This window comes from Tinamus guttatus, unplaced genomic scaffold (genome assembly GCF_059628265.1).
Source record: "Tinamus guttatus ecotype Peru unplaced genomic scaffold, ASM5962826v1 Tinamus_guttatus_pri_ptg000417l, whole genome shotgun sequence".
NCBI classification, from domain to species: domain Eukaryota; kingdom Metazoa; phylum Chordata; class Aves; order Tinamiformes; family Tinamidae; genus Tinamus; species Tinamus guttatus.
In genome coordinates, this window is record NW_028288951.1 from 464,759 (window position 1) to 535,168 (window position 70,410).

Genomic DNA, 70,410 nt, shown 5'->3' on the forward strand with positions numbered 1-70,410 from the left:
CACACAGATAATAGCTGTATTTGTAAAGAGGTTAAATATTCACCTCAGCTGAGTGTAACACTACTGTAAAATACCTTTCTCCTAATAAAGTATCAGAAACTAATACAAGAGCAGAAATGAAAACAGTGCAAAAGGTGACGATGAAGAGGTACCGCGTCAATAAAGATATGGTATATGGAAATGGTATATGCATGGGAATGGTATATGCATCACTTCAGCATCACAAAATAGTAGAGCTATGATTTTGTACTATATTATTTAGCAGATTCAAAAGAGCAGGCTTGAATTGTGTGCTGCTGAGCACAAAGCCTCTCTGTGATCAGAAATGGTTATTGGAAAGGAATATAAATGTGCAAGAGTTTCCCCTCCCACCCCAATATCTCTTTGTTCTTTTGAACATGGAAATTCATTCCCATAGGAGTATGATCTGGTGAATCAGGCCCCCACCTACGACACTGATTTGTGACCCTGTACTCTTAAAAATTGCTTGTCCATTGCATCCCATAAATTAGACTTTTGTGAAATGGATAAATGTATTTACCTACATACCAGGAATGTTACAAGATTTGCTAATACTTTAGAAATGTTTTGATATTCCTAAGAAAACTGAAAGTTTTCCCGATGGTTTATTAAAAAAGTCTCCCTACTAATTTAAGCAAAGATGTATTTTATTTGTGCTTTCAGCAACCATTTTATTCTTCTCTGAAGTGGTTTCCTGCCTACTCCAACAGCATAAAGCCCTGAATCTGCACTTATGGATATCTGCACATATGAATCTGTACAGATGGATAGTTTGACACCTATGATCCATCCCACTGGAACTCAATGGAGTTCCTTGGGTGGGCAATGAGGATATGCATGTTTGTGGAACCAAACCCCAGATTTTATTGTGCCATTTTACCTCACAGGGGCCACTACCACTGACTTTGGAGAACTGAAAAATGAGGTTTGGGCTTCATGTGCCATGGCAACAATACACTGCAGAGAGGAAATTATAGCGCCAGGGCCGTGGATACAGCGAGTTTTGCCCAAATCAGTAATTCCACTTAGATAGAGTTGTTGCTCTGACAGGGCATTTCTTGTTTCACTATCATTTTCTGACATAGTCTGTGCTTCTTTTCTGACACTCCAACAGCCAAAAGAAAGAACCAAAACAGAATTTCCACTGCAGTTCTCTGCGCCAAAGATGACATCAGGGACAAAGCAGATTTTTAGTGTCAGCTCTCTGCCCTCACCTAAAATAATGTTTTTTTTGTTTGTTTGTTTGTTTGTTTTAACAGCCTCTTTTTTATACCCTGTTTGTTCAGAAATTTTCATATGTCTATGAATAACCTTGCTGGAAGAAAGACTCTTTAAAATCAATCATATCCCCGTAGCTATCAAGAAGGAAATAATGGACTTGGCTCATCAGTGCTCCATTTCCACAGGACAGGAGAGCCTGGAGATGGCAGAGAAATCAGCCCAGACAGTGTTTCACTGCTGGAGCTGCTTTTGCTCTTAGCAGGGTGAGGATCTGCAGGTGTCAAGTGCTCCCTGTCAAATATTGGGCTCTTCAAAAAATATCTTTTCCTGAACATGCCTACTGAAGACCTGAAGGCAGTATCCTAATATATTTATATCATAGAGTGACACAAGTGAAAAAAATAAATCAAAGCTTAGCCTGAAGCCTGATGCTGGAAACTCTTGAGAAAACAACAACATGCTTTCTCTTCTTGTCTTCACAAAGTCATTCTGGTTCCTTATTAAACACTATTACTTTAAATTCCTGGATTTGCTGACCAGCATTTCCATATTCCACCCTACACAAACTCTCTAGAGGAAGAATACGAAGTGTTCTGGTTCCAGAGAAACTTCATGATTTTTCAGTCTTCCACATCTTATGCAAGTAACCTGAATTTAAACACAATTACAACATGAGGATGTTGTAATGTACTTCCAATGGCAAGCAGCCATTAGCAACCTCCAACATTATTTGAGTGCAGAGATCAGCACAAAGATTTAGATTCAGCCAATTTTGGCCGAACACTGAGATTGATCTCAGGCACTTAGACACGTATTTAGTAAAAGCAGAGAGAAAAGGCAATCTTGTCTCAAATTTTAAACACACAGAACCATGGATCAAGTCTATCTCAAGAAAGTTAAAAGCTAAAGTATCTGATCTGAAAGTTCCTCCTGACATTGTCACTCCTCAGAGCAGAATCTCCTGGTATCAGGACAGACTAATGTTTGCTTCTAATTTTATACTCCTGTTCAGATCTGGGATTCAAAGCTAGTGCAATTAAAAGTGTTATGAACTTTGGAGGCTATAAGAGAAACCTAATATTCAACAAAGCATAGAAAACATTTTTTTTTTTCTCTCACTGCATGTTGTTCATACAATGTCTTCGGAAAAGCCCTGAAGATGCACAGATTAGTTAATACTAGATGACTATATTTGGACAAGAAATTGAATCTGAAATCATATCCTCAGCTACGTTAACTGAAATTTTATGTCAGCAAGAATATTACCAGGGCAGCAGTCACACAATAGCATTTCCAGGCGTAATATCATAAAATGCCGACTGGCAACTGCTGGCATTGGAGGAGAGGTAAGAGTGAATGCAAGGTCAAAACTTCAGCTTGCAGCTCACCCAGCTGAGCAGGTTCATGCTTGAGATCTAGCCTGCCCTGTCTATAACGAGTTTTGAGAATGCTACAAGGAGACCATAGGCAATGGTATAGCTTCAGAAAGCTCCAAATCCATGAAAATGTCCTTATATAAACAACTAGTTCGTACTTGAATCCTGTTTTCACTTCACTCAAACATCTCTCTGCATATAATAACAGTCTGTAAATTATCCTCTAGCTAACAAGAAGCAAATACACAGAATGGCCTGATAATGCACTGGGAGATAAGTGTGCCTGCCTTGCAGGGTGAGCCCATGGAAACACATCAGGGTGTCTGGAGGAAAACATCGTGTGAAGCAAACAAATTGCAGATTTTTCTAACGGAGACCCCACACGTCAAGGAAACTGCACCTGAATAAAGAGAGCAGCTGGGCTCCTTATTGCAGCTCATGTAAGACAATTAGAAGAAATCATTTTCTATACTCACATGTGAAATTCAGGCTTGACTCTGACCTATAATTTCAAAGACGCTCCATTTTAATGACTTAAATTTCACTGCTAATACGAGCAGTCTAATCAAACCACAGGCAAAGAGTGTGAAATAATTTACAGGTTTTGCCTGGAAAGGTCAAGGTCTTAAACAATGAAAAGTGCTTTTGATATCAGACTGCTTGCCCTGCACAGTGTAAAACTAATTGACCATGATGACAAATAATGCAGGTCTTCTGTGCCCAAAGTATCTTGTTTACCACCACACACGAATTAATTACCAATCAACTGCTATCAAAAGTAACAGCGCATGGCTGGCAGAGGTCCCAAATACCAGGCAAAGAAAATGATCTTAGTTCTTTCCACTGAAGATGAGGAAGCCAGGACAATTTAAATTAAATTTTTAAATTTTTAAAATTTTTAAATTAAAAAAAAAAAGCCTGGCCTGGATTTTGAGGGAGATGTAAGCTCTATTCTCCTGTACTTCAATGGTGATATGGCTTTGCTAAGGGCTAGATATAAGAGATTAACGGATTAAGTGTCATTTCTAAGATGTCATTTATAAATCTTAGTGAGGGGTTGAAAGTGTGTTCATGTTCAGTATAGGTAAATGTGGAATGGGGGAACTGTTCTGGTTTCACATCTCTTAAGAGTATAGCAGCTTGTCCTTCCTTGGTGGATAGCTGCCAGTACAGGGATTCCTGCAGATACCTTAAGAAAAAATGAAGAGCTGCAAATGCCCCGATCAAGGAAAAAATTACAATGATTGATAGGAACTTTAGGATATTGGAGAAGCACCTACCTGGATATTCTATCACTGCTCGTCCTTTATATTCGCTCTTAAGGAAAGGCAAACCCTGGAAGTGGGAATTAGAACACAAAGAGGTAGTGAAAATTCCGACTGAAGAAATAGAAAAATTTCAGTCCCTGGGACCAGAACACCCCCACGAACCTCTAATAGCTGCTTGGGATTGCACTGAACATGCCACTTACTGTAAGTTACAGCAAGTAACTTATTGTTACTAAGTTACAGTAACTTCCTGTTGCTTACTGTAACTTACTTACAGGCTGGCCCTGGTGGAACGATGCAGCTTGACTGCATTTAAAGAAAGGGAACTACAATGTTCTGAATGGGAGAAAAAGGACTTTTATCCTTAGTCTGAGCAGTTAAAGAGGCTGAGAAAATACATCAAGGACAACCTGTGCAAACTACAGGACCAATGGGCCTCCTCACAGGAGTGGAAGGGGTCTCTGGCTTGCTTACAGCAACTAAGTGCAGGAAAGCCAAGGGGCGGATTGTGGTGCAAGGACTGTTGTTTTGGTTCTCACACCTACCTGCTCCTCTTATTATCCAAAGTGATAACGGCTCACATTTCTCATGTAAAAAAGTGGAAGAATGGGCAAAGCAAGAAGGAATCCAGTGGGTATTCCACATCCCATACTATTCCCAATCAAATGGGATGGTAGAAAGAACTACTGGCTTGTTAAAAAAGAGCCTGAACCCACACAAGGCTCAATGGGACAGCCAACTTCCCAAAGTACTCCCTCAATTCAATAATCGTTGTGGGCCTGCTGGAAGGCCTGTAAGCCCAGCATTCTTTGTGAAAGCTGAGCTTAGTGCTCAGCCTACAGGTAAAAGAGGATGTCCAACAACATTACAGCTGGACAGCCTGTGGTGGTCAATTTACCATCCATTGGCGCTGTGCCTAGGACTGTAAGTAAAGCTCGTGGCCCACCTGCCTGGGAAGCTACTGATAGCAGTGGTGCAAAACACAGAATTAGTGCACGATGGATTTTTCTTCTTTTTAAATGCGGTAACCTGTTCAGCCTCACCCCACCAAAACAAGTTGTTATTTTCTCTTGCAGCAGCGTGCAAGAGAAATTTTATTTTATTTAATAAAATATTTCCCGTGTAATTTAAAATTGCACATTACTTATCTCTTTATTGGTAAAGTCTTTGCATGGTTCCCTTGCCTGAGCTCTGCTTCATCCAAGCAGAGCGTGTCACGAGCAGCAGGGACCTCTGCCCAATGGGCCCCAGGCAGAGGGTGTCTGGGAAAGGGGGGGACTAACTCTGAGGTATATGTTATATCCAGAGTGAGATCAACGTGCAAACGAGGTCAAACGCTGCCTATCAAGGAAATTTATGGAGCACTTTCACAAACAAAATGTTCATGTGTTGTACTGAGAAAATAGCGATAGCAAAGGGAGGGAAAGAAGGAAATCTAGCAAGCAGTTGGGATAGGATTGCAAGAGATAGGCACCACCACGAATCCAGCAGCGTCCCGTTGGTCCGTATTCTCTGCGCATGTCAGTGGTGAGGAACTCTGGATCACGGTCTATTATTGCATTGCCCAGTCTTCTGTTGTAGTTCAAATGGCATGGCAACCTGGTTCAGGGACGGCATGGCGACCATCAGCTCACTGACACCTATGTGGTGGACGGCAAATGGCGTTTATTGATGGGTAACACAGTGTTATATAGCTAAGGTTTACAACATCACATCCGTCTGCTTACATCATAAACTAAACACTATTGGCTGTTAGGGGCCCTATCTTTCCGTACAGCACAATATCTTCCGGCCACCAGACCCTAACTATCTGCAACAATTTCCCCCCTCCCTATGCTTAACAAAACTAGCCAAAATACAACTATCTTATTCTTACTTATTCTTATTACTATCTTATTCTATTCTTATAGCTTATACCAATCTTAAAATTACATATCATAAACTTGACATAAAACATAAGGCACAATGAAGAAGATGCGTAGAAGGTAGTGGATGACAGGTAATACCGGGGTGTAGGAATAGGGTGTACCTTGGGATAACTTGGGGGTAATACTGAGTGGATATATTCTTAAAGCCGTTGTCGGTGTTCTACTAATGTGGTGTTAACCTTCTCTAGCCGATTCTTGACAAACGGCATGAGCTTATTCAATATACAGGGTCCAAAGATTAGTGTCATCATGATCATTGTGGTCAGCCCTATCTAGGTGGATATCAGGGTGGTTAACCACGGCGAACCGGTGAACAAGTTTTCGTACCAGCTGCGTTTGGAACAGGGTTCAATGGGTGCTGGTTGGCAAGGCATGGCACTGAAAACTGGTGGCCCTGTAGTTATTTTTGTACTAATTGCTCGAGATTGTTCGATCTGTTCAAGTACCCATTTAAAGGGCTGGTGTGACTCTACCTGTCCTATAGTGACAAGCTGCAAAATTAAGATAACGCAAAGGCATCGCGGCCCCCTCTTGCGGAGGCTGTTTTGTTGTTTTCTGGATTCGGTCAGCGTGGAACTCACGGGCTCGGGCAGGACGCTTGTCACCGGGGCGTACGGGTTACGGGGGTGTCCGATGATCCGGTCCTGTGAATAGAAACTCACAATTTTCATTAGTTTTATTTTGAAGGTAACAGCCACCTGAATTGCGGTCAGATGCTCTTCCTTTGCAACATGTTTAATCATGTCTGCCCCGGCCGGTTTTTCTTTAATTCGGATGTTTACCTTCTTTTTCTCCTTCCTTAAGTTTGAATCAGTCGTGAGCCACTCGTCCTGACTAGTGTCTGATCCGGAACCGGAACTCGACTGACTGGTCACTTCCGGGCTCCGGTACTTTTTCGTTGGGCTCCGGCTCCGCCTACTTCCGTCCCGCCCACTTCCGTTGCGGGCGGGCTGTTCCCCCCTCTTGGCTCGCCCCGCCTTCTACCCGCGGAGGCGCCTTTTGTGAAATGGCCGCTCTGATCGGTCCTCAGCGCCTCGCTCGGGCCTCCCTCCCCTGTCCGGTCACCCCCATTGGTTCTCAGCCCCTCGCTCGGGCCTCCCTCCCCTGTCCGGTCACCCCCATTGGTTCTCGGCCCCTCGCTCGGGCCTCCCTCACCTGTCCGGTCACCCCCATTGGTTCTCGGCCCCTCACTCGCACTGGGGGCACCCTCGCCCGGCCCTTCCCCTTGCGGCTCGGCGCCATTTTGAGGGGCATAGGGTGGTGGCCTGGCCCAGACGTCCCCAAGCTCTGACTTCTTTTCAATGTTCCTAGCTTCCTCGGCTAGCTCGCTCCAAACAGATTTCGGCTGTTTCTGCTCCTCTGTAAGCGGGACGGGGTTCTGGGATGGAGGGGATATATCACCCTCTTGCAGACCTTTAGGCTCAGCAGAATTGCCATCATCTGGGGGATGCAAAGTCTGTGCGGCTGCCCCGACTCCCATTTTCGGGGTGGCCAACAAACAGTCCCTTACTGCTACCCCAGTCTCCTGCTCTTTTCTAGCTTTCTGCAGGGCTTGTACAACTTTTCCCCAAGCCTTAAGGTTTTTCCCACAACCTGAAGACATAATCTCCTCAGCTAAGGCCTTAGTACATTTGTCCCACATTTCAGGGACACGCTTCAGGGACTTCAGAATATCCACCGGCTGGTCTATAACCTTAATTTTTAAAAGTCTCGCAACTGCGAGAGTAAAATCTTTTGGCTTACAAATCTTTGGCTTACAAATCTTTGGCTTACAATCAATCCCCCAATGCTTATGTAATTGCGATACGACCTTCACGAGGGCTTCCAACCTCCTTGTTGCTCTGATAGCGTCCTCTCTGCCGGGCTGGTCCACTCACTCCGGCAGCCGTTCACCCGTCCAGGTGATGACGTCCCGGGTTTCGGCACCACTTGTTGCAGTTCACACGGCTGCAGCGACCTGGTTCAGGGACGGCACGGCGACCACCCCCAAGCCACTCGGGCCATCAGCTAGTTGACACCAATGTGGTGGACGGCAAATGGCCTTTATTGATGGGTAACAAGGTGTTATATAGCTTGGTTTACAACGTCACATCCGTCTGCTTACATCATAGACTAAACACTATTGGCTATTAGGGGCCCTATCTTTCCGTACAGCACGATATCTTCCGGCCGCCAGACCATAACTATCTGCAACAAGGGTGAGAGTCAGCAGTTCCCACAGAAACACCTGGTGACAGCAGAAGAGACTGAGGAGGTGCAAGGCGTGTGTCAGTGCCTGCTTGCTCTGATGGAGCTACTAGGAGACCTGCATCATCCTAGAGCACGAGTTGGGGAATTGGTCGTCTTGGTCATCTGAAATGACCCCAGATGCCAACTACGACAACAGCGACACTCCCCATGAAGCTGAGGTACGGGAAGATTGCAGGATTAACCAACAGCTCTTGTAATTCAATGCAGAGTCTTGATTTGATATCACAGAAAAGTGCTGGCAGGGCCTTGTCTGATGCCTGGGGTGTCTCTAGCAGATACAGCAGGTCACCTACAGGAAAACCATGTCCCTTGGAGTGATTGCTGGAAAAGTGCCCCAGAGCATCCTGCGTTTCCATCCTGTACCCAAACAAAGACATTCCAGCACAGGCTGTAGGGAAAGCCCATCCCGTCTACATCCAGGGTGCTGCATAAATGGGAGGCACCCCAGCCCTGGCACGTCTCTGCTCCAGGCTCTGCACTCTCAAACCCTTCTAGCTCTCCTCCCCTGAACTTTTCTTCATCCCACCACATGGTGTGAACAGGCAATGGACTAATGAGGACCTCTGGGTGGCTGCACCGAAGGCTGTCAAGGAGGATGTCCATGACATCCTCAGTGGCTCCTTGTTCTTCCTGAACCAGCGTCAGGTACAGGAGAGAGTGCCCAACGGGCACTCCCTCTTCTCCCTCCAGTCCCCGCACTCACTTCCCTCGTGCACTCGGCCGCTCCATGGATCCCATCCATGGATGAGGAGCAGCCGTTCGCCTGCTGCTCCTTCTCCATCTCCAGGACTCGCTCTGGGGACAGCCCTGCATGGCCAGCACATTTCCGGCCTGTCCTCTGCACAGACAGGCGCGTCCTCACAGTCCATATCACAGCCCTGTCCTCTGATCAGCTGCTCACACTGAGGGGACCTCACAGGCCCTTGGATCGTGCTGGTTCTGCTGCTGGCCAATCCCGCACAGTGGCAGCAGTGACCTCACAATGTGCCCTGGAACCTTCAACTGGCTCTGGCCTATCAGCAGCAGGGACAGAGGTGACGTCACAAGAAACCTCAGCAACCCAGAGCTTCCTGATAGCATCAGGTCTACAGTGAAGGATGTGACCTCACTGTCACCATCAGAGCCATATCCATGCTTTTGGCCTATAAGGATCAGGCACAGCAGTGACCTCACTATTAATATCCAGGCCATGTCCCTGCTGCTGGCCTATCAGGGACTGGCACAGCAGTGACCTCACTAACAACATTCAGGCCATGGGCCTGCTGCTGGCCTACCAGGTCCTGAGGCAGAAAGGCCAACACAACCAACATCCAAACCATGGGCGTTTTCTGGCTGGTCACCACCAGGCACTGAGGTGACATCAAAACAGCCTAAGAGCCCCCTCTGGCCTATCCAGAGCAATAGGTGTCCTCAGAGTCGCAAGTTTGAGTCTATCAGGTACTCAGGCAGAAATGACCTCTGAGTACGAAGGGCAGCCATGGCCCTGCTGCTGGCATGTCACGTTCTCACACAGAAGGGACCCTGTCATTGGTCCCAGGAACATGGACAAGGTTGTTCTCCAGGGTGTGCTTGCTCCTGCAGTGCTTTCCCAGGAGAGGGTCTAGGGAAGAGCAGTGCCCTGGCCCCAGACACAAGTCACCACCTGTGGAGGTCAACCTAAGGTCAGTAGCAAAGAATGTCCTCTCAGCAGATGGGGGGCTGAGCAGGAGAGGCGGGAGCTGCAGCCACCTGGCCAGCTCATGATCAAGGAACTCACTGGACAGCCTCACGTGTGATCAGCGTGTGATCATCTGGTTGGTGGGTCGGTTGGTTTTGGGGCTTAACGTGCTGCCAGGCAGGGTGGGGGCTGTCTCCAGGGTCAGAAGCTCTATAAATTGTGTTTAAATAAAGGTCTTTGGTTTCACAACACCAAAAACCATGGTTGCTTCAGACACTGCAAATGTCGCCCAAAGTTGGGGCAAGAACACAGGGGAAGCTCACAAAGCCCGAACCCGGCAGCGTAGCCCAGCCGAACCAGGAACGGAGCAGGAAGAACTCCGGTGTGCACCCATCGCCTAATTAGAGGACAGCAGCCTGGGAACCTCGGGAGGCGGAATGTCTCAAGGGCAGAAACACAGCCTGGATGCGCTGCAGCACATGGTGCACGAAGACAACCGGCAGGTTTCCGGGAAGGATTTAGTCACTCTACTAGAGTGAATTCGGGAGAAGGTACCTACTTTCCCAAAGGAAGGCACACTCCAGCGAGAGGTGTAGGAAGAACTCGGAAAGCGCCTTAAGGAGGCGATGGTGGATGGTGATACAGCTGCAGTAAAACATGTGAGCACCTGGTGGCAGATCATGGTCGCCTTGAAAACGGCCTGGGATCTTCAGGGGGACAGAAGGAATCAGCCACATGCAGCAGCACCGTCAGCACCACTGTACGCTGGGGCGGCTGATCCTCCGTGCGACCATCCGTTCGACCCAGGCCCCAGGGACCCGGAGAAGGAACATGATTTACAGCCCCAGACCCACATAACGAGGTTACAAAAGGGGACCAAGGGTTGAATCGCTGGGAAATGTTTAGCAGAGAGGCAGTTCAGAGGGGGAACTTAGAAATAGTAACAGCTATGCCGGTCATGTATGCGTCGGCGGTGCATTTCACTGAGAAAAACCAAATCCCGCCATAAAAGGAAGAGGCAGGGAAATATTTTCAATGTGGAGAGAATGGCCATCTCAAGAAAAACTGCCCCAAAGGCCGGGAGGCGGAGGCAAGCCAGCTCCAGCTCGCTTATTCACGTGCTGTATGGGTCATTGACAGATCCACTTCAAGTGCTGGATGTGGATCTTTTTACCTCATGGACAGTCAAAAAGAAATTATCATCGTGACAGAAGAATATGCACAGTTAATTCAGAAAGCAAGAATGCACTTAAGAATATTAAACAGCAGCGATCCAAGATTCATTTATCTTCCTGCAACAAAGGAAAATTTGCAATGGTTATTAGCAGAACATTTACCCATGCAGGTGGCTTTAGCAGACTTTGCAGGACAGATGAACATTCACTATCCCCTGCATATGTTGTGGTCAGAACTTCCTAACATTCCCTTATTAGCAAGGTCTCTTTGGCAGCAAACTCCCCTTTCAGGTATTACTGTCTTCACAGATGGATCAGGGCGGACTAAAAAGGCTGCCATTGCCTGGAAAATGTCAGTGGACGCAGAGCGGCAAACTGAGGTTCAAGCCAAAGTACCAGGCTCCACACAGTTGGTGGACTGGTAGCTCCAACCACGGCTTTTTAAAAATTCACAACTCTAAATCTTAATGTTGGAACAGATTCCTTAAATGTCAAAGGCCTGTTGAAGCGCTTGGAGGGAGCTTTGGTTTGGGAGGTTGCCTTTGCTGATGGCCCAATTGTGAAATTTATGGACTTTGTTAAATCGCTGAGCCAATCCCTACTTTATTACTCATGCATGGTCATATACTGGGGAGAAAAGTCGGGATGTGTGTAAGCACTGGTTAAGATGTTTTGCAGTGTTTGGTGTTTCATGGTTTGGTGTTTCAGTGTTTGGTGTTGCATGGGTGTTTCAAAAATGATAAAAACAGACAATGGGCCTGCGAACCAAAGACTTCCTTAAACAATGGGGCGTTCAACATATCTTCGATATTCCTCATTCTCCTACTGGGCAGGCAGTTATTGAACACTCGCACCAGACCCTAAAAAATATGTTCATTAAACAGAGAGGGGGAGCTCAGAGAGATGGCCCCCAAGAAAGATTGGATAAAGCATTATATGTATTTAATTTTTTAAATCGTAACATAGCAGGTGAGAGCTGAGTTACTCAGCCAACGGTCAGAAAGTTTACAGCCAAGATCCCAAGTTACCATAAAAGATCTAGTTACAGGGAAGTGGGAAGGTCCAAAAGACTTAGTAACTTGGGGAAGGGTTTATGCTTTTGTTTTGACAGACAGGAAACCAAGATGGTCACGATGTGTGCGGCCCTGGCTTTCCTCAGCAACTGTGCAGCCTTTGTCCCAAACTGGGTCAAACAGCCAAGAAACATATGGGTAACGTTAGCCATGTCAACAACAGACAATCCCTTTCAAACAAGTTTAATAGGAGTATTTTCTTGGTTAAGACAGTTTGGGCTTTGGAAAATGCAAATTGTAAAGTTTTTGATTATTAGGTTAATTGTATTTTGCTTGTTGTTAATTGTCTACCTTGTCTGTTATCATGTGTACAATGGTTAATTGTATGATCAATCAATCAAGTGATGACCGCTCAAATAAAAACTAAATAAGGAAGGGGGAGATGTGGAGGTTAGCCTAAGGTCAGTAGCAAATAATGTCTTTGCTTTCATAACACTGAAGTCTGTGAATCCTTCATACGCTGCAGATTTTCCGTTGTCCATCTTTTCCCTGCTGCCTCCCATGCAATTAATGTGGCCTTCCAAGAAAATCCTGCTGCTCTGTGCCCTCCACAAAGTATTTGTGCACAGCATGAAGATCTCTCTGGGCCTTCTCTGGTCTAGGCTGAACAAACATCCCTCTTCCAGCCTCTCCTTACCTGCCCCGTGCTCCAGCCCCTGACCAACTTGTTGTCCCTGTGCTGAACTCCCTCCTGTTTGTTTGTTTCCTTGTAGAATTGGAGAGCCCAAATGGGATCCGGTATAGAGGCATGGTGTCCACTGTGCCAAAAAGAGCGATAGAACACGCATGTGGCCCCACTGGCTGTGCTCTCCCACACAGAGACCCAAAAGGCCTCCCCTTGTTGACCACTAAGGCACTGAGATGAGATGTGGGTGCCCTTGGCCACCACCAGGACATACTCCTGGGAGTCCCTATGGCAACGGCCAGGGCTTTGTGATGGGGGTGGCATCATGTCCCCAAGGCCATTGTGATGGGGCGATGCCCATGGTAACCAAGGCTGTGTTGGGCCAGAGCACCACCCTCAGGGTCGCACTCTGAGGAGAGCAGCTCCAGCAGAAGGAGCAGCTCACATTGGTCCCCAGAACAGCAAGTCCCCAGGTGCAGCGAGTGCCCTGGAGATGGAGAAGGAGAGGCAGGCGAACGCCTGCTCCCAGCCCAGCAATGGGCGTCCTGCCAGGAGCAAGCGCACAAGGAAGGTGAGTCCTGAGGCTGGAGGGGGAGGCTGACAGCAGGGATGGGAGCTGCATGGAGAGCACAAGCATGGGGGTTCAAGCCAGCCGGGTGTGACCTTCTCCGTCCAGGGGCTGCTTCTTGCTGGCTGTGGGGATTTTCTTGAACACAGAGCTCATCTGGGATGTTCCAAGGCCCATATGGATCCTGGGAGCCCTGTGTGAAGGATCAGAGAGCCTCTTTGGACCACATGTAGGGCTGTTCTCGACCATGAGCTTCCCTGTGACATTGGGCTGGGGCTTCCCGTGCCTCAGGGGCTGCTTGTAGCAACACAACCCTCTCCATCATGTGCCTCCTTCTCCCTGCAGGTGGGCAAGCAGGAGCTGCACGCAACGAGGCGACGCAGGATGCCAACTTCGTCCCCACAAAAGGACAGGCGGCCTTTGCTGTCTGACCCCCAGGGCTTTGAAGATGCTGATCAGGCCATCGCAAAGGTACAGAGCTGAGCAGTGAGGTCGGCAAAGTCCCTGCCTGACCGCTGCCCTTCTCAAGACGACTCCTGTGATGCTCAGGGAGACCCTGCCCAGCAGGGCTGGGCTAAGAGCAGAGGTGCCACATCTGCCTCCCAAACCACCACGCACTGCCAGGGCAGCCAGCCAGGCACATGGAGGCCTGGAGGCTTCTGCATGTAAAACACCAGGGTCTACAGGGAAGAAGAAGCTGCCTGCTCCAGAAAAGCCTTGCAGAGCTTCTGCCAGGTGCAGGACCAATGCCATCGATACGGAAGATGTGGCCAGGAGACTGGTGGACGTGGTGATGGAGGGATTAGAGACAGTGGCAATAACTTGCAGGGAAGCTGCTGCCAGGGAAGCCTCGGGGGCTGATGGGGGTGCTGTGATGTGTCTGGAGTGCAGGAAGAGACTGGAAGAGTCCGTGCCTCTTGATTTGCCTGCCCTTCAAAAAGCCAAGCCAGATGCTGGTGTTCCCCACCAGGCAGTTCCAGAGCATGGCCACTGCTTGCCTGAGGCCAGACCTGGGCCTTGTGCGCTGGGAAAAACAAGGATGGTGCCAGAAGTGTGGTGCTTATCCCAGAGTGTCCTTGATGCAGAGGCAGGGGTAGGCTGAGGACCCTCTGTTTAGGTGTGCAGGTAGTGGCGTGCTGCAGTGCTCTGCTCCAGAGCCCAGCCTGCCACCCCAGGGTCCTGCTGGGAGAGCAGAGGGAGGACTGTTGGTTTGCCTGTTCTCTCCTTGGAGCATCCTGGTGCCACCCAGGGGTTCTCACAGTTTCATGGTTTCTGTCAGCTGATGTTCAGGCTTGCAGTTTCTGATCATCTTGATGATTACCTGAGTCTTTGGGATTTGAGTCACTCTGATGGAGTCAGTTATCTTCTCACTCCTTTTAAGGCTTTCTGTCGAAGCTGGACCCTCATTACATCTTCCCATCGCAGACCCTAATCCATTGTGATCCCTCATACAAACTGGTAGTTAAACAAAGCAGTCAGAACCATTTCTGCACTTTGTGGATATGCAGACACTTGCAGACAGGGAGATGTCTCCTCACAAGAATCAGGCCTCTCAGGGTGATGGATGGCTCTGAGCCCTGGCACCCTGCCCTTCCCTTACTTTTGACCGTGGGTGTCTCAGGACAGGCCCACACATTGCAGCGCTGCTGTCCAGGCTCCTGTATGGAGCCTGTAAGGCACTGCCGTGCCTCAGGAGCTGAATTTTGACTTGTTCACAAGTCGGTGAGATGACCATCTCCCCGCTCCCCTACTGCTGAAGCTTCCAACAACCAACATCCTCTTTCCATAGTGTTTGCACAGTCCTGGAGCAAATATTAAAGAAGGGAGACTGCATCCCTCTTGGAAGTTTTCAGATATGTGGCATTCCAGACACTGAAAAGCAAATCACGCCCTTCTTCCTTTCTTTTGGTTGCCTATTCAACCTGTAGCATCCTGTCTTTGGCACAGGAAGGTCCATTCTGGACCCAGGGGTCTCTTCTCTAGAGTCTTGCATCAGGGCCTTTTCCCTACTTTTGTAGAGAAACGCAGGCAGGTCTGGGATCTCCAAAAGCAGCATGGCCCACATCATGACCCAGGACCCCCAGGAGCTGTGTGGCTCTCCCATTCCCACCATGTCCTGCTTAAACTGACAATTTCTGACACCATCTTTACAGGCCACGAGTTGGCCATTGTAGAACCGCAGTATTGTGACTCCCCCTGTTACTCTTTGCTCACTCCGGGACCCAGCTGCTGGTTTGCACTTCAGGAGTTTAAAGGTTGCTCTGTCTTTCAAGAAGGCTGTTCCTTGTAGCAAGGGAATCTCATTGTTGACATGTTGGACTTAGCCTACACTCAAAGAGCACAGTTATTTATGACATTATTTCATGCTTTATTTCTGTTTCTTTGCAGTTAAGAAAAATCCTGTGTTAATTTGCAGCTAGTTCTCTAAGGAACTCTCTAAGAAAAGCAGTTGGCAGTTGCAGCAGATGAGCTCTAACTTTCAGTTGCTGATTTCAGTAAAGCTTCTAACAAGAGTGATGGAAGTCCCGGGTGGATGATGTGAGAAATGGCAGGTTGGGGAGGGAAGGAAGAGTGTCCATACAGTGCTTGAGCTCTGGGACAGTGGTTCTCCCATATGTCCAGAATTCATTGGGAGTCATTCTGGATTGATTCCAATTTCAGAATATTGCTGTTGATTACTCTGAAAGCTTGATATTAATAATAACAATAAAAACCTGTAAAAGCAGATATACTTGTATATTATTGATGTCTCCACCTTTCAGCTACAGTCCCCAAACTCTCCAATTAGCCATGCAAGCCTAGACAAAAATTGCAGGGAGGGACATGGTTTGTGAGAGCTTTTTGCATTTTAATGAGCCCCATGGTATATTTCATGCTGAATCTATGAACCTCAGTTACTGAGAGGAGAATTCAAAGTCAAGATCAACCCACAACATTTTGTTGAGTTTTAATGGGTCCCACTGATAGTTGTTAGCAGTAAAGTGTCTCCAGGGGCTGATTAGAGCAGAAAATTGTCATCACTGATAACAGGTAGGCAGAGGAAACGTACAGGTGGCTCTGATGCCACATTAACCCTTGAGGTGTTTTGTCAGGCAAAATGTCCAAGCTCGGCCACTGAGCTTCTGGGAAAGGAGATCCTTTCTCCCACATGTTTTCCAGGTCCTCTTGGGGACAGTGTGTGGGTGGGGGTGTGCAGTGCTCTGTGCAGGACAATGATATGACACCTTTCGGGGTGTCAGCAAGAGGGACCCTGAGGCCCAGTGTCTCCTGACAGGCCTTGGTGGCAGAGACAACAGCCATAGCCAAGAAGATGTTGACCTGCTCTGGTGTCTTTGAGCCTTGACAGTGCCTTTGTCTGTCTCCACCAGAGCCTGTCCTATGCTGTCTCATGCCTGCAGCCGTGTCCATGCAGCCTGTAGACACCCACCCTGCTTCCCCACTTTGCTCTCACACAGCATCTCCTTCCCTTCACTGTTGTCTCTGCATCCCCACTGGCTGTTCCTTCCCAAAGCCATGGAATGATCCTTGACTCCTCCTGGGTGTCCTGTTGCACCACAGCACCAGCCTTCAGGTGTCATTTCTTCATCCTTATGTCCAGTCTGAAATTCTCTAAACTGGGGATTTTTGGGGTTGTTTTGGCTATTCATACTGCCTCTCACTACCAAGTAAAGCTCCTGGCAGTACCACAGTGTGGGGAAGAATATAACCTTGTCTGTCAGGACAGATAGAAACTTGAGGAACTGAGGACAGGGCTGAGGGGAAGGGCCTTGGTGCTACGAGGGATGCCATATGAGGCAGTGGTGCATGGTCATGTGAATAATGCCAGATGCCTGTGGGGCTGCATTAGTAGTAGCATGGCTAACCAGAGGAGGGGAGCTGTTATCTGTCTCCAAGGGGGACTTTTCCTGAAGGCAGTGGTGGCACTCAACTTTGGGGGAGCATGTATGAAACCCAGGTGTCCTAGGTGGTTGCCAACTAATTCGAAGGGCCCAATTTTCCTGTTGGTTCCCTCCTAAATATGCTATGAATGTGGTGGTTTTGCTGGATACCTCAGGCATCTGACACGGCCGAGTAGACCTGTTTTCCTTGCATGAAATCAAGTGTCTGCATAGAATCATGCAAGCTCTTTGCAATGGGCATGGATCTCCTCATTGCTCTGTCAGAACAAGTGGACATTTGCACCTGTCTTGGACCAGCTCTGTCCAATGTGGACTGCCTCCCCCTTGGAAAAAGTCCAAAGGGGCGAGTGTGTGTGCACAGCTGATTCACTTCTCCCAGTGACTGCAGTGGGAGCTCAGAAAACCAGCTCCCATACAGGCAGCCGTTTTGTGCACCCCAGCAGCTGGACAAAGGGAATCCTCCTCTGAGTTTGTGGAGTGCACAAGAGCAAACTGAATCCTCCTGCACTCCTGGAGCTTCTCAGTAGGCATTAGCTGTACTCCTGAACTGCTCTAAATCACCTCCTGAAGCACGAGGGTGTTAACTCCCTTCTTGCCCCTGTGCAAGTGTTCTGAGTTCTTATGGGATGGAAGCAGAGGCTTCAACAGCAGGACATGTCCACTCTCCTAGACAACCATCCTCTGATGAGGCCAGCTGCATGCTGGATTCGTTCCACGGACTCTCTCTCTTTACATCAGTGGACCTTTGCCAGGGATGACCTTGCTGCCTTGCAGGAACTGTCAGCCCTGGAGCCCCAGAAATGCCTGGAGGCTGCACAGGGGACAGAAAATGTCCCATCTGCAGCTGGGTCCCTGCTCCTGAGCTGGGCCTGGCTCCTGGGACTGCGGGAGCCCATGGCAACCTGGCAGGTGCTGCAGAGAGACAGCTCTGCCCAGGAGCAGCTCCTCATAAAGGAGCAGCAAGACTCAGGGCACTGCCCGCAGGCACCAGGCTGGGATGAGTCGCTCCTAAGTGAAGGACAGTTGGGAATGGGAGGACGGCTGAGCTCACTGCAGGCAGAAACCTCCCCAGCCCTTGACATGGTAAGTCTCTGGCTGCAGGGCTACACTGCTGCAGTTCCTGGAGGGATCTTCTGAACCTGGTGCCTTCAGCAGCTGATTGGATTTGTCAGGGTGGCTCTCCCAGCTTCTCCTGTTTGGAGCTGGTGGTGCTTTAGAGCAGGGACTTCCAGCCACCCATTCAGAGCGATCACGGCTGCCTTCGCCCACCCCTCTGCCTAAAGACACAGCCAGCATCCCCTCCCCAGCCTCAGCAAGGTTTGTCTCATCTGCTCTTTTGCACCTGCAAACACAGAGGTGCCCTGGGCAGGGTCCTGCCCCTGGCAGGTGTCTACAGGGCAGAGCTGAGCACCCAGCGGGTGCGATGGGGTCTGGAACATGGACAGGGCAGAGATGTGGGGACAGAGAAGCATCTCCTGCAGGGACGGCTCCACGCAATGGAATCATGGTGAGAGGGTGAGAGGAAAGTGCCTCCTGCAGCGCCCCTTCCCACCAGCACAGCCCTCTGCACTCCAGGCCATGGGGGCCAGGGCAGGAGTTGTCCCAGAGCAGCCAGATGTCCAGGAGGGGAGACATATCTGAGTGCCCCTCTGTCCCTGCCAGGCCCTGCCTCCCTCGGCACAGCTATCATGGTGTTACTCCATGATCCCACCTGCCCACGCTGCCCTTCTCCTTCCCTTGGACTCTCTGGACAGGGGGTTTCTGATGCAGGTCAGACACTGGCCCTGTGGGTCCTGCCATTCAGATGGGTCCTGGACTGTGAAGTGCCTAAGTGCCCTCTAAGCTGTGGGGCTCAGGGCAGTGCAGTTGGAGGAGCTTGGAATGAGCCACCTCTCTCATCAGGACACCCCATCCTTAGGACATCCTGCCATCTCCCTGGGTGCCTGTCTGGGATGCAAGCTGCCCTCCGGAAGAGCTCAGCTCCCCCGTTACAGCAGGTGCTGTCTGGGTGCCCCAGGGAGAAGCCTCCTGGAATCTGAGGTCACAGAATCGCTGCAGGGAGGTGGATGTGGGCAGCTGGCAGGAGCCCAAGGTGTTGCTGGCTCCAAGGGGAGGGCGGAAACCTGACTGACATCCCCTCCAAAAGAGTGCTGGTGGACATGATGTAAAGGAATCCTCTGCTCCCCATGGGGTCATTTAATTGAGGGGTAACATGAGTGCAAGTGTCCTACAGCTCCAAGGTGAGAGCACAGGGTAATTGGGACCAAGGCAGATGGAGAGGCCAGCTCTGCTCCCCCAGTATCAAGGCCAAGAGATGAAGCCATAGATCTCAAGGATGGTCCTGCTAAAATGCGGGGGAGGCAATGAGTGTGTGTTTGGGCACAGATATGGGAAAGTTTTGCTCAGAGAAGTTTTCTCTAACTCGTCCATGTCTTTTCTTCCTCAGATATTGCCCCTATGCTGCAAAGGAACAAATGTCCAACAGCAGCTCCCTCAACGAGTTCCTCCTCCTGCCATTTGCAGACACGCGGGAGCTGCAGCTCTTGCACTTCTCGCTCTTCCTGGCCATCTACCTGGCTGCCCTCCTGGCCAACGGCCTCATCATCACAGCCGTAGCCTGTGACCACCGCCTCCACACCCCCATGTACTTCTTCCTGCTCAACCTCTCCCTCCTCGATGTTGGCTGCATCTCCACCACTGTCCCCAAATCCATGGCCAATTCCTTCCAGGACACCAGGGCCATTTCCTACTGGGGATGTGCTGCACAGGTCTTAACTTTTACCTTTTTCATGTCAGCAGAGTATTATCTCCTCACAGTCATGGCCTATGACCGCTATGTTGCCATCTGCAGACCCCTGCACTATGGGACCCTCATGGACAGCAGAGCTTGTGTCAAAATGGCAGCAGCTGCCTGGGCATCTGATTTTCTGTATGCTCTCCTGCACACTGGGAACACTTTTTCCCTACCCCTCTGCCAAGGTAATGAGGTGAGGCAGTTCTTCTGTGAGATCCCCCAGATCCTCAAGCTCTCCTGCTCACACTCCTACCTCAGGTAAGTAGGGCTTATTGTGGTTAGTCTTTGTTTAGCTTTTGGGTGTTTCATTTTCATTGTGGTGTCCTACGTGCAGATCTTCAGAGCTGTGCTGAGGATCCCCTCCGAGCATGGCCAGCACAAAGCCTTTTCCATGTGCCTCCCGCACCTGGCCGTGGTCTGTATGGTTGTCAGCACAGCAATGTTTGCCTACCTGAAGCCCCCCTCCATTTCCACCCCAGCTCTGAATCTGGTTGTAGCTGTTCTCTATTCAGTTCTGCCTCCAGCACTGAACCCTCTCATCTATAGTATGAGGAACAAGGAACTCAGGGATGCACTGAAAAAAATGATTCAATTGGTATTATTTCAGCAGCAATAAGCTGCCCATCCTTCTACTCAAGTGATATCTAATTTCTCTCAGACAAACTCCTGTGATTTTGGCATTCTTGCTTTAATAATGAGGTTTGTGCACAAGTTTCTGAATTCATCCCACTTCTCCAGAGGTGTTAACCGTGTCTTTCTGACCCACAGGTCTTCTTTAAATGTGTCTATCATTGTGTCAGAGCTGTCGTTCCCATAATTAAAGGGTATGTTTTCATTGCATCTTGTGGATTGGGCGCTTCTTCCAAAGCTGGTGCCAAGAATTGCTCCATGACTTTCAGCCTGAAAGATGCTTGTTGCTTTTCTGGGGCTCTTCATGGACCCAAGGCAATGATCTCCTGGGGGGGATATGTTAGGAAATAAGGACTGGATTCAGTTCTCACTAGTGAGTGCTCAGTGCTCCTGATAGTGATGAATGGCCAAGTAGTATCTGCCTGGGACTGTCCCCCGTATGGTGGCCTATGACCACATTGGGGACGTTGCAGGCACAGGGAAAGGAGCTTCAAGAGCTGCCCATGATAGCTTATACCTGAAGTCATGGTCTGGATCTAGGGACACATGAACACAGCCTGAGCCATTTTATATGCCCTGTGATTGCTCAGAGCATCATTCACAGATAGAAGCCACTTGATATGGTGTTCTCAGGTACAATGATGCCCGTCCAGCTGGGTCTGTGTCCAACCATGAGCACAACAACTGCAGAGTCACCCTGTGACCCCAGAGTACCACAGCCCCCTCACTCTGCAGAGCAGCACCAGCATCTTGGGGTCCTGCAGGGAGTACCGGGGAGGCTCCAGGAGCTTCCAGGCAGACCATAACTAAGGAATGAACCTGGGGAAGGGTTTTCCAGGGAGCAGGGATATCCCTGGGGAAGGGGGAAAGGAGCAATTGTGCCCTTAGAAGAAGGAATAAATGGGGAAAAGAAATATGTTTCTGTGCATGTCAGCTAGGGGCTGGCTGCTGTGTCCCTGGCAGCAGGAGGTGCCAGCAGAGCCCCAGGGCAGGGAGCCTTGTGCTGTGCTGGAGAGAGGGGCTGGCATGGGGGCTGCAGGCAGCCTGGGGTAGGGAAGCTCTGGGATATAGGAACAAGAGGCACAGAGTGTCACTGTCCTCTGTGTCCTTATGGGGCCAGTTCTAGCTTGGAGCCTGATGGGGCACCTGACACACACGGCCCTGTCCCCTGGAGCTGCTGTGCCCACAGTGGGGCTGGGGCTGTGGGGTGAGTGCCCTGTGGGGGGCACTGCTGTGGGGCCACCCCCAGCCTGGTCTGCTCTGCTGGGTGGGCTGGGAGAGGGCAGGGCAGGTGAGGAGAGCTGGAGAGGGGCTGGGCTGGGCTGGAGAGGGTCCGGAGAGGAAAAGAACGTTTGCTGAGCTGGGTGTCCTTGGTTGCATGGCCTGACTGTGAAGGGGCCATGGGGCGTTTGTCACAGACTGGTCTCTCACTTTGGCCATTTCCAGCACTCGTCCAACATCGGACATTCACAGGACTCAGCAGGGGCAGGTTGCTGAGGGTGGCTGCCCAAGCAGGAGGGCTGTGGTGGGCTGAGACACCAAGGGTTGTTGCTGGGTCCATACTTGGGAGTCCTTTCCCCATCCTGGAGTGCACCCTGCACCATGAAGTGCCTGCACAGCAGGACCATGGGACACTTGTGGTTCCTTCAGGATCTGAGGCTGCCCTCTTGGTCTGTTTCCTGAAGCAAGAGCCATGCAGAGATGCAGCAGAAGCAGGGCCTCTTCTTTGGGAGAAGCTGAAGAGAGGGCTAAAGCAGTGAAGCAGGACTGGGGTGAGTGTGTGCGTGAGGGCTGGTCCCTGCAGGTGGTCATTGGCCACAATGAGCCAGGCTGTTGGGCGCACTCAGCTGCTCCCTCCCGCTGGGCCTGGCAGAGCTGCCTTTCAGCTCGTCTGTCAAAAACCTCCTTGTCTTCTTCCTTGCTTGTCCCGCTTTGCCAGACACCATCCACTCATTCCCAACTGCGTAAGAGAGCAAGAAATCCCACAGCCTGCCACTGGAATGGATACACATTGCTGGAAAAGAACCATTGTTCCTTTGCAGGCCGGGCCTTGGAGGCTTCCTTCCTTTCCAGAGATCAATGCCTGCTCTCCTGAGGATGAGCTTGTCCTCTCCTGGCACTGCTGGAGTGCAGGCATTTAGAAGGGGAGTGCCGGGGTGTTGAGCAGAGCTGCGGTCCCTTCTGCCTGTGGGAATGCTCTTTGGCTCCATGATGTCCTACCTACTTTTTCACCGCCACAGTTTTCTCCCACAGATACAGCTTAAACAAAATAAATATAAAATAAAGAGGGGAAAACAAGGTATGAGAGTAAATAAAAGGAAAAGGAAAGGTAAAGAAAGGAAAAAGGAAAAAAAATTTAAAAAAAACAGTGAGAGGAAAAGGAATAAAAGAAAAGGAAAATAAGATAAAAAGAAGGCAAAAGGAGAAGAGAAAGAAAGAGATTAAAAAAGAAACAGAAAGACACAGGAAAAGAAAAGGAAAAAGAAAAAGAAATAGAAAAAGGAAGCGAAGAAGAGGAAGAAGAAAAAGACCAAAAAGGAATAAAAATGGCAAGGAGGAAAAAAGAGAAAAAGAAGAAAAAAGAAAAAGAATAGGAAAAAGCAAAAAGATAGGAAAGGGATTGTGGCATTCCCAGGGCCGCGTGTGAAGGGAAGTCCTAGAGGGACTATTTACTGGGCCTCCCTTGCCCCTAGGGGCTGGAATCTTACGGCTACACACACACATCTGCAATGGGGATGATTTTTGTCCTTGACCTCACTTGGAAACACGACACAAAACTTAAGAAATGATACAGGAATATATATTTAAACAATAACAATAAAAATAACAATATAATAAACACTAACAACAACAACAATAAAAACAACATCAATAACACTAACAACAATAATGTCAACAGTATCAACAATAACAAATATTACTATGAAAGTCTCCAAAGAAAAAGCCAAATAAAAGGTTATGGCCGGAGTCCTCGTGCTCAGCGCTTCCCGGCAGCAGCCAGGGTGAAGGGGAGCTTGGCCTGCAAGGGAAAAGGAGGCGTGAGCAGGGCCGAGGAGCGACTTGGGGGCTCCCGTGGAGCACAGGCTCTTTGGCGGCTGCGCGGGCTCTTTGGCAGCAGCGCTGCCGTCATTGGTGCCCTGGCAGAGGCTTGGCGTGGCCAGCGCAGCCCAGAGGCCGGCAGAGGGGCTGAGGCAGCAGGTGCCCAGGCCTTGGGCGCTCCTGCGCCCTGTGCACTCTGCCCCGGCGCCGCGGCCCGCCAGAGCGCCCGCACACCTGGGCCAGGCTCCCGCGCGGCTGCTCCCCAAAGGCAGCACGGAGCAGCGCCAAGGGGCCGGGCACAGCCCCAGCTCTGCCCGTGCAGCCGGCAGCAGGGGCCATACCTGGGGGCTGCAGCCGGAGCTCTCCCACTCCATGGGCTCCTCCTGGCTGCAGCCGACCAGGCCATTGGTGTCCCCAGCCTGGAAGAGAACAGGAGACTTTGGTAGGGGCACTGCGTGGAGAGGAGGAAGCACAAGCGCATCCAGTGGCTGTGGGTGCTGTACCTGGCTGCTGCCAGAACTGAGCCACTCCATTGGCTCCGGATCATTCAATGCAGGGCCCTGATCTGTGTGCAGAGCCTGCGAGAGAGAAGGAAGTGTTTCCAGGACAGGTGCCAGAGCAAGGTAAGGCTGGCCCCAGGGTCCCTCTTCCTGCAGCAGGAAGCAGGAAAGCAGGAACGGGCAAGGACCTGCCCCAGGTCTCCCCGTGCAGCGGGGGCACTACCTGGACGCTGCAGGTTGAACTCTCCGATTCCATGGGCTCCTCGACGCTGCAGCCATCCAGGCTCCAGGTGCCAGGAGTCTGGAAAACAGCAGGAGAGCTTGTGGGGACGGTCATGGTGGCAGCGCTGGCTCTGTGCACGGGGCCTCCTGTCCCCTACGTGCGCGGGGCAGGCGGTGCACAGAGCCAGGGCGCCAGGCTCAGGCAACAGCCCCCGAGGCCTTGGCCGCTCCTGGCCCTGGCGCAGCTCTGCCCCAGCACCCAGGCCTGCCAGAGCTCCCTGGCACCTCTGCCACCAGCCCTGCGGCTGCTCTCGCAGAGCCAAACGCCAGCCGTCCCTGCGCAGCCTCTGCCGGTGCGCACAGTACCTGTCCGCTGCAGCCATAGCTCTCCCAATCCATTTCCTCCACTCCAAAATTATCCATTTTTCTTTAGTCTCCAGTGACTGCAAGAGAAAAGGAGTCATTGGCATTTGCAGCGCTGAGAGCAGGGGTCTCTGTGTGAGCAGGTGTGAGCGCCAAGTGTCGCGCGGTGGCTTTGGGGCCTCCCCTGGGAGGCATTGCGCAGGCTGCCCTGCAGCCCCGCAGCTCCCCTGCATCTCATGGGCACCACGGGTGGCCCCTGGTGCTGCGCGGCCCTGCTGCTCACCTGGCCTTGCTGCTTTGTGGCCAGCACTGGGGTCACTGTGAGGCGCAGCCCTGGGAAGCATCCGTGTTCCCGTGGCGATAACTGCCCCTCTGGGATGTTCCACTGCTCCGTGGGGGGAGGAGGGCAGCGGCAGGGGCCAGGGGGGCCGCCATGAGGAAGGATCTGTGTGTGCTGGACTCCCCGTGGCACTGCTGAGCCTGGTGGCAGAGAGCAGCGCGTGGCCTTGGGCTTGCTGGGTGCCAAGGAGGGCTCCTCACGCAGCCCCATGGTGCTGCTGGCGGCTGCCTGCCCAGAGGCCGGGCTGCACTTGGAGCTCTTCTCCCACCCCTGCAAGCAGCCTTGAATGCCTTGATCTTTCTTCCTTGCTCCCCTCCTGTCCTTACAGCCCGATGGACTGGAGGAAGTTTTGTTTTCCATGGTTGAGACATGTTCCTTGGTAGGAAGGGGACCTTGTGCAGCCTTTGTTTTTCCCATGAGCGCATTTCTGTAGCCTCAAGGTCCCTCTGAAGAAGAGCTCTGGGTACCTGCTGCTGTTGTGAGCTTCTTCCAGGTCTGAAAGCCCCTGCGGAGGGGACAATTCCAACAGACGGCTGTTCTGAGGGACATGAGAGCAAGGGAAAATGTTTCTCCCTTGCCACATCACGGCTGCCCACTGCCAAACCAAAGGAGGTGAGTGTTAAGGATGGTGTGGGGCCAAGCAGGTGAGAAATGGCTGGCATCTCCCAGTGCTGCTTTTAGAGACCCAGTAGTGAGAGTACTTGTGGAAGACCTGGTGAGACTGGCAGAGTAAGTGTTAGCAGCCCCAGCGTGTGAAACTACACACGGAGTGAATTTCCAACAAAGCCAGGCAGGCATTGTGTTTTATCAGCAACATCCAGCTGATTCTTGGGCAGTAACAGGTTAGCACAGCTTACAAGGAAATAGTTCTGATGATTTAAGGGTCACAAACGAGTTGAGTATTGAACAAACACATTTTGTTTAATGTGTTATGAAACTTGAATGTCTCTTTCCATTTGTAACCGATCATTTCTTGCCTTCCTTGTGGTCACTCAGTCCAACATTGAATTTGTGGAAATGAGGATTTTTTTTCCCCATCTCTTGCCCAGTGTTATTTTGCAAATAGGTTTCAGCTTACGAATATAAGTTTGCATTCAAGTCTTTATTAATTTGCCAATATACAGAGTCTACTGCTGTCTGAGATGCCCAGGGGTGACTGTATTGCCATATGGTGGGGGGAAATGCGATCCATGACTTACAAGCGCCTGTTCGGAGCATGATTCGGTCACCAGGACAGTTGTGACTGGAAAGTGACTGTGAGATCATTTCTACTTTATCAGTTAGTAGGGCCATAGCAGGTACACAACCAGGTCTGTGCTTTTGAGATCATATCTGCCTAAGCAGATGATATGTCAGCATTTGTCTTAGGGCTGAGGAAGTTACAGGGAGGTTAATTTACTTCTGAGACTTACAGGCCAGGAGCAAGGATATGGCTATGAAGGTGACTGTGATGACATCTCGTTTTGAGTCCCTGATAGACCAGCAGCTTGTATCTGGTGAAGAATTAACTTGGAGAGGTCACCCCTGTCCCAGCAGGCCTACGTATAGGCCTGCAGTGTTAGGAATCTCCGATTTCCAGGGTTTGTGTGCTGTAGGAATGACACCTGTCCAGCAGCAGGGAGCTTGCTTGAGTTGCCTGTGTGGTCTGTACTAGGTTTCTCTTCTTCATATGTACACCTGTTTTAATACTACCTTTGGGTCTGTAGCATGTCAGGAGTTTCCAAGTATGTTCTGAGTGGAGATTGGGAGCAATGGCTGCTGGACGAGACAGAGGTAATCTCACTCCCAAGGAAAGGTGTGAGAAAAATGTCCACAGAGGCCTCTTTTTGATAGCAGAAAAGATCAAAGATCAAGATTCAATCAAATGTCCCACCCATGTGCCAGCTTCTGGCCTATCAGCTATCCTATGAGGAGTGACGTGAAAAGCACATGTCCCACCCATGCCTGTTGCTGGCCAATCAGGCACTCAGGCAGCAATGACCTCACAATCAATATCCAAGGGAAGGGAAGGTGAAGGAGTTAAATGCAGAGTGCAGTGGAGAGGATAAGGACAGCATCCCCTGGAAGGGTAACATAACAAAATAATGTGGAAAAAAAATACACAATAATATTTGAAGCAGCTCATAAAATGTCCAAACATATCTCAATAAAAAAGCACTCATTTTGTTACCCCCCCCAAAAAAAAAAAAAAAAAAAAGTAAAATCCCTAACCATAAGGTTAGAGCCTTAAAGCCTAGAGGCATGGAACTGTATGAAGTTGTGCCACAGCAACAGGTGGGGAGAGATGCAGCATCACTGATGAGAAACTGCACGGCACTTCTAGGACCTGCACCCGGTACCCATGAGTGCAAAGGCACCAGGAACAGTCCCTGCAGCCCCATCCCTGGGAGCAGGTCCTGGAGCTGCCACAGTGGCTGCACGCAGTGACACTGCTTGGGGAACCAAGGCCAGAGAGAAACCACCGTCTTCCTGGTTCGGTCGCTGCTGCAGGGAGAGCGCGGCACAGGCTGCCGAGGCCACGTGGGCTGTGGTTTGTGCACCTGCAGGCGAGGCTTTGATCTGCCGATCAGCCCCAGCAAGGGAATAACGGGCTCCTGGGTGAACACCCTGAGAGCTGGGGGGCTCTGAGCGCCTGGGCTGCCCTGTCTGCTGCCAGAGGAGTGAAATGTCCCAGCTCCCTGCTCCTGACCAAGGCACCAGCACCAGGCTGTCCAAGAAGGGGTGGACGAGATCGCACTCACGGGATGTGTCTCTGGCTGCGGCTAAGAGACCTTTCACTGCTGCTGCTCCCAGCACAGCAGGGCTGTAGCAGGATCAGGGGCTGTTCCTCTTTCCTTCCCTTCCTGACACAGCCCATCCCAGGGACAATCCCAGCTCCACAGTTCTCAATGCGTGGGGAAAGCTGAACACTTGCACCTTGGGCACTCGGGCAAACACAGCATGTGAGATCCCCGAAGTTCCCAGTCACCCAAGTGGAATACAAAGTGTGACAGAGCCATTTCCCTCCATGGTCTGCCCTGTTCCACTAGGATGGGCCCCATGATGATGCCCCAGAGAAGTGACCAGGACATCCGCAGTGGAGCCGTGCTGCATATATGGTCATGAACGGCGCTCGAGAAGTTCATTGGAGGGCTGGGCTGTGACAGAAGGGAGATAACCCCCGATAACGTCTAAAATGGTGCCTGCTGCTTCGATTGGCTCGTCCGGGAGCTGGGCCAGCACCTGCAGATATATATTGGCCTCCCATGTTTGTTGTCCTGCACAAGTCCCCAGGATTTGTGGCAGAGAGAGGGTGCATCAGGGCAGTGCCATCAGGGCAGGAGGCTGCGAATGGAGACAAAAGGACTTTGCACCTCTTGGGTGCTGTGGCTGCTCGTCTGGGTGCAGCTGTGCTGGGGTAAGTGCTGGGTAAGTGTGGGGTAAGAGTGAGCTCTTCCCTGTAATTGAGGAGGGAATGAGGGTTGGGACGGGAGATGGGGATCATCTCAATGCTCCCTGGGGACCCATAAAGCCCTGCAGGTGGTGGGTGCATTTGAGTGGTACCCATGGTGGATTGGGGTAAAGGAAATGGGTCCCTGGGCATCCCAAGAGTGCAGAGGGGAGATGTCTCACACCCCAGGAGCTGGGACTCAGCCCTAGGACCCTACACAGTCATTGTGCTGGGGTTAGTGCCCTCCTAACTGGCCCCGTGTCTGTGTTTGAAGGTGCTGCGGAGGTGAGACTGGAGGATGGAGACAGCCGCTGTGCTGGGAGAGTGGAGGTGAAACACCAGGGCCAATGGGGGACCGTGTGTGGTGTTTTCTGGGACATGGAAGATGCTGCTGTAGTTTGTAAGCAGCTTGGCTGTGGATTTGCTCTCCATGCCCCTAAATACGGATATTTTGGGCCAGGATCTGGCCAGATTTGGTTGGACTCTGTAAGCTGTGAAGGCACCGAGACTGCCTTGTCTGAGTGCACAAATGATGGTTGGGGTAACCACGACTGCATTCATGCTTGGGACGCCGGAGTTGTTTGTTCAGGTAAGGAGTCATCCAGTTCCTCACCTCTGGAGTGGGGACCGGGATCAGGGGACTAACCAGGCTGTGCCTTGAAGGAGCAGTGCGTGGGTACCAGCTCAGACCCTGACATTGCCTCTTTCACTGTACTACTGCAGCTGCTGCTGTCCCTGGGGAAAGTCCCAGGTGAGCCCACCACGGGGTGCACAGACCCCATCAGGATCCTGGGGGCTCAGCCCACCCTCAGATGGTGCCTCAGGCTGAGAAATGAATCCCTCACCCTGTCCTACAGGTTCTAGGTGTCCATCAATCTCCTCAGGTTCTGCCAGGATATTCTGGCAGTGCTGGGTGTCCCTGTGCCCCAGACCTCAGGATGACTTGCTCGGCAGCCCGTGGCTGGGGAAATGGTACAAGATGCCTGAGGCTCCTGCAGTCATTTTCCTCACAGACAAGAGTGCCTTGGGTGACCCAAAGGGGCTTTTCAGAGGGGACAAGAGCAGGGCCTGGGGCAGAGAAGCAGGGGGATGAGCAGGGCACCCCTTGTCCAGGGCCACCCCACAAGGACCAGCCCCCCATGAGCTCTAGGTTGGTGTCTGTGGGGCTGCTCTCTGCTCCCTCCCACGTCACTACAGGCTCAGGCTGGTCCTGCTGGGTCCCTGTCACTGACCCCTCCGACAGCGCAGGACACCCTGGGAACAGGGAGCCTTTTGGGCTGTTCCAAGACAATTCCCCAGGCTGTCTGTGAGCTGAACAGGCTGCATGCTGAACAGGCTGCAGCAACCGTTAGGGCTGCAGTGCTGGGGATCCGTGCCGGGTAGTGGGGCAGGCTGTGGGGCAGCAGCATTTCCCTGAGCAGTGCCTGTGGCTATGGGTATGTGATTGAGACAAGCTCCAGAGCACTGTGTGGGTGTGAGAGGAGGTGCAGGGGTCTTGAAGGGTTTGTGTCATCAGAACCTATTGAGAGCTGCTGTTTGACGTTAATGGGATCCTTTGGATGTGGCTGCCATGGTATGTAACTGCCAGAAGCTTGTGGCAACTCCCTGTCATTGTGGGGTTTTTATTTATTTATTTTTTCCCCCAGGATTTGTTCAGCTGGTTGGAGGAAACAGTCCCTGTTCAGGACGTGTGGAGATCAGAGATGCAGACCAGTGGAAAACAGTCTGTGACTCACACTTTGATGTGAAAGCTGCTGGCGTGATCTGCAGGGAGCTGCAGTGTGGGGCTGCCCTGTCTGTCCGTGGGGGAGCTCACTTTGGAGAGGGGGTCGGTCCCATTTGGGATGGAGAGCTGCAGTGTGTGGGGAATGAGCCCTTCCTCTCCTCCTGCCCCAGGAGCTCCCTCAGCAACCAGACCTGCAGCCATGCCAACGACGCTGGTGTCACCTGCACACGTGAGCATTCAGGGAGGCAGTGTGAAATGCCACTCACAAGCTATATGCTAAGAGATAGGGGAGCAGGAAATTGACCATGCTGAGCATGGTGTGAGTGCGGGAGGGGTGGAGTTGTTGTCTGCAATCCTGCAGTGCTGGAAGCAAAGGAAATTGTATCTCTGTGGCATTTCTATCTTGGGATGATGAGCTAGAGCACAAAGTGATCCTCTCTAAAGACCCTCACTTTCTTTCGTAATATATCCAGGATTCAGGCTGGTGAATGGCAGCACGGCATGTTCCGGGCGAGTGGAGATCAAGATAGAGGGGGCGTGGGGAACCCTCTGTGACTCTGGCTGGGACATCTCCGACGCTCATGTTCTCTGTCATCAACTCAACTGTGGATTTGCTGAGTCCATTCCTGCAGGAGGGCACTTTGGGAGAGGAACAGGCCCTGTCTGGAGAGACACTTTCCACTGTAATGGGACCGAATCCCATTTGGGACAGTGCCCTGTGACTGCTCTTGGGGTGTCCCCATGCTTGCCTGACAACAATGCTGGTGTTTTTTGCTCAGGTGAGTTCTGGGAAAATGGATTAACTCATTTTGCCCCTTTTGTGTGACTTGGAAACACAAAGCAGGGGAGCTCCTAGCAGTGACAAACTGAATTTCCTGCTGGAGAAACTATGGGTTCCCATGGAGGGATTCAGAGAGCTTTGCTTGCTCCTGCAGAGTGCGTTTTCTTGGAGGAGATGAGAGCTGAGCAGGGAGCCGGCATCTCTGCTGCTCCAGGGCATCTGGTTCAGGCCTTGGGGCCACCACCAGGCCTGGGCTCCTCTGTTCTCTCCTGGGGCACAGGCCAAGGAGGGAACTGTGGGACACAGCTCCTCTCCCTGTAGCTGTGAAAGATCCTCTGCTCCCTCCTGCAGCCCATACCCCCATCTCAGACCAGACCCTGATCCAACAGCCTGCGGGGACTGGACCATGAGTGCACCCAGCAGGAGCAATTCCTGAGGCTGAGCAGCACCTTGGGGCTGGGATTTGCCCTTGCTCCTTGTCAATATGAACCTCAAACTTGTTCTGTTTTGTAAAGAAGGCCCTCATCCCTCTGCTTCTTGCTAAGCACACAAGCTCCACATCCCAGATCGCTAGGGATGTAGATGGGCAGAGCTGTCCCAGCAGGAGCCAGTCCCAGCTTGAGGATGGAGCAAGGCTACTGCTCACCCTGTCACCCAGGCCTCGTACAGGCCACTACTTCCTGCTGCTGAAGCTGCTCCAGATTCATCCATACGGACATATCTGGTGGCTCAGGGATTTGGCTTGACCTCCAATGCTTTCCCATTTCCATCACTGAGATGATATTAGAGCTCAGCAAGGTTTAGGGCCTGGAAGACAAAGTCCCTTGGAGCACTCCCATCCTTGAGCTCCTCACTGTGAGCTGGATATGGATAGGTGAGCTCCAGGATGTCCAAGGGCATGAGAATGGGAAACAAGGCAGCATGCAGGACATTTCCCCTCTCTCCAAGCAGGACTCTCTGGATCCCTGCGTCTGGTTGGTGGAGGGAGCCGCTGTGATGGGCGAGTGGAGATGTCCCTGAATGGGACATGGGTCCGAGTCCTGGATGACCAGTGGGACCTGAACGATGCCAGCGTGGTGTGCCGGCAGCTCCAGTGCGGAGAGGCAGAGCAAGCCTACAACCCGCCGAAGCCTGAGCGAGGGACAGGCCCCGTGGGGCCGAGAAGGGTCCAGTGTGCAGGGAAGGAGACTCGCCTGACCCTCTGCAACACCTCCCTGCCTGCGGCAGCGCCTGCAGGAATTGCCGAGGACGTGGGGGTGGTTTGCTCGGGTGAGTTGCTCTGACGGTCCCCAATGTGCTGTGCTCCCCAGGGCTGCGAGCCCCTGACAGCCGGGTTTCTCCTGGGTGCAGGGAGCCGGCGGGTCCGGCTGGTGCACAGGGCAGGGCGCTGCGCTGGGAGAGTGGAGATCTACTACAACGGCACCTGGGGGACCGTCTGTGACGACTCCTGGGACCTGCTGGACGCCACCGTTGTTTGCCGCCAGCTGGGCTGCGGGGTGGCTGTGAATTTCACCAGCTCTGCTCATTACGGGGAAGGCTCTGGGCGCATCTGGCTGGATGACGTGAACTGCTCCGGGGATGAAGCTGCTCTCTGGGACTGCCCGGCCAGGCCCTGGGGGCAGCACAACTGCAGGCACAAAGAGGATGCAGGAGTCGTCTGCTCAGGTCTGTGCGGGCAGCCGTGGTGGGAGCCTGGTGCTTCATGAGGAGGGGACGAGGGAGAAGCTGGACATGGTGGAACTGCCCCGACTGCCCTGAGCCCCCTTCCTGCCCAGTCCTGGGGACACCCATGCACAGTCCCCACAGGACCTGCTCAGGACTATAGGGAGAGCACAGGTGTCCCCACAGATCAGAGGGGAGGGTAGTGCTGCACATTGGATGCTTCTCTCTGTTCCCTTGGTAAAACAGTGCCTTGCTGGCAGTACCCTCTGACTATCTGAGCCCTGGGATGTCTAGAAGACTCCCTGCTTCTTGGTGGAGGCACGGGGGCCAAGTGGAGGGCAAGAAGGTGCTCAAGAGTAGTCAGGATGGATTTACCAAGGGGAAGTCATGCTTGACTAATCTGATAGCCTTCTATGATGGAATGACCAGCTGGATAGACGAGGGGAGAGCGGTGGATGTTGTCTATCTCGACTTCAGCAAGGCTTTTGACACCATCCCTCACAATATCCTCCTGGGCAACCTCCAGCAATGTGGGATAGATGAGTGGACAGTGAGGTGGATTAGGAACTGGCTGGATGGCAGGGCCCAGAGAGTGGTGATCAGCGGTGCAGAGTCTAGTTGGAGGCCTGTAGCTAGCGGGGTCCCCCAGGGGTCAGTCCTTGGTCCAGTCCTGTTCAATTTATTCATCAATACCTGGATGAAGGCACGGAGTGCTCCCTCAGCAAGTTTGCTGATGATACGAAATTGAGAGGAGTAGCCGATACCCCAGAGGGCTGCGCTGCCATCCAGAGGGACCTGGACAGACTGGACAACTGGGCGGTGAAAAACCTCATGCAGTTCAACAAGGCCAAGTGCAAGGTCCTGCACCTGGGGAGGAATAACCCCAGGCACCAGTACAGGCTGGGGACTGACCTTCTGGAGAGCAGCTCTGCGGAGAAAGACCTGGGTGTCATGGTGGATGATAAGTTGACCATGAGGCAGCAGTGTGCCCTCGTGGCCAAGAAGGCCAATGGGATCCTGAGGTGCATTAAGAAGAGCGTCTCCAGCAGGTCGAGGGAGGGGATCCTGCCCCTCTACTCAGCCCTGGTGAGGCCACATCTGGAGTACTGTGTCCAGTTCTGGGCCCCACAGGACAAGAGGGATGTGGAACTGCTGGAGAGAGCCCAGCGCAGGGCTACAAGGATGATCAGGGGCCTGGAACATCTGCCCTATGAGGAGAGGCTGAGGGAGCTGGGCCTGTTCAGCCTGGAGAAGAGAAGGCTGAGAGGGGACCTGAGCAGTGTCTAGAAGTACCTCAAGGGAGGCAGTGAGGAGGATGGTACTAGCCTCTTTTCAGTGGTGGCCACTGATAGAACTAGAGGAAACGGCCAAAAACTAAGGCATCAAATGTTCCACAGAAACTTAAGGAAAAATTTATTGGCAATGAGGGTGACAGAGCGCTGGAACAGGCTGCCCAGAGAGGTTGTGGAGTCTCCTTCTCTGCAGATCTTCAAAACCCACTTGGACACAGTCCTGTGCCACGTGCTCTAGGTGACCCTGCGTGTGCAGGGTGATTGGACTAGATGACCTCTAAAAGTCCCTTCCAACCTTAAGCAATCTATGATTCTTAGAATAATCCTCCCTATTCACGGATGCCATAGAATGCCCTAAGGAATTCTTGTTATGTTTATCTCTGCTCACTCCAGGACCAGCTTGTCCCCCCTAGCTTTGTGTTTTTCCTTCCAGAGTTTGTGGCCTTGAGGCTGGAGAACAGTGATGGCTGCTCTGGGCGCCTACAGGTTTTCTACAACGGGTCATGGGGGAGTGTTTGCTCCAACTCAATGACTTCGAGCACCGTGTCTCTGGTGTGCAAACAGCTGGGCTGTGGAGATGGAGGATTCCTTGAAACAGACCTGCCATATAGGAAGGTATCTGGCCATACATGGCTGGATCATGTTGAGTGTGGAAAGAGGAACAGCTCCTTTTGGCAGTGCCCCTCTGATCCCTGGAACCCACAGTCCTGTGATGACCAACGAGGAGACCCACATCACCTGCAATGGTAATGCTGGAGCCACGTGGGCGCAAAGCTCACAGCAGGTCTCGCTCCCTGTTCAGCAAGGCACAATGTTGAGAACGGGTCTGGAGTGGCTTTTACTTTCCATATGAGATCATTCTGCTGTCAGTGACATAAATACAACATATCCATGAGCAGTAGCTGCCCTGAGCTACCCACATGGCCAAGGAGGGGAAGAGGCACATGCAGCCTCCACCTCACCTTGGTGAGCTCCTCTACTGCACCTTGGACACCTCTTGGAGATGCCTGTTGATCTCTGTTGTGAATAGATGGGGCCCAGACAATCACCTTTTAGCTTGGGAAGTCCATGCAGAGCATTCCACTCATGGCCGTGGTTTGCTGAGGGAATCGGAAGGGGGAGAGAGAACGCGGTGCTGGTGGCTCAAGGTTATGTAGGAACCAGGCCGTGCGCAGGGCAGTGCTGGCACCAGAGCTCAGAAACAGCCTCCCCTGGGGACATGCTCCTGCTCCTCTGCTAACCAGGAAACCTCTTGGGGTCAGCAGCCAGGGTAACACTGGAGTCCAGCACTGTTACACACTGCATTATATGGGGGGTTCACCTTTGTCCATGAGCAGGGGGAGGTGCTGGGAGGTTCAAGCACAGCTCAGTCCTGATCCTGTCCACATGACCCCCATAAAGCAGCCCCTTCCTTCACTGTAGCGTTTCCTTCTACAGGGAGACGACCAGAAACCCCTCCAGCCCTAGCAGCCGAGTGCCCCAACTCTACGAGCTGCACAGGTAACTGCTGCTCGCTGTGCCCTTCTCACCTGGCCAGGCCCTCGCAACTACCCCAGTCACATGGAGGGTTCTGTGTTTTCCAGAGATGGAGAAGATTCGTGTCGTGGGAGGAGAGGACGGCTGCTCGGGCAGAGTGGAGGTTTGGCACCGCGGCGCCTGGGGGACAGTGTGTGACGACTCCTGGGACATGAAGGATGCTGAGGTGGCCTGCAGTCAGCTGGGCTGCGGCCCTGCCGTGTCTGCCCTGGGGGAGGCTGCGTTTGGGGAGGGGACGGGTCCCATCTGGCTGCAGCAAGTGAAGTGCAGAGGGACGGAGCGGTCTCTCTGGGACTGCACGGTGCAGTGTGGCAACAGCGGTGCCTGCCAGCACAAGGAAGATGCTGCTGTGAATTGCTCCGGTGAGTGGCAGTGCTTGGTCCCCTTGTTTGGGGACACGTTATCCCAGCTGGGCCCTCACAGGGCCCCAGACTCCTCAGAGCAGGGATGTCCCTGCAGAAGTTGGGTGCCTGGTGCCAGGTGGGGAGCAGATGTTACGGGGCAGGGTGTCCTCATGCCTTTGCCTGTGGGGTTCTGCAGCCCTCTGAATGCCTGTCCTGGGCTGTCCGTGCTGTCCTCCCCATGGCCCAGAGCAGAGAGCCCAGGGCCTGTCATGGGTACCCAGGGAAGGACTGTTCTGATGGCACTTGGAGGGGACATGCACAGGCACAGCCACGTCTCTCTCCCTGCTCTGCAGCTGCACCCAGGATGACAACAGCAGCCCCGCGAGCAGGTAACCTGCCCTCCTCCCTGGGTTGGGTCTCCCTGGGGCCAGGCTGTGACCTGCAGCCCGAGGGAAGGGGCCCTGTGCTGGGGTGCAGGGCCTCAGAGAGGAGGCCCAGGAGTGGGAGCGTTTGGCTTTGTGGAGGGCTGTGAGTCACCCAGCAGTGTGAGAGCTGCCCCACAAACCAGCACAGGCTCCCCCAGCCCTGCCATGTGCAATGGTTCGGGACTGGGGTGTCCCTGGGCCCCAGCATGCCCCAGGTGAGGTCCTGCCTCATCCATGTCACTGCCCATGCAGATCCCACCCAGAGGCGTGTGAGGGAAAGCGGAGGAGTCTCCGTGCCTGTTGTCATCTGCATCATCCTGGGGGCCCTGCTCTGCCTGCTCCTGGCCCTCCTAGCAGGGCAAGCGCACAGAGCCAGGGCTCAGCGCAGAGGTGGGTCCTTCCCCAGCGGTACCAGGGTGGACGATGCCTCTTGGCAGCCCTGTGGGGGCTGTGGGGTGTGTGTGAGGGCACAGAGGGGCTGGGGTGCGGGTGCTACCTCCTGCCTTATTCCCTGTTCCTTCACTGTTTGTGGGACACCCGCAAGCAGGAGCTGTGGGAGTGCTGATGCAGGAGGAGATGGTGATGGGGCAGAGGGAAAAGGCAGCGAGGGGCTGGGGGAGATGGGAGCAGCAGGAGACATCCAGGGGCACTGCTGGCTGCGCTCTGGACAGTGCTAGAGGGAGGCTGTGGGGCAGGAGCGGTGCCAAGAGGAGCTCAGGGCAGGGAGTCTCTCAGAGTGGCAGTCGGTCCTTGGGCTGCTCCCTCTGTCCTGCCCTGTTCACCCATGTCAGGGCAGGATCATTTTATGGACCAGCCTGGCAGAGAGTGAGAAGCTCCCTGGCGAGAGGAGCTATAGGAGCTGCTCCCTGGTCAGAGCAGGGACTGACTTGGGGCCAAAAGGGGCATTGGGGGCTGTCTCTGAAAAGAGAGCATGAGGTGACACTGCCCCAGACCATCTCTACAGGGGCATTGCCATCACTGGGGATCTGACTGTGCCTGGGCAGAGCAGTGGGTCTGGGCTGTGGGGTCAGTGCTCATCTGGCTAAGGTGGAAGGGCTGAGTGCCCACATCGGGGTCCTTCTCTTTTCTCCATGTGCCTGTGCCAATCCTGCCCATATCCTCAGCCTCCAGGAGGTCTCTGGAGCCCCTCTCTGAGGCCGTGTACCAGGAGATCGACTACAGCCAAGTGTGGGAGAAGCAGGCGAGGTTCGGTCCTCCAGGTCTGTGTGGTCGGTTCTGGGACAGAGCACATGGCAGGGCCCTTTCCACTGGCCCTAACCCACGATGGGACCATTGCAGCCCTCGGGCCAGTTGTCCCCTCAGTGCTGGGGTCACGGCTTCCTTCAGGAGAGCAGCCCAGTGCTGGGCTCAGGTGAGGAGCTTCCTCCCGACCTGCTCTGCCCATCCCACCCCGCGGGCACAGCTTCTCCCTGCCTGTCCTGCTGCCCCCATCGGTTGTACCTGTTGGGTAAGGGAAGGGGGTGGCCAGGGCTGCTCTGAAAGGCCCTTGGAGATGGGATTTGTCCCATGGGAGCAGGACAAGCCCTGGGCTGTCCTCCCCACGCAGTCCCTGCTAGGTGGGTCCCCATCCCCAGCAGGGCTGACAATTGACAGGGTCAGCAGGGCTCATCCCGATAACACTCGCTGCTCCTCTTGCCAGGTTCTGCTTCAGAGGGCTCCCTGACCAAGCTGCAGCTCGAGCCCAGGGACAGTGAGGAACGTCCTGGGTCAGCACCAGGTAATGGGCAGGGAGGCAGGGGAAGGGTTGGTCTCTCCTCCCCATAGCTGTGTCACTGAGTGTCACCATTGGGATGGGGAGGAATTGCCTTCAGGAATGACTCTGGAGTCATGCAGTGTAGGCAAGCATTGGACATGCCCCACTGAGCTGGGTGCCTGAATGGGGCCTTTTTGGGCTCAACTTGTCCCTGCCTCCATCAGGCTCTGAGTTTGTCCCAGGGAATCCCCAGCCCCGGTGCAGACTCCAGCTCTTCTATCCCTGTGGCAGGGGGAGAGGGCACCCTGCTGCCTCACACACACTCCCATAACCCTGGATCCAGGATGCTGGACCTTCTGTGGCCCTGCCAACACCCGTGTCTCTGCCCTGTGTTCCTTCATGTCCTTCTTTCCTCTGCTCTGTGGAAGGGCTCCTGTCATCACCAGCTCCTCTCTTGATTCAGAGGTCCCTGTCCTGCCCACAGGTGACCCAGCGGATGGCTATGACGATGCCAGAGAAGTATCTGACCCTGGGGAGGATCTTGTTCCTGGCCAGCAAGACTGGGAAGTGCCCAGGGAAGCAGAGGAGGGTGAATGGCTTGAGGAGGCACAGAGAGGTGAGGGGGGAAATGCAGCTGCTGGCTCCTGGGGTGCTGTCCCCAGTGCCAGGAGAGTGGCAGCAGCCTGAGAGCCCGGCCTCCCGGCATGGGGAGGGTACCTGCCTCAGGAGTTTTCCTGGTGAGGAGACGGGGGTGGGATTAGGGGACTGAAGGTCTCAGGCAGTGAGAGACAGGGAGGAAGGGGATTCGCAGCCCAGGAGGGGCATGTGTGTGGGGCAGACTGCAATGCACTGGCCTTGCTGCTTCCGGTGGGGAATGTGCATGCTGGGGGTGTGATGGAGCCCCCAGGGCAATCAGAGCAGCCCCATCCTTTCCCTTCGCAGACACAGCGTATGATGATGCTGAAGGAACATCCCTGGCAAATCCTCATGAGGACACCAAGGCTGTGAGACTGGACCCTGGTGCCAGACTGTCCCTGAACCCAGGTCTGAGAGAGCCCATCACTGCCATGAGGTTGGGTGCAGCTGGGACAGAAGAGAGGTCTGTGCAGCTTGGAGAGTCATGAGTGACAAAGACTGCTCTCCCTTCTGCCACTAGTAGCAGAAAGAGCTGGACATTGCCTCTGTCATCTTTTCTCTACTTTTATCCCATGCATTGCTATTTGTTCTTATTAAAACCATGTGGGAGTTTGACCCAGAGATTGTGTTTCCCTCCCCAGGTGTTGGATGTCTCCCCAAAGCTGATCAGGGAAGGTGAAGCAGCACAAACCAGCAGTGGGTAAGGGGAACAACTTGGGAAGAGCAGGCTCTGAGACAGGCTGTGCTCCTGCAAGAGCCCGTGATCTCTGGGGTGTGGGAATAGTGATGAGTCCAGCTGGAGGATATTTCTGCTGGCAGGGACATAGAATCATAGAATTATTAAGGTTGGAAGGGACCTTTAGAGATCATCTAGCCCAACCCCCCTGCACACACAAAGTCACCCAGAGCACGTGGCACAGGATTGCGTTCAAGCGGGTTTTGAAGATCTCCAGAGAAAGAGATTCCACAACCTCTCTTGGCAACCTACTCCAGGGCTCTGTCACTCTGTCAAGAAATTTTTCCTTGAGTTTCTGTGGAACCTTTGGTGCTTCAGTTTGTGGCTGTTTCCTCTTGTCCTATCACTGGCCACCACTGGAAAGAGGCTGGCCCCATCCTCCTCACTCCCTCTTAAGGTGTTTATAGACACTGATCAGGTCCCCTCTCAGCCTTCTCTTCTTCAGGCTGAACAGGCCCAGCTCTCTCAGCCTTACAGTCAGTCTTAGACATTCCCATCCTGCAAACCTCATGCAGGGTTTCCAGCCATATGTGCCAGTCTGCAGAGTCCTATTATGTCCCTCTGGGCAGGATGGTCCAATCTCCTGCCCCAACTTGCTCTTTTCCAAAGGGCTCTTCCTGGGCTACCCTGGTCCCTGGGACAGTTGCCACCACAGAGCTGCAGCACAGAGCTGCACAGAGCCTCGAGTGCTGGGCTGGGGCCCCATAGCAGTGAGCCCGGAGGTGACTGTAGGCCCTGAACGCTAGCCCATATTTCCATGGCCGAGAAGATGCCATGTCTACCCCTAAAGCAGGAGCCCATAGGAGCTGAGACAGGATCCCTGTTCCTTCACTGGGTTTTAAGCAGCTGCTCCCCAGTACGAATGGGTGAAAGACCTCTCCTGTGGGAGCTGAGTAGGGAGGAGGGTTCGATGGTTGTCCAGCATGTGGCACCCAAACTGCCTCCCTCCTCCATTCAGGGTTCTCTGCAACTTGCTGACCCTTCCTGAGGGGATCTCACACACTGACGGGCAAGTGAGGGCTCAGGGCAAGCCCACAAAACCCTCCTCGTCCTTCACCCCGGCTCATTTGTTTCCTTGTGCTAACCTACTCAGAGAGCTGCTCCTGGAATAGTGAGAAAGGAGTCACACACATCTATTCCTGTATCTCTTTCTATATAATATATATAGATGAATATGTAAAAGATGAGACATCTGTGGCTAAACTACCAATTTCTGAGAGCTGATTTTTTTTCCTCCTGCTTTAATTTTCCTTTCCTACAGTGCAGTTAACTATATCCCCTACTTCTTGTTTTCCTTTGCTTTTTTTGCCTGCCCATCACACTACCACTTGTGCATCCATCCTCCGCTCATGTACGGGTTTCAGCCTTCCCAGCCACAGAAGAGCAGGGACTGTGTGGCTGCCACCACCTCTCCCTGCCTTGCTGCCCCATCACAGCTCACCTCTCCCGGCAATGGGTACCCTCCGCCGCGAGACAAAATCAGACATCTCTGCTCGGGGTCTAGGGTCTCTTTGGGGGTGGCAGAGGATAATGCTCCAGCCCCCTCTCCCATGGCAGCATCTTCCCACTGGGAGCTTCTCCAGCCCCAAGAGGCACTGAGGGACTTTTGGGGGACCCCAGAGGAGGTCCTGTGGGCCTCACCAAAGGACCGTATGTGCCAGAAGAGCAGTGGGTCTTTGCACGTCTCTGAGAAGGAAGGGGATCCAACGGGCTGCTGAGACACAGATGGAGACACATGGAGGCCCCCGATATTCACTGAGGCCTTCAGGGCACCAGAGCTCACTCAAGGAGCCTTGGGATGCACTGAAAAACTGACAGCAGCCCAATGAGGGAAATGAAAGGAACTCAAAGACCCATGAGATATACTGAAAAGCAGATTGAGGCCTCCAAGAATCATCAAAAACCAGACAAATCTCTGGCACACACCAAATGGCACCTGAGGCCCCAGGAATGGACTGAAAAATGAGGCACACTGAAAGGCACTCAGAGGCTGCTCGGACACACTGAATGGTGCTTGGGTCCTACGGTGCCCCAAGAAGCAGACGGAGACTCATGGGATGCACCAAAAATCAAGGGTGGGCACTGTGAAGAAACCAAAGGCAATCAGAGGCCTCTGAGAGGCTCCAAGTAGTGCTCTGAACACCCTGGAAGGGCCCACAACGCACACAAAGTCCCAAGACAGAGGTTCCTAGGAGCACCTGATAGACACACTGAGCCCCCTGGGAAGTGTGCAGACGTCCCTGGAGCAAACTAAAGAAACACAGAGGCCAAGGGAGCCCCCCAAAATGTGCTCAGAGGCTTCCAGGGAGCCCTAAAAGGTGCTTGGAGGCACCTGGGGCACACTGAGAGACACTCCAGCAGAGCAGCTGTCCCCTATAAGGCAGTGAGGAGCTGCAGGAACACCAAAACACACATGGAGGCACTGTGGAGAGCTGTGAACAGTGCATGGAGGGCCCTGGGATGCCCTAAAACACCAAAGAGTGGGAGTCCAGAGGGGCACTGCCAGAACAGGGAGCACGTCAAAGGGACATGGAGATCTTGAGGGAGCACTCAAAGCCATGCAGAGGACCCTGGCAGGCTCTGTTCGCAAAGAGGGCAAAAGAAGGGAAACTGGCAAGGCAGACGGGAGGTTTGCATGGATCACTGGCAGTGCAGCCCAGCTCTTGGCCTGCTCCCAGCCACTGTCATGAGCTATCCAACTTCTTCTTTCCTAGAGGAGGTAATGACAGAGGAGGGATGGCTTTCTGGACGATGAGGCTTTTTCTCCCTGCAGCCAGCACAAGACAGCTGTACCACTAATGCCACTGCCACTAGCAAAGGAGTGCTTTAACCTGCCCTTGCTGCCTGGGCGCTGGTGACTCTGCCTAGGAGGCTTTTGCTTCCTGCCCCTTGTCTCCAGTACATCCCCAGGCTCTTGCCTGGTAGGGCTTCTTCTCCAAAAGCAGCCAACCGCTCCAGGCAGGGCACGTGTTGTCATGGCCGGGGCAGGTGGGGAGCAGAGGGAAGAGGTGGCTTTTCTGTTTGGCAGAAGAAGTGCTCTAGTTCACAAGCAGGACTCTGGCTGTCTCTGCTGGCTGTCGGCCTTCAGCCTGAGCTCTGGTGATAGAGGAGGAAAGAGAAGGTAACTCAACAAATCTGAGATTTCCATGAACACAGCACCCCACACTGCCATTCCCATATTCTCCGCTGTGCAGGGACAGATGTGTGCTCATCAGCATGAATGGGGTATACAAGTGGGATAGACTGCAGTGACCAGGCACATGGCTTGGCCACACAAGTGCAGTGGTCAGGGTCTTGCTTACACACCACTGCCCCTTTTCACTCCCTCTGCCTCATTCTGTTAGCTGCAGTGTCCAGTGATTTCTTTTACCCTCTAGTTCTTCATGTCCTGTTCAGTTAAGTCCACACTGGGCCAGGGTTGAGGCATCTGCCTGCACACCCTAACTCTGCTTGGTCGGGGGAGCTGTGGGCCTGGATGGAAGATCCACGGCCACCACATCCTTCACTGTGGTGCGGAAGGGCCCATTTCAGAGCAAGACAACCGAGCTGCCCAAGAGCAGCTAAGTACTCGGTCAGGCTTTGTTCACCCAAAGTGCTGCAACTTCCCTGGGGCCCAGTGTGAGGATATGGAGTTTGCTTTGAAGAGTTCACAATTCCCTTGAGAAATGGGATGCTCACATACAGTTTATAAAAGATATTAACAGCAATTCTGCCCCTCAGAGGCCCTAACAAAATGAAACATGAATGCAAAGGAGTGCTTTCCGTTCCTCTGCACTTTTTTGTTATCCCTGGTGCAACACAAAAAAAAAAAAAAAGAGAGATTTCATCAACACTACATGCTTCTGCCCATCACTTTGCCATGAAAGGATATGGATGATAGAAGGTTAGTTTATTAGAAAAAATAGTTTATTTGAAAACATTCTCAAACATGGAGTACTTCTTCAGCAAAGAAAAAGACGGTAGGACATGCTTATGTATCCAAGATAAAACACTCCTAGACTCATCAGTGGATATAAAATGGGGCTTCTAACAATGAACATGCTGGCAGCATGTTGTAAATATATATATTTTTAAGAAACCTCCCTCAAAAGTGAATAAATAAAGCTATTGCCCACATGCCATCACTGGCTAATGAGTGAAGCTGTCTTCATCACAACAGTGAAACTGAGATTTATTTATGTATTTGAATCCAATGAATTTTAACTTATTGTAAGCTTAATTTTCTTGGCACCTTCTTAGCATCTTAAACTTAGCATTTTCTGTTCTTCAGGGAAGGAAGGTGTTTTGAGGTTTCCTCAACAGCCCTTGGTCATTGTTCCCAAAGTTTTCAGATAAACTTCCTGAGATGATTTATGAAAGTTCCTTGTGTCAACATGTACTGTCAGCCTGTGTTGCAGTCTGAATAAGGGGGGTTACATTTAGTGATCATATTTTAGATTTTATTTATAACAGTCCCTTGTAACCATGGCACAATTCACACTCTCCCCTGTCACCACTGCAATCCAAAGAGAACACAAATCTGCTGAGACACCTGTATTAAATAGCTACATATATATATGTGTGTGATATAATAAATCACGCATATTTAGAATGGCTATTATGAAAAGCATCAAGGCAGCCCAAAGTTTGCATGGCCAATGGCTTCCTTCTGGGCCATTTTTTTCTCAGAGACTTTAGATGAAGGTATTTGCAAAGAGGTACAGGACCATGTTCAGCACAGCTACAGTTCTGATGGTCTCCATGAAAACATCTTCCATCACAAAGATCTTCCCAAGGATGGACTGGGCCTGTTTTTACTTTATCTCTCTCTGACTCATGTTCCTGTCTGAGAGTGTAGTGACGTATTTGCAGCTCAGAAGAGGGTTCTCTGTGCCAGACCTTTGGGAGAGTATATCCTTCAGGGGAGGGCTGAGCTCAGCCCCACATCTTCAGGGCCAGGACTGACACAGCCCCAGGGCTCAGCTCCGGAAGACCCGCGCAGGTCCCAACAGCCCCCCTCATGCAGCCCCTGGTGACACGCGCTGAGGTCACACTGGCTTGTGCTGCATCACAAGGAGGTGACCCCAGCGATCAGCAGGGCCCTGTCACTTCCCTGCCAGGCACGCGCGCTGCTGGTCACTGCTCGCCGTGCTCTGCTCCACTGCTGCCCTTTGGAGCTTCTCGGTGACGAGGAGCGCACACAGGAGGAGGCGGGAGTGCTCGGGGAAGCTCTCCCTCACGGGCTGAGAACAAGGGGCTCGTTGGAGAGAGAGGAGGCCTTGGCGAGGTCGTGGGAAGAGAATTCTTCATCCCTGCTCGACTAGAGAGCCAAGGACAGGGGGGAAGCCAAGATGGAGGGCTTCTGGACTAAGACCGTTGGTCCGGAGCACTCATTTCTATTCCCCGTGCTCCTGCAGCTCTCCACTGAGGGTAAGGGTTTGAGGACTGCTTTGCCAGGTGCCGCAGATCCTGTTAGGGGTCAAAGCAGCTGTGGCCCTGGGGCTGTAGCCTGCGGAGGGCTGGGGCCTGTTGGGACAGCATGGCCTGAGGGTCCTGCCTGGCTTGGGAGACAACGTGTCATCCGGGACTCGTGGGTTTTGCACCTGTGGCTGCCTTGGGTCCCAAGGCTCCTTTGGGCACAGCTCCCTTCTGCTCAGGGAGTTGCAGTGAGGGGTCACGTCTGCCTGGGAAGGGGGAAGGCCTTTGGTGGACTGCCGCTATGAGGGAAGAGATCCCCTGTCCAGGAGATGGATGTGTCCCCGCATTCCCCCAGGGTTCTCAAGCGCTCGCCACCAATGCCCCTGGTGGAAACAAATCCTTTGCTCTGGAGTAAATCCAAGGAGGTTTCTTGTTTGGGACAACCTCAGTTTCATGCCCCTGCATCCTCACATGTGCTCTAGTGGGCAGATGATGTTTGGAGTTTCGCACTTGCAACTGGCATCCTTTGCCAAGAGTCACTGGCCACTGATCTTGTGCCAAATCCTTCCCCTGTCCCGCCTTCTCCTCTGCACGTCTGCGGGGATCAGCGTAAGGCTGACAGCCTGAAACAGGGGCACAGGCCACCTGGGCAGCTCGGCCAGTGGCTTCTTGGTTGGCTTGCATGCACGTGCATCGGTCACCCAGGGGGGAGTCGTTTGCGGAGAGCTCGTGAGCTCTCTGACACGGGGCCTGACACATCTTTCCCTCATTCCACAGAGATTGTCACCATCTGGGACGCTGTGTCCCATTACATCCTGAAGCAGCTGAAGCTGAACAAGGTGGGCTGCCGTCCTGCTCCTCCTCGCCTTGGGGGTTTCAGTTGTGCAGAGAGCCCTGGGCCCCTGGGAGCAATCCTTCCCCCAGCGCCACGGCAGCGCACTGCCACCAGACCGTGTGCTGCAGAGCAGCTCCTTGACAAACTGGGGGAGAAACTACGGGCAGAGCTCGTGTGAGGAAACATTCGACACCTCGTGGGCCTTCCCTTTCCTGGTGGCTACAATGCAGAGGCCAAGCAGAGAGATGGAGGCATTTTCCTGCCTCTGTCCTCTTTGAGAGCCCTGGGATCTTGTTGTCCACTGCCATGGTAGGAAATACTTGGAGGACGGTGAGGACCAAATGTGGAGAGGAGGCTGAGGACAACATCCACAGCAAGGGGCTCTCCTCCAGAGCTTTCCAAAGTCTTGCCCTACTGTAGCGCAACAGCAGGGAGGGCACAGAGCAGCCTGCCCTCGCTCACACAGTCCTCCCCTTTTCCATCAACACAACGCTTACACAGGGCCTTTCTGTCTTTTCTGTTTGCAGGGTGTCCTGCTCAAGGGTCTTGGCACCTTCTGCACAGTCCAGGAGCCAGTGAGCCTGGGTGAAGAAGGGGTGCTCATGGTTCGGAGACCCATCTTCAAGCTGGGCGAGCAGATGGTCTGTGTGCAGGAGTGCCCCGAAGTGACTCTCCCTGGTGAGACAGCAGGGACCACCCTCCGCTTCCCCTCTCCACTGTACCCGGGCTGGGAGTGCGCTCCCTGCACTATGCAGGGGCTGCCAGAAGCAGGCAATGGCCTCCACAGCTGGGGAACACAGAGAGCTCCCCCCGCGCAACCCCCCACACAGAGAGCTCTTTCTTGGGAAGGACCTTTGGTGCACTCTTCTGCTGCGAGTGTCGCAGCAAGTCGGGCTCTCTTGCCCTAAATGCCCCAACTCTTGGCTCCACGACACCCCCATGCCTTGATGGCCCAGCGATGCCAGCTGCGGCCCCTGTAGCACTGACATTGCAGACTCTCTTCCTTGCAGATGATATCTGGATTGAGACGCTTGACTACCACCGCTTGTCCCTGGCCACCTCCTTTCCGTGGCATGTCATAAAAGACTGCGTGAGAGAGACCATCCACTTGTTCAGATTGCACTTGGGCAAGAAGCAGGATGTGGCCTTTGCCTTCAGGGACATTGGTGTGCTGACCCAACAGGGAGACAGACTTTGCATGAGGTTTTATGCCAGCTGCATCAAAAAGCTGGAAAAAACGGCAAGCTTAATTGCAGCCCTTCGCAGTGTAAGTTGCTCTGCTTTCCAGGCCTACTTCCATTGCTTTGGGAAGCCTCAGTGGCTTCCCGCTCTGGGCGGGCTAAACAAACACCTTCTCCAAAGCTTGGTCCCACCAAATTCCCCACTCCCCAGGGGAGCGTCCCGCCCCACTTCCCTGCATCCTAGTCTCTACAGAATGACTCGCATGGATATTGGAGTCATTCCAGAGCCACTCTCAGGGCTCCCTCGTGCAGCATCTGATCGCCACATCAAGGGCCTTATGGGCACGGTCAGGGCTGAGGAGGCGGCTTTGGAGCGGCGGCTCCTCCTGCAGCACCCGCAGGGGCTGCTGCCTTTGCCAGCAGGCAGGAAGCTGCCTTGGAAACCTCCCAACGGGCCTGTGCTGCCTTGCAGGTCCCTTGGGCAAAGGATCCCAGCAAGGCAGCTGGGAGCATGACTCTTCCTGGGACCTGCTCTCGCCCTGTGCGCGTCTTCCCCAGGTGAGTGCGTTTCCTTTGCAGCCCTTGGCTGGCTGACAGGGGGCCCTCGCAGCTGCTGCTCAGCCGGGTGCACTGCCGGGGCTCAGTGCTCACAGGCACTTACGCCAAGTTCCCTGGCTTTGGGGGACACTGCCAACCTCCCCGGGGAAGTGTGCACGGAGGCAAAGCATCTGGTAAACGAGGAGTTCTCCTAGGGCAGGAAGCAGCATGAGTCCTGGAGCAAGAGGCCAGGGCAGACAGCCCCCTTGCTTCAAACCTGCCTCGTCCTCTGCTTTCCAGGTTTCGGCTCCTGGAGAAAGGCAGCCCAGAGGCCAAGGCTGTCTCCACCGCCTCCCGCTCTGGGAAAAATAAAGCCGAGGAGCTCAGGAGCACCAGCCCCACCAAAGGTAAGGCCAAAGCTGCCGCCTGCGGGGCACGTTGGCTCCCTGTGCCCCCACGCTGCCTCACAGCAGCCCCCTGGAAAGGGGCTGCTCAGCAGGCTCTGCTCAAGAGCTTCCTCCCTTCCTGCAGAGCAGCAGCCTGGCAAGCGCCTGCAGCAGCGCCAGGAGCTGTGTCTGCCCGCGCTGCCCAACGCAGGCACAGGCAGCAGGCGGCAAGGCCCGGCGAAGCAGCCTGCTGCCAGGTGAGAGCCTTGGTGGGAGGGAGGAGGATCTGTGCTCCAGAGCGGGCCCCTTTGACCATGCTGGGCCTAGGGCCTCCAAAAGGCCTCCCACACACACCCCACTTAAGGCTGTTCTCCTGCTGGAAGGCAAGCATGTACCACTTTGCATGGGAGCCTCCCATGGCCTTAACTTTCCCCCAGCGCCAGGACGTTTTGGGGAGCTAAAAGGAAATGCCTAGTGCAGGAGCGTTTGTCCAGGAAGGAGTCCCTCGAGATTGCAGGGAATCCCATCCTTTTCCTTGTGGGATCAAAAGCCCCGTACCCTCAACCTCTTGCCTCCCACGGTGTCTTCTCAGCAACTCTGTCAAACAAGCGGGGCATGTGGAGGACCCTCTGGTGCAGAAGGAGGGTAAAGTGGAGCACCGCCCGCATCCTCCGGCCGCTCCTCGGCCTGCTGCTGCCCGTGCTGCTCCCAGGGCTGCCGCACAGGTGTGTGATGGGAGGTCGTGGAAAGGGCCCTCAGCGCGGGCTCCCTACAACCCCCAGTGTCCTCTTTAGGATGTGTCCTGCAAGGATGCAAATTTGGCTCTGTTCTCCAACACAAAACGCCTGCAAAAATTCTTCTGGGGTTTTGTTAATCGCAGAAACGGTTCTTTTTGGCATTGAAGGCGTAGAGGACAGCTCAGTGCCTCTTTGGTCCCTGCTCAGTTAGGGCAGGAGAGAACAGTATTCCCGCTGTGTTGAAAAGGGGCAAAGAGCCCGTGAGGCTCAAGAGCAGGGGCAGAGAGACAGTGAAGAGCAAAACCCATCAACTCTCTCTCCCAACCGCACAAAAGTGTAATTGCGTTGCCTTCCTGTGCCCTCGCCAGGAAACAACCACCCTCCCATGCAGTGCGCTCCAAGGGCTGCCTGCATCTCCGTCTTCAAAGAGAGGCAAGGGCAAGCCGCACAGAGGGGATAGCAGGCTGTGGGGGGCAGAAAGGGCCCCACGTCAGGAAAAGCTATGGGATGCCGTGCAGGGCCCTCTGAGACAGGGGCATCTCCTGCCTGCCGGGCAGGCAAGGGAGCTTTGCAGGCAGCCAGGGCCCAGGAGGAGGATTGCTGCCTGCCTGGGGCAGCAGCCAAGTTGGCTGAGCCCTTCCGAGGAGGGAGATGGCTGCAGCCAGGGGAAATGGGCGAGGGGGTGGCAACCTGTGGATCTGTGCCTGGACTAGGTGCATCCCCTGTGAGTGGGCCAGTGCCATCTCCCCTGTTCACTCCTCCCTCCTGAACGTCCTCCTGAAGTTTGTTCTTCTTGCCCTTACAAAACAGACGCAAAGGGCGAAGAAGCTGGAACCCCTTGGCCAGCGGTCCTCCGCAGACAGAGGCATGCCAGCGGACAAGTGAGTGTGCAAGGCACGCGAGTTGCAAGCTGCGGCCTGGGATAATGGTGCACCTTGACCCTCCCCGTCCCTGGAGCACCTGAAATCCCTCTGCTGCGGGGCATGCAGCATCCCCTGATACCTACCGGGATAGACAACATCCCCTGAATTCTGCTGGGGAGGGTGTGGAGGAACTGCAGAGGGGAAAAGTGCCAGGGGTCCCCAGGGAGCAGGACAAGGACTTTGTTCCTCCTCCTGCAGATATCACCTACCGCAAGTAGAGCAGAACGCGAAGGTCACCACCGCGTACAAACTGCTTCGGGACCGCTGGAAGGAAAGGGTGGAGCAAAACCAGCAGGAGCAGAAGCAGGAGGAGGAAGGGGCTCGCCGGTAAGTAGCTCCCAAGGCAGGCGGGGTCCCTGCTCCTGCCAAGCCCTTTGTGCCAAGGCCCGGGGGAGAGAGGGTCTTTCGCTGCCCTCTACAGCAGGGCACACAAGTGCCCTTGGAGCTTGGCCTCACCTGTGCCGGGCCCAGCCATCCCTTGCACGGAAATGGGGTGGGGGCTGGGATGTGCCTTTGGATTTCCAGGAGGCACCTGTGTGTCATGACACACTCAGCATCTTTCTCCTCTACCCCTCAGTGCTTCGGTGATGCGCAGCCTCCAGAAGAAAGAGCAGCGGGGCCAAAAGCCGGACGGTTCCGGGAGAAAAGTCACTTTCTCCAAAAAATAAACTCCCTTTCCAAGTTCATGTGAGCCTTTTTTTGGTGCGGTGTGAAGCTTGCAAGAGTCACCAGGGCATCTTTGGAGGGGCAGGCAGGGGGCATAGGGCAGCAGGGAGAGCGTGGAGCCCCCATCCCGGGACACTCTCGCTCTGGGCCATGCCTGTCTTGACCAGAGAAAGGGAAGAAGAAAGGCCATTGGAAAGGCCCTCTAAGGCAGCCGTTTCTGAGATGACGCTGGGCGCTGCGACACTGCTTTCTGCACCCTGGGACCAGCCTTGAGCAAGGGCAGGCGGGCTCCTGCAGGGAGAGGACCTGCTTGCGAGGCAGAAGCTCTCTCCCATCAGTAGCCAAAAGCCAAGTGGGCGCCTGTGGGGCAGTCCTGCGCAGCCTGGCAACTCCTGCCTGTGGGCAGCTGGAATCTCAGCTGGACTCTGGGGAATCTCACACATAACCACTGGCCAGTTGAATTTCCAGCACTGCTCCCTCTTTGGGCGAAGCGGCCTCCAGCTCATTGCTCACATGCTGATGACTCCAGCTCACGTTCCCCCAGTTTGGCTACAAAGATGTTATGGAAAAACATGTTAAGGGCATTCCTTAATTCTAGGCATGCAGCGTGCACTGCTCTCCCCTTGTCCCCACAGCCAGTCATCCCACCAGAGAAGGCAATCAGGTTGGTGAGGCACAAATTGCCCTCGATGACTTCACGGGGGATCTTCCCACTGCCTTAATGTGTTCAGGAACTAGAACAGACCATTTCCCTGCTGCTTCTGCCACCCTCGTTGTGGACTGGGACATGCCAGGAAGGTGCTCTGCCTGTCCTGGTGCTCCGGGCAGCTCCCCAAGGCTGGCGCAGCTGTAGCTGAGGGATCTGCTGGTGCTCAGCCTCTTCTCTGCCATGGTGGGCGCAGGGACAAGAGCTCATCAGGCCGGGCTGGGAGAGCCCTCCTGGCTTTTCTTTTGGGCGGTGGAGCAGTGAGCAGCATCACAGCTCCCATCTCTGTCCCAGCTCCGTGCCCTCAGTATCCCTGCCCCACATCTGGAGTATTGTGTCCAGTTCTGGGCTCCACAGTACAAGAGGGATGTGGAGCTGCTGGAGAGAGGCCAGCGCAGGGCTACAAGGATGATTAGGGGCCTTGAACATCTCTCCTGTGGGAAGAGGCTGAGGGAGCTGGGCCTGTTCAGCCTGTAGAAGAGAAGGCTGAGAGGGGATCTAATCAGTGTATATAAGTACCTCAAGGGAGGGAGTGAGGAGGATGGTGCTGGTCTCTTTTCAGTGATGGCCACCGACAGAACTAGAGGTAATGGCCACAAACTGAAGCACCAAAAGTTCCACATGAACTTAAGGAAAATTTTTTTAACAGCGAGGGTGCCAGAGCACTGGAACAGGTTGCCCAGAGAGGTTGTGGAGTCTCCTTCTCTGGAGATCTTCAAACCTGCTTGGACACAGTCCTGTGCCACGTGCTTTAGGTGACCCTGTGTGTGCAGGGGGGTTGGACTAGATGATCTCTAGAGGTCCCTTCCAACCTGGAGCATTCTAGGATTCTATGATTCTATGATATGTGGCAGCATGGACCCACTGTGCAGTCACCACATAGGACAAGGCGCATTCTGGCTTGGGGGAATGTCCCCAGCACAGTCCCCAGGACAACCCTTGGTGCTCCATCCCTCCACAACCCTCCTGCTTTGGCACCTCCCCAGCACCCGCTGCCTGCCCAGCCGTGGTCGGGTCTCAGGCCGGGGGAGCACACTGACATCCTCCAGGATCTGCCGCAGTCTGTGATGGGAGAGAGGTTGGGGAGATCTGACCGTTCCCATCCATACAGGCCGTGGACACAAGACCTGGCCCAGAACCACAGACCCATCCATGTGTGTCCCCCCCGCTGCCTGTTCACCCCCCTTAGATAACACTGTTGTTTTCCTCTCGTGGGCCATGAGCAGCCCAGAACAGCCCCTTTCTGGCTCTCCCCACCTCTGCTGCCCTCTCCCCAGCCCGACCATCCGTGCAGCCCAGGCTGGCGTGGCCCCACAGCAGTGCCCAACAGAGGATGCTGCAGAGCTCTGGACACTCACAGCACAGCCCAAGCCACTGCGGGCAAAGCAGCTCCAGGGTGCAGGAATGTGTGATCAGCTGCCCCACCAGTCCCCAAGCTGACACCAGGCCCAGTGCTTGGCACAAGGACACAGAGGACAGTGACGCTCTGCTTCCCTTATCTTTTTTTTCCAGGGAACCAAGTCGTGAATGCTGAATCCAGCCCTCATGCTCTAACACATCACCCCATGAGCTCATTACCACGAGGCCTTGGAAATCCATGGAAAAGCAAAAGGTGTCTTTCATGCTAAAAGGCCTTGAGCAAATCCTCGGCTCCAACTTTAGAAAAAAAAAAAAAGACCCTCCTCCAAAGTGACCTTCCCTTTTATTGGAGAGAGGACAGCCCTGAATCACATATTTACAAGATATGACCAGCTCAGGTAGACTGTGGTGCATGATGCTGGGGAAGTGGGATGCATTCAAACACTACTATCAAGGAGACAATTTCAAAGGACAAAAATCTTTCCAAGATAAATTAGAAATCAGTTGTGCAGAGGAATGGGCAGCTGATTGCTGCTCAGCTAGTACCAGCTGAACTGTTTATTCAGTGCATGCTTGAGTTTCTTGTTCCTCAAGCAGCCCCTACCATTTTGACCCCAGCTCTGCTGCCCAGGAAGGTCTCGTAGTGCAGGGGTCTGCAGAGGGCAACGCAGTGGTCACCGGCCGTGACTGTGAGGAGAGAATGATCATCTGAAGGGAAGAAGGCAAACAGGAAGAGCTGGGTTGCACATCCTGAGCGGGAAATGGCCCTGGTGCTCCGGAGGGAACTGGCCATGGACTTGGGGATAATGGTGGAGACGGTGCCAAGGTCCAGGGCAGGGAGGTTGAGGAGGAAGAAGTACATGGGGGTGTGGAAGTGGTGGTCGCAAGTTATAACTGTGATGATGAGGCCACTGGCCTCATGGATTCACTCTTTTCCGCTTCTCCATCTCTCCTTCCCCTTCTGTCCTAATCACCTTTCCCCCTTCCAAATGTGCTCATGCAGCTCCTCATTGTGCATAAGGGCTAATAAAACCAAATCTCTGCCTTGTTTAGGGTTCTACTCTAATGGAGAACAAGAGCAGACTTTGAACACAAGGAAACCTGCCTCTAAAATCCCCTGTGCTGTGCTGTGGTCAGGGTGTTTCTGTGGCTCCTCATGGACCTCTCTTTTTCCAGACCAACCCCATGCATCCAAGGCTGAAGGAGAACGCATGTTTTGTTTGCCCATCCCATTTCGCCTTAGTGAAAGCAAAGCCAAGTGCAAACTTGGTCCCTTATAACGTTAGCAGTTGTTCCACTTGGTGCCATGACAGAGGGTTACTAATCCAAACCTTTGACCTCTGTGCAGGTGCACGCCACTTTCCCACTTGGCAACGGCCAAATGAATCCCTGTGTTGCAAGAGAAAAATGCCAAATGCTCCGCTCATGTTGCTGGCACTAGCACTCGCCCATGACAAAGGCTGGAACAGCTGCCGTTATGTCTCTGCTAAACCAGGGTGTGTTTTGACTAATACCGAGTGACGCTTAACAGAGTGGCCTTAAGCACCAACTAAAGACACCTGCTCCGCTCCCTCGTACGCTTCCTAAAAAAATAAATATAACAATAAAAATAAAAGAAATAGCAACACTTTTTGATAGAAAGCTACTGTTTTAATTTCCTATATGGTTGACTGGAGTCTATTCGGTTCTCATGCATTTAGTAAATTGATTCATCCAACCTGGATTGAATGAACCTAAGGAAAATGAATGGCACGAAGGATTCAGTTCTGGCAACCGCAGAAATTTTAGTCTGAGCTGATGGGAAAACAATATTTTAGCAGAGAGCTATTCTACTATTTTGTTGAGGCATAAAACCAAATCCCTCCCTGACAGTGCATGTAAAAGTTTCATTAGACCTCTTCCTCTTGATCTTTGAGTGACTCTTCCTCTTGATCTTTGAGTGATCTGACCTTAGAAACAGCATTGACTCCCTAACATTTATGTTCATATCAGACAAGGGACCCTTGAGGGTTTTTTGGACTGGGAACTTGGAAGGGAGAGCAGAGAAAGATTTCAATATTTGTACAGAGTTTACAGAAATAAAGTCCTCCTTATAAGTATAGGTATATGGCAAAGCCAAATGAAGAACATGAAATAAAGCATTTTATTTGAAGGCCTGATATAGCTTATGAGAGCCTAAGATGGGACTCCTCAGCTTGAAAATTTTCCCACTTTGAAGATAAAAAACATCCTATGAATTCCCCCTCTAAATGGCAAGTAGAATACATCTCTGGCTGTCTTTGAACAGCATTAAGAAGCAAAAAAAAAATAGCATAAATTTTGCCTTTATTTATTTTGGCACATTGCCTGTTCGCTGACATTGTATATATGCTGCTGTAGAGTGGATTTGTTTCAGCTTAGACTTTAGGAGTGGAGAAGCAAATTCTTTATGTTGGTTACCCCAAATAACAAGAGTGGATCATGCCCATGCAGGTTGCCTCTGAGCCCAAGGAGCAGGAGAAAACACCGTCTTCCCTCGAGAACACGCCGGAGGCAGAAGCAGCTATGTACTAACCCTTGTGTGCCAGCCCAGCTGCTCTAATCTCAATGGCCATCCGGCATCATGTTCTTGGGGCGGGCCCTGCACCTCCTGCCCGTGCAGCGGAGCGAAGAGCCAGAGCAGCAGCCCTGAGCACTGGTCACTGCAGAGCTGACACCGCAAGGCCCAGCCCCGGCTGCAGCCAGGCCACAGCCACGGCCAGCGGGAGCTGCTCCTAGGGCAGCAGCGACAGGGGCAGCGGGGCAGATAACCCTCCCCGAGTGCCCCTCCAGAGACCCCTGCAGCAACAGGCAGCCCATGGGGCAGCAGGACACCAGGCCGGGAAGTCGCGGGATGGGTTATCAGGGATTGCCCTTTGGGGATGGGAGCGGCTGCGCTTGGGCTGAAGCCGAAACCTACAGCTAAGGACGTGGGGATTAGAGGTCCCTGCTTGGAGGCCCCCACCTCAAGTGGCACCTTCATTCCGCAGAATAAACCTCTTTTTTAGCTGGGAAAGAGATTCACTGTTTAATTTGGGAAAGAAGCAGAGACCTGAGTTGAGGAGAAAGAATGAGGAGGCACCAGGCACATTTCTGTGCAGAAAGGTGTTAACTGCGTCATTCCTCCCACCGTCTCCCACCAGCCGTGGCAGCGGCCTAATTTCTGTCTGGATTGTGGCAGCTGTGTCATTCCTTGCACAATCCATGTGGCAGTGGCCTTATTTCTGTTGGAAAAGCGGCACCTACTACAATCCTCTGCCTCCGTGCAAGATACACTGGTTCAAGGAGCCTTCGAAGACAGCCCGGAGCCTTGGCCGGGTGTTCTCTTAAGCACTCGCTGCAGTAGAGAAGACGTGCTCTCCAAACACATGGGAAACTCCTGGTGCCACCCCTGCCCCCACCTGCATCTTGCAGCTTTGGTACGCACAGGGCAGAGGACAAACAGTCCCCTGGACCTTGTCACTTGCTAGGACCCCCATGATGCAATCCTCTTGCTTCCAGGAGAAGGCCTGACCTTCCAGGGACCCATGCGGAGGGCTCTGTGTGCTGTGGGCTTCCCCTTTGTGACCACTAAGCTCCTGAAATGGGGGTGCCCTTGGTCACCACCACGCCATGGTCCTGGCCCCCACCATGGCAACACGCAGGCCTTTGTGATGGAGATGACATCATGTCCCCAAGGCCATTGTGACGGGATGGTGCCCATGGCGAACGTATTTATGCTTGGGCAGAGTCCTCGCCCTGGCCCACTCTGGATGCGTACTCTGAGCAGAACAGCTCCTTCCCGAGGGAGCAGCACTTCTCTGAGTCCAGAGTAGCCCGTCTCCAGGTGTAGAACCAGGAGATGGAGAAGGAGCGGCAGGCGAACGCTTGCTGGCAGCCTGTGGAAGGCCTTTCTGATGCACAGGAAGGTGGCAGTGAGGTGAGTGGTGGCTCTAGCTGGAGAGGCGGGCAGCAGGGATGGGAGCCACACGAGAGAGCATGAGGATGGTGGGGAAGAGGAGTCGGGGCAAACCAGCCCGGCAGGACCTTCTCTCAGGTCAGGGTACTCGCTGCTGGACTCTCCACACAAAGCACAGTGAGCAGGACCATCCAAGGTGCTAAAGGAGCCTGCGAGCCTTGCCCTGATGTTCAGAGAGCATCTGTGGGGCCAGCATAGCTGGCCTGGTTCAGCTGTGAACGTCCCTTTGACGTGGGGATGAGGCTTTCTGTGCCTCAGGTGACACTTGTATCAGCGCAACCACCTCCATCGTGTTTCTCCTTGTCCGCGCAGGGAGCCGAGCAGGATCCGCGTGCTGCACTGCATCACGGCGAGACCCTGGCTTCGTCCCACACAAGGGACAGCTTGCATTTGCTCCCTGCCCCACCGAGCTCACAAGACTTGGAAAACATCATCACACAGGTACAGGACTGCACCGCGACGGTGGCCAAGCCTCTGCGTGACTGTGCAGCTGCTGAGGAGCAGGCAGGAAGCACTGGGGGAAAGAGGAGGGCTCTGGCCCCACAGCCCAACTGCCTGCTCTGTGCAGGGACTGCAAGGAGCTGCCTCAGGGTCCTCTGGGAATGGCCTTTGCCCATCTCTTGCCCCATGCTCACAACCCCCTCCCCACCCTGCCTGTAGGAGCAGGGCAGCATCTTCCTAGGTGGGAGAGCGCTGCTGTTGTTCAGGCCCCAGAAGGGCAGGGAATTTACGGGAGGGGAGGGTGCAGAGTGGAAGGAAGGATGGCACTCACTTTCCTCATTACGATCCTTGGAAAAAACACAGGGTTTGGACACGAAGGCGCACAGCCAGGACTCCGTGGGAGCCAAGACTTCAGTGTCCCCAGAGCCTGTGATGTGGCCTCCACGAGGCCAAGCGTCTGCTGCTGAGACTCCCCAAAGGGAACCCTGCACTGTGACAGAGGATGCCCTTCACGGGGAGGACATGGAGAAGAGCCTTTCAGTGGAGGCTTGCCTCAGCAGCCGCTACTTCACAGAGGTGCCACCAAGCTCGGCACAAGCCAGCACTGCCGGCACTGAGAGTGCAATGGTGCCGTGGGAGACCCCATTCAGCATCATCTGCAACCTCCAAGGCCAAGCGCTGCGTGTGCGCCCTGACAGCACTGCGCAGTATCTGTCTGTGCTCTCTTCCCCGGGCAGTGCCTATGGGCCGGTGACTCTACACTGGCAGCCTTCCTGGCAGGCCTTACAACAGCAGCCTCCCAGAATCATCTGCTGCCTTCGAGGCACGCCGCAGCGTCTGCACAGCGACAACGCCGCGCAGTATCTGGCCGTGCTCTCCATCAAAACGGAGCCACTGGAGGAGCTCGCGAGGACTTTCCTGGCATGCACCGGACAGAGCTTGGGGCAGCTGCGAGAAAGCTTCCTCGAAAGGACGGAGCAAGGGCCAAAGGAGAGTGACGGCCAGGAATTGGAGGTCAAGGGGAAACGATTCACCCTCACAGCATCAGGATGCCTCAGTGTTCGACCCAAGGAGGTGAGTGCAAGGCATGGGCCGGGGCAGGTGGAAACTCTTCTTGTGTTCAGGTCTGCTACCATGCCCCGCAGCAACACAGCGATTGGGCAGGGGTTCACAGGGCTGTGCGGGGCATTTTCTGGTGGAAAAATCAGCTCCTTTCACCAATCCCCCTGTCTCCCTTCAGCTCCGTGCCAGAAACTCCTTCTATAACCTGTGGCAACCGGAGGTGACGCGAGTGGAGCTCCTCAAGGATGCCAGGTCCAAGTGGGAGGTGCTGGAGGGGCTCTACACCCATGCACCCAAGACGGAGACTGAGATGGCAGCCAGGAAGAGAGTGCAGGGAGCATGGCACAAGGAGCAGGAGGAGTGCAGTGAGGAGGACGAGGAGGATGACGAAGAGAGTTTCCAATGGGAAGAAATGGAGAGGAACACCACGGTGTGCACGAGTTGGGTCACTCCAAGCCTCAGGAGCGTGTTGGGTGGCAGAGCAATATGCCTCAGGCAGCTGCCTGCCTGCAAAAGCTTTAATGAAGGAGACGATGTGAGGGAGGCAGACACCGACATGCAGAGATCGCCTTCCACCCCAGAACTGCTGCAGGAAGTCGAGGCAGGAGCAACTCTTTTGGCTGCAGACCTGGTGCACGTGGGGGACAGTGTGCCTCTTGTCCCATCACACACCACCGCAACAAAGGCAGACACAGAAAACGGTGATCTCTCTCCATACATTGCGACACACCAGGAGCCAGAGGATTCTGCCCTGGCTAAGGGCCCTTGTGCTCACAGAAACACCTCGCCTCTCGAACCAGCAATGCCCAAAGACATTGCGTCAGGGAGCTCTGCCTTGCCTGCAGGACCTCCTCCACAGGTGAGCAAGAAACTTGGCATCAGCAACACCCACCACCAAAGGGAGCTGCCCTGCGAGCAATGCTGAGGTGTTGCAGGGCGGCTCTGGAGAGGTCCCCCTGCCCGTGGTCGGCAGCTGGCACCCCCAGCCCTTCAGCCCCTGGCCCGTGTGCCATGGGAAGGACGCCTGCTGCTTTGTGCTTGCAGGCACGGCTGCCGTGCCCTGCTCGCCCTGCCCTGAGTGCAGCCCTGGGGCATGGATGTGGAATCAGGAGGGAAGGGGCAGCCCCAGCAGCAGTCCCCAAGCACAAGCACCCCCCAGCCTCCTCGGGACACACACAGGGCAGCCTCCAGTGCCCTCTGTGTGGCATGGCCCCTGCCACAGCCCTGCTGCTGCAGCAGCGCCCTGAGCACTGCCAGCTCATAGCACCCGCCTCTGGGGCTTTGCTCTGCCCATGCAGGTGTCCTCTGGACCCAGGGAGCAGAAGACACCATCTTCCCTCGAGAACGCGCCAGAGGCAGAGGCAGGTATGTACTAACTGCAGAGCCACTGTGGGCACGGCGAGCCTGTCCCGACACAGCGGTCGGTGCTGAGGCCGGCAGCAGGATGCCCTCGGGGACCGGCTGAGCCCCGGCCAGGAGCCCTTGGGAAGCCCTTGGTGGTGGGGGACAGGCACCTGGCGCTGGCCCAGACCCTGACCCACGGCTCTGCTTCCCCCACAGGCACCAGCGCCCTCCCGCGCGCTGCAGCTCCCGCGAGACGGCCCTCGCGCCTCCGGGCAGCGCTGCGAGCTCTGCGCAGAGCTTTCTGCTGCTGCTGCGTGTCGGTGCAGCGAGAGGAGGAGCGCAGCGACGCCACTGCCAGGCAGCTCCGCTGACATGGGGGATGGAGGCCACCAAGGAGCCACCGCCACAGATGCTCCATCCTGGCTGCTCCAGCAACGTTGGTGCATCGTGTTCCGCACCACACATCCTCCATCAATAAAACACTTGCGTGCCCTTAAGACTGTGTTTGTGGGAGGAGAACAACCTGTTTTTAATTGCAGTCCCGCTGCTCTCATTTCAATGGTCATCCTGGGCCATGTCCTTGGGGCGGGCCCTGCACCTCCTGCCCGTGCAGTGCCAGAAGGGAAGAGCCAGAGCAGCAGCCCTGAGCACTGGTCACTGCAGAGCTGACACCGCAAGGCCCAGCCCCGGCTGCAGCCAGGACACAGCCACGGCCAGCGGGAGCCGCTCCTAGTGCAGCAGCGACAGGGGCAGCGGGGCAGATAACCCTCCCCGAGCGCCCCTCCAGAGACCCCTGCAGCAACAGGCAGCCCATGGGGCACCAGGACACCAGGCCGGGAAGTTGCGGGATGGCTTATCAGGGATTAGGCCATGGGGGCGGGAGTGCCATGCATCCGATTGCGACCTCAGATCAGACGTAGCGACCCACTGAATTTAAGCATATTAGTCAGCAGAGGAAAAGAAACTAACCAGGATTCCCTCAGTAACGTCGAGTGAAGAGGGAAGAGCCCAGCGCCGAATCCCTGCCCCGCGGTGGGGCGCAGGAAATGTGGCGTACAGAAGCCCCCATCCACGGCACTGCTCTCGGCGGGGCCCAAGTCCTTCTGATCGAGACCCAGCTCACGGACGGTGTCGGGCGCATTCCTCCCGTGGCGGTGCACTGTGACCTGCTCCGGGTCGGCTGGGAAGGCCCGGGTGGCAGGTGGCCGGTGAGTGTTGGAGCCCCCGGCAGCAGCTCTCGCCGAATCCCGGGACGGAGGGAGAGGATCGCTGCCGCTCCTTCCCCTGCGGCGGCTCCCCGGACTCCGTCACCGGCGGCACCACCGCTTTTCCCTCTCCACCCGACCGCTCGCAGAAGCTGGGGGCCTGAGGGGGCACATGGCGCCCTGCGGCAGCGGCGAGGAGGGCCCCCAGGTCTGGGGGACGGGCCCCACGGCCCCCCACGCGACTGTCAACTGGGGCAGACTGTGCTCAGTGCAATAATGATGTGCTCGTGGCGATGTCGGCTACCCACCCGACCCATACTTGAAACACGGACCAAGGAGTCTGGCACGTGCGTGAGTCAGCGGCTCGCTCGAAAGCCCATGGCACAATGAAGGTGAGGGCCAGCACGCACCAGGTGAGGTGGGATCCTGAGGTGGAGGCAGAGCCGTGGGCACACCACCGGCCCGTCTCGCCCGCTTCGTCAGGGAGGTGGAGCGTGAGCGTCCGTGCTAGGACCTGAAAGATGGTGGACTGTTCCTGGGCAGGGCAAAGCCAGAGGACACTCTGGTGTAGGTCCGTAGGGGTCCTGACCTGCAAATCGGTCGTCCGACCCGGGTATAGGGGCGAAAGACTAATCAAACCATCTAGTAGCTGGTTCCCTCTGAAGTTTTCCTCAGGATACCTGACACTTGGTGGGGGGCAGTTTTACCCAGTAAAGCGAATGATTAGAGGTCTTGGGGCCGAAATGATCTCAACCTATTCTCAAACGTTCAATGGGTAAGAAGCCCAGCTCGCTGGCGTGGAGCCGGGCCATGGAATGCAAGTGCTTAGCGTGCCACTTGTGTCGGACAATGACACAAGTATACCCCTTTCCCCGGGTTATCAGCTCATGTGGCTTAGACCATCGGCCACTGACTAAGTCACGAACATGCACTGGTACCCGCTGTGGCACCTTTTCTGTTGTAGTCAAAGAGGAAAAATGCGAAAAAAATGGGTGAAAGAGTAGAGTTATTAGGGAAGGAAATAAAGTTAAGCACATATACGGCTTTGTCTAGTCTTGCCTGTGGGGATTCCTCCTGCATTTCCCCCTTTATTTTTCACATGAGGCGCTTCAGAGTGCCATGCAAGCGTTCAACGATGGCTTGGCCTGTAGGGGAACGGGGAATCCCGGTTATGTGCTGAACACCCCACTGATTTAGAAAACTCTGCGCCTTTTTGGAAACATCGGCAGGACCATTGTCAGTTTTCACTGTCCGAGGAATGCTGAGACTTGCAAAGGCATGCTGAAAATGGCAAATTACATATGTATCAACAACAAAAAAAAATGTATCAACAGAAACAAATGTATCAACAGAAACATGGACAAACTGAAGCCACCCAAATTCAGCAATATGAGTGGCATCGGTTTGCCACAACTGTAACGCTTGCAGGCCCTCAGGTTAACTCCATGGAAAACAGGCGTCTGCTGTCCTTGACAATCAGGGCAGGCAGCAACTATAGATCATGCCACGGACTGTGTCAAGCCACATTGTGTCAATCCACATTGTTCTGTGTGTCACACAGAAACTGTCACTGCAAAGACCCCTGTGGATCCCGGGCTTTGGCAGTAGCTGCTCAGGGCTGGAGGCTGCCGCAGGAGTCCTGCCTGACGGTCCCACCTTCCTTGCGGACAACGTGGCAGCCAGGACTCCTGGGGCTGGGGCTTCCCCGAGCCCCAAGGCTCCCGTGGGGCAGCTCCAACCCTTGTGTGGGAGCTGGGGGCAGAAGGAGAGAATCCAGGGCAGGTTTCCCTGCCACTGGCTGCCCCTCTTCTCCTCTTCCAACACATCAGCTCACACAGCCCTCCAGGCCCCCACACCAGTGCCCGCAGCACCGGCAGCCCCGAGCTGGGCTCCCCTGCCTTCCTCGTCCCCGCACAGCCCCCAGCACAGCCGGGAGCCCCGCGGGGACCCTGCGGCAGAGCCCAGCCCTGCTTTAAGAGGGACCTGGACAACCTGGAGAGTTGGGGGTAGAGGAACCTCATGAAGTTCAACATGGACAGGTGCAGGGTCTTGCAGCTAGGGAGGAATAACCCCATGCAGCAGGACAGGCTGGGGGTTGACCTGTTGGAGAGCAGCTCCACAAAAAGGGACCTGGGAATCGTGCTTGGCAACAAATTGACCATGAGCCATCAGTGTGCCCTTGTGCCCACTGATACTGATGGCTGAGGTCTGACAGTACTCACAGTGCCCCCACAATATTGCAATGGCAGGAGATGTCTTTGGGTGGCCACGAGCTCCAGGATGTGGTGTTCCACTGTGAGTGCAGGAATCGCCCTCCACTGCCCCTTCCTTGGGCCTCCTGGGTCCCCCCTGCCTCTGTGGGGATTGCAGAGCCCTCCTTTCCTCATGTGCACCTGGGTTTAGTGCTCTGCCTTCTGCTCCCTGCACTGTGAGTCATCCCTGTTTCGTTAAAGCTGCCCCCAGTGCCCACTCCCAGGCAAACCCTGTGCCTGGAGATCCCCTGGGGGTTCTCTCATCAGCACAGTCACGTGTGGGGCAGCCTGGCACAGGCAATGCAGAGACCATTGCCTATCTGCAGTGGTCACTGAGAGATGAACCCTAGATTGAGGCTAACAGATCACCCTGGAATGCTGAGGTTGTCCCCTGGATCTCATGGAGTTCACAAGCAGAAGAACAGGCCCATTTGTGGTTGCACACCCTTGAGCATATTTTTTGATTCCGGTTTCTAAGGAGAGGCCAGATTCAGGACCATCATAGGGCAGATCCCCTTTTATTATGGAAATGTTATTCTGGAGTCCAGCTGTGGTTTAAGGGAGCCCAAGGACTGGCCCTGCCTGTTCTTCCAGGGGACGAGGGAAAACAAGCCTATCTCTTCCAGGTTCTGAGAGTTCCTGGGCCATATCTGCAGGATAAAGCATGGAAGGACAGCACAGAAATGAGGAGGCCAACTGTAAATAGAGAAAGTCCTGCTGCCCTCCTGGAATGTGTCTTCAGGAAAGATGAACTGCCATGGGAAGGCTGCCTCTAGACTTTCCTTCAATTCACTCATGTTTAGTTTTGTGTGTTGGAGCTTTGCATACAACCATGGAAACGTGTGCTGACACTTGGTTGTCATTTCCCTCATATTAGATTTGAGATCATACTGTAACCATGACCACGAGAGCTGAGATCTCCTAAACAACACTGGACCCCTGGTCTCAGCCCACCTGCCCTTGTCCCGCCGTGACTCTGTACCCCAGAGGTCCCTTGGCGTCAGTGCTGGAAAAGATGCTGCAGAGGGAAACTCTCCTCCCTGCACTGGGCACATCCAAGGGAGCTCAAAGAAGCGGCTCAGAGAATCCCCCCTCTCTGCTAGTGAAGGGGGAAGCCTGGCTTCCTGCTTTATCACGGTCTATGTTTAAGTGCTAAATGAGAGATTCCTGTGCAGACATGACAAAAACTAGTTATCTTTATTTTATCATTTATTATTTTAAGATGGGTGTAAAAGAGAGAAGTAAAAAAGAAAGAAATGGATAAAATACAGCCTATAGGCAGATATCCTGGTGAGTGAATGAAACAGTTCTTATCATTGACCTTGTACCCACTGGATGAGTTTCTTCAGTGCCTCCTTGAGCTCCTTGTTCCTCATGCTGTAGATGAGGGGATTCAGGGCTGGAGGCACCACAGAGTACAGAATGGACACAACCATATCTAGAAGTGGAGAGGAGATGGAGGGGGGCTTCAGGTATGCAAACAATACAGTAATGACAAACAAGGAGACCACGGCCAGGTGCGGGAGGCACATGGAAAAGGCTTTGTGCCGGCCCTGCTCAGAGGGGATTCTCAGCACAGCTCTGAAGATCTGCACGTAGGACACCGCAATGAAAACAAAACACCCAAAGATTAAACAGGTACTAACAACAAGAAGCCCAACTTCCCTGAGGTAGGAGTGTGAGCAGGAGAGCTTGAGGATCTGGGGGATCTCACAGAAGAACTGCTCCACCACATTGCCTTGGCAGAGGGGTAGGGAAAATGTGTTCCAAGTTTCAAGGACAGCATTAAGAAAGCCACTGGCCCAGGCAGCTGCTGTCATTCTGACCCAAGCTCTGCTGTCCAGGAGGGTCCCGTAGTGCAGGGGTCTGCAGATGGCAACGTAGCGGTCATAGGCCATGACTGTGAGGAGAGAAAACTCTGCTGCAAAAAAGAAGATGAAGAAAAATACCTGGGCAGCACATTTCAAATAGGAAATTGCCCTGATGTTCCACAGAGAATTGTGCATGGATTTGGGAACAGTGGTGGAGATGCAGCCAAGGTCGAGGAGGGAGAGGTTGAGGAGGAAGAAGTACATGGGGGTGTGGAGGCGGTGGTCGCAGGCTACAGCTGTGATGATGAGGCCGTTGGCCAGGAGGGCAGCCAGGTAGATGGCCAGGAAGAGCGAGAGGTGCAAGAGCTGCAGCTCCCGTGTGTCTGCGAATGGCAGGAGCAGGAACTCATTGAGGGAGCTGCTGTTGGACATTAGCTCCCTCCAGTCATGTGGGACTGTCTAAAGAATAGAAGATATGGAGAAGTTAAGAGAAACTTTTGAACATAAAAGCCCTGAAGTCATTCAGTTGTCTGTCACCATCCTCCATTACCTCCCTCTAGGAAGAGTATCTTAGTGCAGTTTATCTTGTTTATTTATTAGTCTTGTTCCCATCTATCTTGTACTCATGTCTCCTTGAGCTAGAGAATCATTATGCTGCCTTCAAAGGAGACCAGGCTCTGCTGATAGCAGAGCTGTGCAGTTTCAAAGTGCCCATCTCCAAATTTCTCACCCTTTCTCCACACATCTAAGGGAGGTCTCCACACTCCTAGCCAAAGACACACAGGGCTCATTTCAGCTGCTCATGGACAGCCTCCCACCACCACCTCCATACCCTCAGCATCTCGGCAGCTTCCTCACACATCGCTCAGATATCACAGATAGGCCATGAGACAGCAGAGCCTTTCTGGAGGGCAGGTGGCAGCCTGGCAGGACACCACAGGGAAACAACAAAAGGAGCGTTAGCACTGAAGACGGGCTCTCCTTAAGGAAGAGTCAGTGCAATGGCTAGGTTCACAGGCTGCATTTCCAGGAGCTCCACAGGACAAAAGGGGGCTTGGGAAACCTCACTCCCATGCAGACCCCTCTGTTCCACTGTAGCATCAGTGTCTGAACTGCAGCTGAAAACATCCAGCTGCAGAAAGCTGAAAGCAAGAACAAGAAAAGCATGGACAGGAGGGGAAACAAGGAGCAACACCATCAGTGTGCTGCCAAGGGAGGCAAGGAGAGGGACAGAGAGGCCTTCTGGAAAACTTTCACTTTACCGGCTGGGTATGTCACCTCTCGGAGGGGGACGTCGCAGGGCAGTCCCTCTTAGCCCTTTGGTGGGGCGGCAGGCAATGACCTGTGGCAGGAGAGCTGCCCCTCTCCTCTGCTGCAGGTCTGGCTGCAGAGGAGGCGGCTCCTGCCCTGCACCCCCTGCCCCTTCCCTGCCCATCTCTGCTGCCTGCAGCTGTCCCTGCCACCAGCTCTTCCTCTCTCCCAGTGTCCTGTCCCTGCCATTGCTCACAGATCCCATATCGTATCACCCTCTGTGTGCTCAGTTCTGCCCGACAGAGACCCCTGGGCCATGTCCAGGGGCAGCTCTGCAGTTGCAGTTCCTAAGGAGTCGGTCACATGAGATCCTGTGAGTCCACAAAGAGGATATGGATGCTACCTGTAGACTATAGTGGGCATGGAGCAGCTTGCTGAGGCTTCTCACAGACCTGTTGATCTCTAGGCATGAAGATCTGGGACTCCCACTTCCCTGCCAAAACAGAAAGCTTGTTCCTTCATTCCCCCTGCCATATTAAGGAGGCTGAAAGAGCAGAGAGAGGAAGGAAAGCTCCTTCCCTTTCCAGTGGCCCTTCTGATCTTGCTCCTGTAAAGGACCCCTCGCGCATGCCCTGTGTATGAGCTGGAGCTGTGAGCAGACTTCACTCTGCAGCAGCCTCTTAGCAGCAGAATGAACCTGCCCTCATGGGTGTCTGTCTCCCCACGCAGCGCTTCCCCGCAGCGCTGTGGGGAGCACCCTGGGCAGTGCTGCCCCTCGCAGGCTGCAGAGTCCCTGTCCCGGGCACACAGCACCCTGGGCCTGGGGGATGCTGCTCTCAATCACAGCCCATGCAGAGCTGGGTGCAGACCATGGCTTCATACCCCTGTGTCTTCCCCATGAGAAGGGAGCAGGATGCCCTGCCCCTGTGAGCGTGTGGCAGGGAATCCCTGCTCTGAAGCATCTCCTCCTCCTGCTAAACCCTGGATACTCCAGGAGAGAGACCTTTAAAATCCCAATCCATGATTACATGCACTGAGTTCAGAAGAGGCCACCAGGAACCTCAGCAGCATTGTCCTGCAGACAGAGACTCACTGTTTCAAGGGCTGTGAAGATTTCCCCCACAATGAGCTCTGCTCCCGCTCCACACTGCCGTTCCCCTCCCGCTGCCTTCTCTCCTCTGCTGTCCGCAGCAGCAGGCAGTGCCCGCAGCCCTGCTGCTCTTGGCACAGGAGTTGCTCCTGCACTCGGCTGTCTCTGGGCAGTACTGCCAGGCTGCCACGAGCTGCCTCCGTCCCAGGAGCCTGGCCCTGCTCAGGAGCAGAGGAACAGCTGAACTCACCAATTTCTCTGTCCCTCGTGCCCCCTACTCCTGGGAAAAGTTCACTTCAATAAACTAAAATAATCACCTGTTGTCCTTTGCTAATGATTGGAGAGAGATTATTTCAACATGGCAATTTATTGCATGAAAGGGTGACTATCTATGAAAGTTGGAAATACCCCACTCTGGAAGCCTCATTTCACATCCCTTAACTAGACAGGAGACCGAGGAGTGGACAAATAGGAGTTAATTGACACATGGTCCAGGTGCTGATTCAGAATTATCAATCTGAGCAGTACCTGTCTAGGCCTGGATCTGAAGTTGTATTCGGATCCCTCCTCTAAACTCCACAAATACAGCAATGGCGGGATTCCCCTTCCCAAAACTGAAGTGAGCAGAGCACAGAGATCTGCCCACGAGGTCCTTGTCAAAGCTCCACCACAATCACTGGAGATGCAGGGTGAGAGTCAGCAGTTCCCACAGAAACACCTGGTGACAGCAGAAGAGACTGAGGAGGTGCAAGGCGTGTGTCAGTGCCTGCTTGCTCTGATGGAATTACTAGGAGACCTGCATGATCCTAGAGCACGAGTTGGGGAATTGGCCGTCTTGGTCATCTGAAATGACCCCAGATGCCAACTACAACAACACCGACACTCCCCATGAAGCTGAGGTAAGGGAAGATTTCAGGATTAACCAACAGCTCTTGTAATTCAATGCAGAGTCTTGATTTGATGTCAGAGAAAAGTGCTGGCAGGGCCTTGTCTGATGCCTGCGGTGTCCAGCACAACCACATGTCTCTAGCAGATAGAGCAGATCACCTACAGGAAAACCATGTCCCCTTGGAGTGATTTTTGGACAAGTGCCCCAGGGCATCCTGCATTTCCATCCTGTACCCAAACAAAGACATTCCAGCACTGGCTGTAGGGAAAGCCCATCCCGTCTACATCCAGGGTGCTACATAAATGGGAGGCACCCCGGCCCCGCCACGTCTCTGCTCCAGGCTCTGCACTCTCAAACCCTTCTAGCTCTCCTCTCCTGAACTCCTCTTCATCTCATCACATGACTAATGAGGACCTCTGGGTGGCTTCATCGATGGCTGTCAAGGCCCATGAACATCTTCAGTGGCTCCTTGTTCTTCCTGAACCAGCGTCAGCTACAGGAGAGAGTGCCCGTTGGGCTGCTTTGCGGGAGAGGAAATGCCCATGGCCAGGAATACGTGTCCCCTCGCTGGAGAAGCTCCTGCCTGGTTATCTTGGCCCAGGTCTCCTTCCCCACCACCCTCATGCTCTCCATGCAGGTCCCATCCCTGCCGCCCGCCTCTCCCTCCAGCCTCACCGCTCACCTCCCTCGTGCGGGAGGTGATCCCCTCCAAGGATCCCATCCATGGACGAGGAGCAGTCATTCACCTGCTGCTCCTTCTCCATCTCCAGGACTCACTTTGGGGACAGCCCTGCACGGCCAGCGCGTTTCCGGCCTGTCCTTTGCACAGACAGACACGTCCTCACAGTCCATGTCACAACCCCATCCTCTGAACAGCTGCTCACACTGAGGGGACCTCACAGCCCTTGACTGGGGCTGGTCCTGCTGATGGCCAATTCCGCATGGGGCAGCAGTGACCTCACAGTGTGCCCTGGAACCTTCAGCTGGCTCTGGCCTATCAGCTGCAGGGACAGAGGAGATGTCACAAGAAACCTCAGCAACCCAGAGCCTCAGGTCTACAGAGAAGGATGTGACTTCACAGTCACCATCAGAGCCATGTGCCTGCTGCTGGCCTATCAGGTCCTGCGGCAGGAAGGCCAACACAACCAACATCCAAACCATGAGCCTTTTTTCTGGCTTGTCACCACTAGACACTGAGCTGACGTCACAACAGCCTATGGGAGCTAAGAGCCCCCTTTGGCCTGTCATCATCTCCGGAGCAATAAGTGTCATCAGAGTGAGAAGTTTTGGGGCTATCAGCTACTCAGGCAGAAATGACCTCAGAGTATGAATGGCAGGCATGACCCTGCTGCTGGCATGTCATGTTCTCACACAGAAAGGACCCTGCCATTGGTCCCAGGAACATTGGCAAGGTTGTTCTCCAGTGTTGTGGTTTGATGGTGAGGGCATATGTTGTAAAGAGATGAATCCTCCTGTGTTCCAGGTGACCCTCAGAGGTTAGAGGAACTGAGGGCAACTGGACTCATCTCTTAATAGGGTTACCAAATACTATGGTAACTATAGGCCCAACTCTGGCAGTGCAGGATTCACAAACAGTCTGTCAACTTTAGGTCCCATTGCCTTCAAAACCAGTAGTCAAGTTCAGAAATAGCAGTTTATTCAAATGCAACATTTAGAAAACAGGTTTCGGATGTCAGGACAGGAAATTCTCGACTATAGTGTGGGGTTCTTAGCTAGTGTCTAGTGTACAAACGTGCAATCATCAATAACTCCAGAAGATGGGAGAGGGCTCTCAACCTCGAGGAGTCTCCTTAGGCAGTGTCCTCTGCAAAGGGGAGAAAAGGAGTTGAGCCTGTTGATGGATCCAGAAGTTATGATGGTCTTCCCTCTCCCTTCTTCTTTCTTCCTTCTTTCTTCCTTCTTGCCTTCTTCCTTCTTTCTCCTTCCCTAGTACCTCCTTCCTTACCTTTTATATATTTTCTTTTACGTATAGTTGGAGCTTGAGTGACTCTAGTCATACTTACTTTTGTTATTGATTTGTTTGAAAAAGTCTCCTGAGTTAATTGAAAATCTAGAAAGCATGCTCAGTGAGGAGTGGTCGTTCCTTGGAAGTGGATAATTTCTGAGATGTTGTTGTGTATTGGTATTATAATGAGATTAGGAGGAGGAGAAGTTTGAGCAAAGTCTATCGGAAGGGACTGATCTGACACCATTGTTGGCCCAGCACCAGACATCACACTATGTGGCTTATCAGCTGCATGGTACGACCAGGTTGCTACCTCTGTAGGGAGTACAACAGAGTTTGGCCACGGTGTCTTCACTCCGCTCTGCCCTCCATTCACTCGTCGTCTGCACGGCACCATCACATTATCCCCTTCACAGGGACGTCAACAAAGTTTGGCCACAGTGTCTCCTTTCTGCTCCACTCTTCATGCACTCATATCGGCACGTGCTAGGAGGGCAGATTGTGTTGCCAAGGGAATTGTGGAGAAGTAGATTCCACACGTACCAACCATCCTGGAAGCAGTAACTGTACCTCACTTCAAGGAAGCCTCTGTAATGCCATAACTTCTGTCAGGCCCTAATTTTTCTCTAACTTCCTCTTTCTCGAGGAATTCTCTCACAGGAGCTCCCAGGGAGGAATCCAGTTGCTGCATCCCAAAACTTAAAAAAGGGGGATTCCCACCTCCTGTCAGTTTGTGGAGTTCTTGGGAACCAGTGGAATCCTGCTCCATTCTTGGTGCTTCTCAGTGCTCACTAGATGTCTTAAGTCCTCTAACCAGGCCCTGAAGCACAAGTTATTAAATTTCCTTCTTCTCACTATGCAGGTGTCTTGTCCTATTATGAGATGGGAGCAGCTCTCCCCAGGATGGTAGCAGCTCCTCTTAAAGGAGCACCAAGACACAGGGCACTGCCTGCGGGCACCAGCCTGAGATGAGCTGCCCATAAGTGAAAGCTGATTGGGACTGGGAGGACAGCTGAGAGCTCTCTGAAGGGATAAATCTTCCCAGCCCTTGGCACGGTAAGTGTCTGGGTGCAGGGTAACAGTGCTGTGGTTCCTGGAGGGATCTTCTGAACCTGGCACCTTCAGGCTAATAGGATGTGTCAGGGTGTCTCTCCCAGCTTTTCCT

General features: G+C 53.6%; 1 protein-coding gene and 1 pseudogene across 1 annotated transcript; both read left to right on the plus strand.

Annotated features, from left to right (window-relative positions):
- Positions 1–19,535: 19,535 nt before the first annotated feature.
- LOC148593317 (olfactory receptor 14C36-like) lies at positions 19,536–20,496 on the plus strand (annotated as a pseudogene).
- An 8,206-nt stretch (positions 20,497–28,702) lies between these two features.
- On the plus strand, positions 28,703–59,152 carry LOC148593318 (scavenger receptor cysteine-rich domain-containing protein SCART1-like). The gene is given in 24 exon segments (XM_088531438.1): positions 28,703–28,968; positions 30,026–30,334; positions 30,579–30,884; positions 31,838–32,155; positions 32,237–32,551; positions 34,274–34,559; positions 34,561–34,586; positions 35,278–35,340; positions 35,424–35,738; positions 36,074–36,109; positions 36,398–36,535; positions 37,270–37,365; positions 37,806–37,883; positions 38,323–38,475; positions 38,802–38,936; positions 45,406–45,467; positions 46,006–46,141; positions 46,474–46,703; positions 47,117–47,202; positions 47,482–47,588; positions 48,673–48,736; positions 57,113–57,449; positions 58,736–58,802; positions 58,998–59,152. Coding segments are annotated over 24 exon segments (4,029 nt in total). The 5' UTR covers positions 28,703–28,757.
- The last annotated feature ends 11,258 nt before the right edge of the window (positions 59,153–70,410 follow it).